The 72,089-nt window shown below is 39.7% G+C and overlaps 3 protein-coding genes across 10 annotated transcripts in view; 1 reads left to right on the forward strand and 2 right to left on the reverse strand.

Annotated features, from left to right (window-relative positions):
- Window positions 1-1,884: 1,884 nt before the first annotated feature.
- Spt6 (transcription elongation factor Spt6) lies at window positions 1,885-27,050 on the reverse strand. The gene is made up of 13 exons (XM_076204560.1): window positions 26,958-27,050; window positions 20,441-20,571; window positions 19,527-19,735; window positions 19,299-19,400; window positions 15,712-15,934; window positions 15,283-15,413; window positions 13,597-13,809; window positions 12,865-13,053; window positions 11,028-11,170; window positions 9,155-9,305; window positions 7,760-8,051; window positions 7,300-7,429; window positions 1,885-6,280 (listed from the first exon to the last, which is right to left on the reverse strand). Exons 2-13 carry the CDS (start codon window positions 20,568-20,570, stop codon window positions 2,617-2,619), a joined length of 5,577 nt encoding a protein of 1,858 aa, XP_076060675.1. The 5' UTR covers window position 20,571; window positions 26,958-27,050; the 3' UTR covers window positions 1,885-2,616.
- A 123-nt stretch (window positions 27,051-27,173) lies between these two features.
- On the forward strand, window positions 27,174-38,972 carry LOC143036804 (uncharacterized). 8 transcript variants are annotated; one of them, XM_076204564.1, is made up of 5 exons: window positions 27,224-27,304; window positions 27,818-28,410; window positions 31,514-31,687; window positions 34,164-35,791; window positions 38,931-38,972. In XM_076204564.1, exon 4 carries the CDS (start codon window positions 34,242-34,244, stop codon window positions 35,565-35,567), a length of 1,326 nt encoding a protein of 441 aa, XP_076060679.1. In that variant the 5' UTR covers window positions 27,224-27,304; window positions 27,818-28,410; window positions 31,514-31,687; window positions 34,164-34,241; the 3' UTR covers window positions 35,568-35,791; window positions 38,931-38,972. The 8 variants fall into 8 exon arrangements, with proteins under 8 accessions (XP_076060682.1, XP_076060678.1, XP_076060676.1 ...); XM_076204563.1 differs by lacking the exon at window positions 27,818-28,410 and having other exon boundaries at window positions 27,179-27,304; window positions 31,514-31,763; XM_076204561.1 differs by lacking the exon at window positions 27,818-28,410 and having other exon boundaries at window positions 27,179-27,304.
- Window positions 38,973-63,252: 24,280 nt separating this feature from the next.
- CSN3 (COP9 signalosome subunit 3) overlaps window positions 63,253-72,089 on the reverse strand; it is an 11,510-nt gene continuing 2,673 nt past the window's right edge. The window contains exons 3-8 of the mRNA XM_076204571.1: window positions 71,931-72,089; window positions 67,843-68,037; window positions 65,656-65,807; window positions 65,328-65,487; window positions 64,321-64,434; window positions 63,253-64,046 (exon numbers count right to left, since the gene is read on the reverse strand). The exon at window positions 71,931-72,089 is cut by the window's right edge and continues 59 nt beyond it. Of these exons, the coding sequence (XP_076060686.1) occupies window positions 63,891-64,046; window positions 64,321-64,434; window positions 65,328-65,487; window positions 65,656-65,807; window positions 67,843-68,037; window positions 71,931-72,089 (936 nt within the window). The 3' untranslated portion in view covers window positions 63,253-63,890. The remainder of the gene's footprint in view (window positions 64,047-64,320; window positions 64,435-65,327; window positions 65,488-65,655; window positions 65,808-67,842; window positions 68,038-71,930) is intronic.

The raw sequence follows: 72,089 nt of genomic DNA on the forward strand, positions 1-72,089 counted from the left end.
AAGTATTTGATCAACACAGAATGGGTACCAGTGAAGAGATAAATTTTTATCAACCACAATGCATTTTAATTCTAAGCCATCAACATCGGGTGATCCGTGGAGGCAACATGCAGAAATTGAAACGTGGTACGGCCAAGGACTCGAACCCGGTTAGCGCGTAACAAATGCTGTAGTGACTTAATCCATTGCACCATCAAGAGAGATATAAGTTGAGCGCAACTTTTTCTTATATATTTGTATGCTCAAGTTACATACACACATGAAATTTTGCGTTCAACCCATCTCCACTGTGATAGTACAACTGGTAAGTATATGAACGCGGGAAAGTATTTGATCAACACTGAATGGGTCCCAGTGAATAGAGATACATTTTTATCAACCACAATGCATTTTAATTCTAAGCCATCAACATCGGGTGATCCGTGGAGGCAACATGCAGAAATTGAAACGTGGTACGGCCAAGGACTCGAACCCGGCTAACGCATAACAAATGCTGTAGTGACTTAATGCATTGCACCATCATGAGAGATATAAGTTGAGTGCAACTTTTTCTTATATATTTGTATGCTCGAGTTACACATACACGAAATTTTGCGTTCAACCCATCTCCACTATGATAGTACAATTGGTAAGTACACGAACGCGGAAAAGTATTTGATCAACACTGAATGGGTCCCAGTGAATCGAGATACAATACATATATATATATATATGCTTAATCGGAAGCATGTGAATTTCGTTTCCTTTTTTTCCGAGTTCGAATATCATACGTTCATTACAAACTGACTGTTCTGGCGTATGTTCCTTGCTTCACAAACACCTGAGTAAAAGACAAGTAGCAGATCTCATTAATTATACAAAACTGGTAGGTGTGTCTACTGCATATTTTCTTTAATTTTCATATCATTAAACCAAATTCAATTAGCCCCTTCTGTACTAGTTGACACTTTTACTTTTATTCTGATTATTCAGTTAATCTTCACGGCACCTTCATGGTTGGGGAAGTCACAAAAAGGATAATAATGATAAAATGAAATAACAAATAAAATAAACAAAATATCGGCGGTAGAGTTTCCGGCTGCCACTACGGAGGTCCGGGATCGAATCCCGCCCAGGGCTGAAATAATTACAGTACCGCTGTGCTGCGGGTTGTTACTCAACTCTCGTGGGTGGGGAGTTGGGGGCGTGTGTGCTTGTCAGGTCACAGCATTACACATAGACCGGTCATACACGAGCTCTGAGCTCTCTTCCGGAAGGGAAATAACTGTCGATCGCGAGTCCAACCCGTGATCCAAATGCCAGCACCCTTGTGTACCCATTCGCGACTCGTGACACTTTTGTAGATGTCATCATACTGGTTAACATAGACAGTGGTCCAATATTTCTTCCCAGCAATATCTATGGACCTGAGGCCTGTTGCGAGCCACTATGGGGCTGTGGAATTAGTCAATAAAACTTGGGGCAACAATTATAATTATTCCTCAGCTGAAGTCATCTGGCATTAACCAAAACAGTGCCTAAAAGCATGGCACTGTGTTCCATGTGATGAAGCCTCAATATTCAACATGTAGGCCTACTAGTATTCATAACTGATATAACAAGGGCTTCCCCCTTATATGGGAGGTAGCCAAGCCACAGGCCGTTACCCACTCCCACCCACCACCCTTGTTTTCCTTTCATCTTGGCTTCTTGTAGATGAAGGGTTATCCCTGTCTCCTGCCCATTGCCTGGGTCAGAAGCAATGCAGCAAGACAGAGTACATCCACAGGAGGGATGCTTCACTTACATGCCACCCCCCATCCTGTTATGCAGAAAACAGAGATAGGGAGAAATTCCTTCAGGCTGCATCAAAATATTATCCATAACTAACCAGGTGTATAAAATAAACCAAAACACTTTTTTTACTTTTTATTGTTTTTGAATCACAGAATATGAATGTCAGCAGACAAGTTCAACCAATATGAATGCAAGACTATTTCTGCATCCAAACCAAGGCATTAGTTTCTGGTCAACTTACTATATTGATAATATGAAAAGAGGATCACCCTGTCTTCTGCTAACAGTCCCAGTATACACACTTCTTTGTGTGGCTCTGGCTCCAGTCAAGGTGAGCTACTAACCATTAAAAAATGGAAGCCAAAGAATAAAAAATAGTGCACATCATGCAATCCCACAGTTAAACAAAAGTTTCTCCTATATTTATATATTCATAGCTTGAGAATTTTGTTCTGGAAGGTGAAGGAACAAGTAATCGAAATGGCAGACTGTATTCCAATATAATACAAAAATACATTCAATAACTCGACACCCGATAATGGATGTATGCTATTCATTATTGCTGGCTTTTGTTCCCATTCAATTCTCCTGTTAACAGATACAAAATGGGAGCCAAGTTCATTTAGTATAACAAACAGGAGTGTCTGCAGTGCTGAACAAAATGTGGGTTTATGCACTGGTGAACAGATAATTTACATAATGTAGTGGCACATGAGCATTAAAAGCATGGCATCCCAAGATACCTAAGAATGTCATGACTAGAGACTAAACAAGTCTCATTCTCCTTGAGGCATTCTTTCTTTTTCATTGTATATGGAGTTCCTAAGGTACTCCTCAGTTTCACTCATCATATAATGGTGTCTGGTCTCCTCCTATGCTCATATTGGTTGGAGAATGTATGGTCTTTGGAGTGGAACGGGCTGATCGAGGCGTTGCTCTTGGTATATCATAATCATGATATGGTCTAGGTGTTCCACGGTCTTCATAGTGTGGAGTTCTACGCACATCCTCACCATAACTGTGATGAGGATGATGGTTGTATCGGCCTGACTGTGGTGGCTGGTCATTATATCCACGGGGTGTTGAGCGACCAGGGGTGTTCCTGCCTTCCTTTGTTCGTGCTCTTGCCCATGCCTCTGCAGCCTTGCTCCAGTCAGTTTGTTCAGAACGGGTACTACTTCCACTGTTTCTATTGTGGTGGTGATTGTGGTGGTGGGTCTGGTGAGATTGGTGAGATGTGTGAGACTGGTGTGATGATTGGTGTGATGATTGGTGTGACTGGTGAGACTGGTGAGCCTGATGAGACTGGTGATGTGCAGGACGATGGGATGAAGGCGTTCGGCTGCCGTGTTGGGAAGGTGGATATGATGAAGAAGCAGTGTTGTGAGATGGTGTGTGTGAACCATACCTTGGAGTGGTAGATGGACCTGGGGTGGCATAAGGTGTCATATAAGGAGTCTGACCTGATGGTGTGTATGGGGTATTAGCATAGTTGGAGTAGCCATGAGAATAGGCCCCAGGGGTATTTGCATAAGGTGTAGTTGATGCAGCCTGAGAGAGATTGTGCAACATATGTGAAGGAAGGTTCTGTGCTACTTTGTGGATAGTGGAGGCATCAACTCCCAACATACTTGGGGTGGTACCACCAAGGTATGGTGTCCTAGTGGACATCATACCTGGTGTGGTAGCTCCCATACCAGGACCAAACTTCCTGAAATTAAGCTTGAACCACTTCAAAAGAGATGACATTGTGCTGAACTGCATTCGGCGGAATCTGAAGCCTTCTGGTGTCACAGAAACATATTCATGAATTACTTTCACTCTTGGGAGGTAGGACAGCATGAACTTTCCGGGTAGGTTCTTCATGCTTGTGAATATATAAGGGATATTTTTGGGATTTTTCTTCTTCTCTTCTTTAAGGAATTCACTACATTTCTCTTTGTTTCCTGAATAGCTTTCTTTGTAATATTTATACTCTAAGATTTGCCTAACATTTGCTGCTATGGGTGCTACGTGCCTTGCAATAATTTCATCCAAATCTTCAAATTCCTCATTGCCAATCCACAGTTTCTGGCCAAGTGAGAAATCATTGAGTTTATCCTGCTCTCGGATATCAATGTGCTGGCAAATCCCTTCTGTCACCTTCCATGTCACTGTGAGATGGTCAACACCTTTACTTGATGGTCGAATAATAACATCACCCTGTTCCATGGAGTTCATGATCTTTTCTGCTTCATTGAAGTCACAATTCTTGAAGGAGGGATGTGCTATAACTCGTTTCTGATACTGGTTCTTCTTCTTTTCCTTTTTCTTCTTGTCTATGGAGAAGTCAGCTTCTTCTGAATCCATATCATAGTAAGCATCTTTAGGCAACTTCCACTTATTGTCTCGGTCTTGTAGGTCCGAGGTTCGTGAAGTCAGCTCCACAGAAAACTTTTCAGGATCAATCTTCATTATCCTACAGTGAATCAAACCATTTCGTCGAACTCTTTCTGCTGGATTAGTTACAGTCTTGTCCGATAGATTCTTGATACTAATAAACCCTGATATGCCATTGTCTAACCTAACCCTGATACCAATAGCTTGACCTGGACAGTCTCCAGCATCAAAGTGATTCCACACTTCGCTAAGCTCAGGGAAGTCATTCTTGAGACAAAATGGACACTGCCACAATCCGCTGTCTTCGTTACGAACAGGATTCGCATTGTCTAACTGGTCACCTCTTGGTTTGCGGTGAATAAAGTTTATAACTACAGCTTGAACCAACTTGCCTACATAGAATGTTTCAGGTGACTCTTTGGTAAGCATATTGAACACTTCTTCCGGAGTTGCAGTCTTGAAGGGCACTCTGAAATCCTTATACCTATGATTGAGTTCATGGCGGATATCATACAATGTGGTATTTTTCTTCCCAAAGCCCTGGTTTTGAAGTTCTGTAGCAAAAGCTTCCAGATCAAGCTCACTCAATCGTTCTGGAGTTTCTAAGATTTCTTCTAAAGCCTCTGCTGGCTTACCTTCTTCATCCTCATACTCTAATGCATCAACTGCCATTTTTCTTGCCCAGTCATAGGCTTCAGGATGTATTCTAGTAGAATCTAATACTTCAATGTAATTGTCACTATCACCCAAAGCATTGGTGTCAATCTTAATGAAACCAGCACAATTAATAAACACTTTAGCACCCATGTGTAAATTCACAACCAGTTGATTTCGGTTCTCGAGACGATGGTTATTTTGCTTCATGCTTTTAATAAGTGCATTAGCCTTCCTTGGCCCCAGGCCACAAACAAATTGCACCAAGTGCTGAGTGTATGGGTAGGCCACTGCTCGGTTAAGGTCAACACCAACTTCATTTGTTCGATTGACAAATTCAGTATACAATGCTTCCATCAACTCCGGAGGATTGATCTGCTCCTGAAGTGGATGATACCTAAGATTGAGTATCTCCTCATCTTGATTACAAAGTTGCGAAAATTCTATGAGAGGATCTTGAATGCGTCGTCCAAGGGATATAGCCTGACGCAACAATGGAGGATAATCTAAAAAGTCTGCCTCACCTTTCTTGGATCTCTGATACTGACAGGAGAGTTCATTATCTATAAGTTCTACATTAATTTTTGGGAATTGCTCTTGTTCCTCCAAATCTTTAAGAAGTTGTTTTAAGTCATCTGCAACCATCATACCTTCTCGTGACTCTGCTCCTACTACTACCACATGTGGTTTACGCCTGATAATGAACTCCCGCATACGCCTCAGGTCATTCTCCTTCGCCATAGCATCCCTTTCATTGTATGCATTCTTCCTCTTTAGGAGATGAGGAACACGAATATACTCACAGCAATCACCATCAATATCAATACAACAGCCAAAAGCAGCTTGAGACAAGTCTGGTACAAAAGCAATGGAAAAGACACGAAAACCTTTGGAGGTGTCCCAGTCATCCTCATCTTCATCAGAAAAATCACCAGGATTGTAAGGTGCGACCTTTAACCAATTGTACAGCCGGCTGCAGCACTGTTCGACAACGTGGTCTCTTGCTTCTTGCAGAAGCCTTTGGGTAAGTTCTCGTTTCAAGTCTTCAATGATACGTTTCATCGCAAACTCGACTGCTCTGCCCCTCAAATCATTCCAGTCTTGAACCACTTGTGAGAACTCATCACGGTAGTATAGCTGCTTGGCTTCATCTATGAAATTTAGTGAGGTTGTTCCTTCAACAGTGTCATTTAGAGAGAAGGACACAATTTTGTCTTCTACACCCATCTTGACACGCAAAAACTGGTCACCTTCCAAATCTGTAACAGGTTTGTCTTTCATGTACTTTGAGCTGTATAGAATGTGGTGTTCATCAATCATCTTCACACCTTGAGGAGTTGGTCTGACATTGATACGGGCACGATCAAAGTATACTTCCCTTACAGCACGCCGAACCATAGGTTCACATGCCAACTGCCATCCCACCATCCTCACTGCGGCTTCTAGAACACGCTCTGGTGTGCTGCACATCCTGTAAATTACAAAATATTAATCTTTAAGTCACATAACTATACCAATCATTCCACTATTTATACTCTACCCTTTATCAGAAGTTCTACATTACATCCCTCCATCCTTTCTAAAATATTAGTATAACTTGTACTTTCCATCACATTATGAACATAAATAGGAAACATTATCAGTGCCAACAATGAACCTTGTAGATTTCTGCTTGTCATTGTTCTCTATCCTGACATGTTGTCCTTTATTTTAGCCAACATGTACCTATCCTTCAGAAAATCTTTCATCCATACAAACAAGTCTACCTCTTAGAATCAATAGGTGGCATCATAGGAAAATTATTAGAATAGATGGAAGACTTCTTGACTGGAAGAAAAATGCGGGAAGTAATTAGACACAAATACTTGACCTGGGAAGAGATGATAAGTGGTGTCCCGCAAGGTTTGGTATTGGCTCCAATCATGTTTGTCATATATGTAAATGACATGGATGAAGGTGTGGAATGTTATATGAACTTCTTCGTAGATGATGCAAAAATACTAAAGAAAATAAGTACAGAGGAGGATTGTGAATTATTATTACTATTATTATTATTATTTTTTTTTTAACACTTTGGTTAGGGAACTGTTTTAGTATCTTATCCCCTTTCTGGTCTGCTGTATATGTGTTAAGCCAGATTGGGTGACATGCATTTGGATCATCTGCCAGTATGTGGTTTATTAGTGAGCCGAGTGGTTGGAGATGAGCAATTAACAACAAAAACAATAATCTTACAAGGCAATTTCATTCAATTGAGGAAAACTTTCTCTATTCAAAATCAACAAAATTTGACATATTGCAGGATATTAACTTTTTCCTCCAATCAGCCATAATTAACATAACAAGGTGGCTATGCATGAGAGAAAAATTATCAACACTTTAATTTCTTCTAGCTTAAACCTTGCAAAGTTTGCACTTTATCACTTTCCAAGTATTACTGAGAATGTTGGGATAAATACAACTCATTTCATTCATATAATGGTAACTTACTTTGATATATACTGCTCTGCTTCCTTCATCGGATCCTCAGGAAACTGCTCCACTTCATATCGCTGATAATTGTCACGAATGTTCTCCCCAAACTGTTCAGGTGTTAAACCAAACTTCTTGGTCAAGGACTCTGTAAATATATAATGACAAACTTTAATGACCACATCACCTGAAAAATACAGGCAACCCTAGTTAAGCACAATCTCAGTGTTTTTAATTTTAAAGTAACCACCATGGTAATATACAACTTAGCATTTCTGTATCCTCTACAATCTTAAAACCTTTTGAAAACACCTTTACAAATCAAATAAACACATACATATAATATATAATCATAATTATTATAATGACAACAATGCTCGAAAAACATGAATGCATACAAATACATATACTTTCAATGTTTCAAAATATTAATATGAAAAAACAATTTGGTGAATAAAGACTAGCTTTCCAGTCATACCAATGCCTGCGCGACGGAGTAGTTCATACTCGTGTCTCCTAACTGCTTTCTTTAGAGCCTCATTTTCATCCTCCTGATCTTGCTGCTCCTCCTCAACATCTTCCTCAACCTCAGTCTCAACTTCTGTTTCAACTTCCTCTTCTTCCTCTTCCTCCTTATCTACCTCTCCTTCTTCATTCTCTTTTTCTTTTTCTTTCTCTTGATTTTCTTCATTTTCATTTTCATCTTCGTCATCATCATCATCAATATTTGCCTTCTTTCTTTTTTTCTTCCTTTTAACTTTCCTTAGTACCTATAAAGACAACACAATATATCTTTTAACAAATATAATACAACAGTCTTTTAAAGTCTCTATGCACATTCTAATGGGTTTGTTCATAATAATATTAGACTTAATTCAGGTAATAGCTCTTGATTGATGCAACCTGTCAAATCAAAGCCCTCTGCAAAATAATCTGTACTTTAACTCAGAAAGGAATATAAAAGAATATGAAGAAAAGAGGAAAAGAATTTTGAGATGAATGTAGTTAGCAGTTATAAGGACCAACTTTGTTCTTCACATTTGTAAGTGGTAAAATGAAACCTATTTATCTATCTATATACCATGGACCTCTTCCCACTTGGGAGGTAGCCAGCCAAGGCACACATCCACTCCCACCCATTGTTTCCCTCTCACCTTAGCTCCTTGTGGATGAAAGGTCATTCCTGTCTCCTGCCCACTGAATGGGTCAGAAGCAATGCAGCAAAATAAAGCACGTCCATAGCAGGGCCACTTCATTAACATGGTGATTCTCCCTCCTCATCCCCATTTTCTGTTATACTCCTCTCCCATTTTACACCTGCCTCCCTCTTTGCCTCCTTCACCTTACATTTTTTCTCTTTCTTCTTGTACCTCTTATATGCTTCCCTAGTTCTACCTTGCAACCAATCCTTGCTTGCCATTGACTATGCTTAATTTTGTTCCCTCCAATCCTCCTCATCCCACATACCATCTTTGTGCACTTTGTCACTTCCCTCCTTGAAACAGACCCATTCTTCTTCTATACCTACCTCTCCTTTATCCTTCCCTACCTCCCACACTTCCCTCAGCCTCTCCAGGTATTGTTTCTCGTTTTCTTTTTTATTCAACTTGTCAACTCTCAGCACCTCTCTACGTCCCACCCTTTTCCACCTCCTCCTCATCTATGTTTCCTCCATTCTCAATTTCCAATCAGTATTCAGTGTGGTTGAGGAGTTTGTGAGAGCAGAGGGTGAGGAAAATGAAGATGTTATAAACAACCTAATATAATGATGGAAGTACTTGAAATATTTCAATAACTTAAATAAATTGGAAATGTGGATGAGGATGATGAGGATGAGGATGAGGATGAGGAGGAATATTAGCAACTACCATACCTTCACAATTTTTGTGGTCTTTTTAGTAAATGTGATGGCTTTCCTTTTTGCTTTGATGTGTTCTCGCATTTCTGGCTGATCTTTACCATAATACAGGAGGAACTGTTTGTAGTAGTCATTAAACTGTTCTGATGTCTCACACTCATCCAATCTGCAAAAAATTATAATAAACTATTTTTCCATAAATCTAAATGTGGTGGGAAAGGGGGGAGTAGAGGTGGAGATAGAATGTAGACTGACAGAAGCAAGAAAATGCCTTGGGGGATTAAAGAGTGTCATGAGAAATAGACATTTAGGAGTGGATGCACAAGCGAGATTGTATGAAGAGGTGATTGTGCCAACAGCACTGTATGGGGCAGAAACATGGAGTATGAGAGAGGAGGAGTTTAAACGTGTTTAAGATTAAATGCCTGAGAAGTATGGTAGGGGTTACTAGGCTGGATAGAGTGAGAAACCAAGAGGTGAGGACGGGAGTGGGGGGTGGAAAAGAAGTTTGGAGATAGGGTGGATGAAAGAGCACTGGGGTGGTTTGGACACATGGAAAGAATGAGTGAAGAAAGATTAGTAAAAGAAGTGTGGAAGGCAGAGGTGGATGGAGTGAACAGGAGGGGGTGACCAAGGATGAGATGGATGGATGGGGTAAAAGGGGTGTTGAGAAAGAGGGGGATGTCTGTTGAGGAAGGGAGAAGACAGAAGATAGTGGTGAGTGGAGAATGGCTGTATACAGGTGATGCTGTGATGCATGAAAGAGAGTGGGTGGGGGATGGGGGTTTATGGAGAGGTTATGTGTGAATGATATTTTGACACAGCCCGAAGGGATTTCTCAACACCTTTTCTTTTCTGGATGAGGGGTGGAGAGGGTCACTGATTAAGTGAAGCAGCCTTGCTGTGAATGTGCTGTGCCTTGCAGCATTGCTTCTAACCCAGGGTAGTGGGCGAGATGAAGGGATGACCTGTCATCAAGGAGGAGCCAAGTAATGAGGGAGGAAGGAAGGGAGGGAGGGGTGATGAATAGGAGTGGAGTGGGTGGTGATGAAATGTGTGGGAGAGGAATCAAGCTATTTGACTTTAGCTACCTCCCTTGTAAGAGGGAAAAAGCCCTTCATGTATTTTTCCATAAACTGTGAATACTTCATAATGGGCAAAATGGCCTTTTTTTTAGTATATAGATGGTGTTTTATGAAGAAATTTGAAATGAATATGACAGGAAGATAAGAAATAAAGATGGGAGAGAGGAGGTTGAAGTAGAGGGTAAAAGGTGCTAACTCACAGATACTAAAGGTAGTAAAGGCAATATGGGAAGATGGGTAGAGTTTTTCAGGTACTTGTTGAATGCAGAGAAGGATAGGAAGGGTGTGATTATAGTAGTTATAGTAGTAAGGCATACCTAGAGAATGAAGTTGATGGAAAAGGAGAATTACTGGGCTATCGGATTAATTATTCCTTTGCCCCTGGTCTCTTGCAGAAGACTTGCAGCCTTCATGTAACCATGTGTTAATTGAGAGAATTAGGAGAACAGAGGGAGTAAATGGGGAGAAACATTGTAGGTCTATGAAAGGTAGGGGTGCATTGTACAAATTTTTGTGGTAAGGCAGATTGCAAGAAGTTTTAAGCAAAATGTATGTTTTTTGGGCTATTATGGCTCTAGAGAAAGCTATGGCATAGTGTGAGGGGTACCTGTAATTAAACAAAGGAAAGACGAGAAGAGAATAGAATATATATATATATATATATATGTGTGTAATAAAGCCACATTTTGTGAATCACGTGTTTTTGTGACTTATTCGCATATATATATATATATATATATACATATACACACACACATACACACATATAGAATATAAATAAACAAATGAAATAAAATTGTCACCTTTCAACTTCTTCCTCTTTGATGGGACGCAAGTTCTCTGGAAGTGGAGCATCAATGTCTTTCATGATAAGGTCCCCTTGGTACTCACTCATCTTGTGGAACAGGGACTTCAGATTCTCCTTCCTTGCTTGTAATTGACACCACTGAGGAAGAAGACAGTACATGTAGTATATATCAGAGGAGAGTGGAGGTGGAAAGGAAGATGGCACATAGGGTACATGAAAGAAAATGGGATTGTTTTGGGCACATGGTAAAAAATAGGTGAGGAATCCCTAGCTTAAAAAGCATGTAGAGAGTGAACATGTGGAGAAGATTAAGAACGAAATGGATGGATATGGTGAGGGGGGCTTTGAGTAATATGGGAATATCTGCTGAATATGGAAGGGAGAAGGCAAGAAATAGGTTTGAATGCAGAACAGTTGTGAATGAATTATAAATTCACATGGCCCAAAGAGATTGCTTTTTGTCCTCTTTATTTTTGCATAAGGGAACTACGTGGGAAGGCTGCCAAGTAAATGAACCACTGGAACCATGCTGTGGATGTGCTGTGTCTTCTTGTATGGCTTCTAACCCATGCACTGAGCAGAGGACAGGAATTACCATCCCCCCAAGGCATTTACTTGCTTCTCAATCTACATTCTACCTCCACTCCCACTCCTCCCTTTCCTGCCACATTCGCACCCAAATATCGAAAACTATCCACTTCCTCCACTCTCTCTCCCTTAATACTCACTTCTATTCTGCTGCCACTTTCTCCCCTTGTACATCTCATCACCTTACTTTTACCAACATTTATCTTCAACTTCCTTCTTTTGTACATCTTCTCAAACTCTGTCACTAAATTCCTCAATCCCTCCTCTGATCTTGCTACAAGTGCAGTGTTGTCAGCAAACAACAACTGGCTTATTTCCCACTTTTCTCCATTTCCTTTAATCATCTCCAACCCCTGACCCACTACTTGCATTCACCTCTCGCACCACCCCATCCATGTAAAGATTGAACAGCCAGGGTGACATAACACATCGCTGACGAAGTCCCCCTTTTTGCCCACATTTATCTTCAGCTTCCTTCTTTCACACACCTTCTCAAACTGTCACTAACTTCCTCAATCCCTCCTCTGATCCTGCTACAAGTGCAGTGTCATCAGCAAACAACAACTGGCTTATTTCTCACTTTCTCCATTTTCTTTAACCATCTCCAACCCCTGACCCACTACCCTTGCAATCACCTCTTGCACCACCCCATCCATGTACAGATTGAATTTTACTTTTACTTAAAAAAAATATATATATATATATATATATATATACACACACACACACACACATATATATATATATATGTAAAAAAAAAAAAAAAATAATAAGAATAAATAAATAAAATAGATCAAAGTAGTAAATTTCACTTTTAGCAACTCCGTAAAATACTCTGCCCATCTTCCTCTTACTGCCTTCTCTTCCTCTCTTAATTACTTTCCGATACATCTTTTTATTAGTTTCAAAATTTTCTATTACACTCTTACCCCTTTTCACATCTGCTTCTCTTTGCCTCCTTTATCTTATGCTTTACTTCTCTTCTCTTTTCTCTGTACCTCTCATATGATTCACTTGTCCTATTTTGTAACCGTTCGGTGAAAGCTTGCTTCTTCTCTTCTACAACCTTCTTTGCTTCCTCATCCCACCACTCACTACCCTTCCTTCTATTTCCTCCCATCCTCCTTGTTTCACACACCATCTTTGCACACCTTGTGACTCCCTCCTTGAACCATTCCCATTCCTCCTCCACTCCTAGTTCTACTCTGTCCTTCACTCCTCTCTCAACTTGCAAACACACTCACCTTTTCATCCCATTTGTAAACCTTCCAGAGGTCATGAATATTGAGTTCTGGCTGCACTTCTTCCTTGCGGTAGAAGGCAATGAAGGGCACTTCACATGTGGCATTCCTCATCAAATCCAAAGCATTGTAAATCTTTTGGATCATGTGATGATCTCTTCGACTTCTTGTATTAGCCTTCTCTCTCCCTTCCTGTTGAAAAAGTTATTATATACATTAAAGCTTGTATACATACATTTATATCCAAAATAGTTCCCAGCCTAGCAGATATCCCACCCATTGAAAGACCAAAGAGAAAGAGGTAACTTAGGTACAGTATTTATGTCACTTAATATATCTGAACTGTGCAGAGAGAAAGAGAGAGAGAGAGAGAAAGAGAAAGAGAGAGAGAGAGAGAGAGAGAGGGAGAGGGAGGGAGAGAGAGAGAGAGAGAGAGAGTGGATAGAGAGAGAGAGAGAGAGAGTGGATAGAGAGAGAGAGAGAGAGAGTGGATAGAGAGAGAGAGAGAGAGCGTGGAGAGTGAGAGTGGAGAGAGGGAGAGAGAGGGAGAGAGAGTGGAGAGGGAGAGTGGTGAGGGAGAGGAGAGTGAAGAGGGAGGGAGAGCAAAGGAGAGAGGAAACAGGAGGGGGGATAGAGAAAGGAAAAGGGAAAGAAAGGGAGAGAGAGAAAGGGGGAGAGAGAGACATATAGAGAAGAGAAGTAATAATAATGAGCAATTTATTAATCAAAACTTGCCTGATTGGAGATAAAAGGTTTGTAGAATGCATAATGGTAAATCCACTTGGCTTCCTGGTCAAGTTCTTTATCTCCAGCACGGTCTTCCCCTTCCCCACGAGTACGGGTTACAGGGATTTGTCGTAACTGGAAACGTTCTGGTAAGTCAGTCTTGCGGATTTCTTGATCTTGATCTGTCAAGTGACCTCTTTCCAATTCGCTTGGCTCAAACACCTAGAAAAGAAATAATACTATGACATCTGAACACATGTATGCATACTCAAGCACATGCTCAATAACTAAGATATACATAGAAAAAAAAATCAAGATATCTGCCTATAAACCCCTCAATGACCTCTATCTATATACTATGGGCTTCTTCCACCTTATAAGGATGGTAGCCAAGTCAAAAGGCCCTATTCCCACCCATTCCATTCCCATCCACAACCCTTGTTTCCCTCTTATCTTAGCTCTTTGTGGATGAAGGATCATCCCTGTTTCCTACCCACTGCCTGGGTTGTAAGCAATACAGGACACCCACATCAGGGCCACTTCACTTACACTGCAATCCCCTCCTCTTCCCCTCATTTAAAAAATAGAGCAGAAGGGGAGAAATAAATATCATCCATACATAACCATCCTCCACTTTCCCCTATCCCCTGCCTTTTCCCTTCTTTGCTCAACAGTCATTCCCCCTCTTGCTCAAAGCCCCTTTCACCCCCATCCATCCATCTCATCCTTGCTCATCCCCTCAAGCTCACTCCATCCACTTCAGCTTTCCACATCTCTTTGGCTACTCTTTCTTCATTTATTCTTTCCATGTGTTCAAACCATCCACATACCTTTTCATCAGCCATATCTGCCAACTCCCTTTCCACCTCCATTCTCCTCCTCATTCCTCACTCTATCTAACCTTGTACCTACCATATTTCTCACACTTCATCTCAAACACATTTAAACTTTTCCTTTCTGCCTCTCTTAAATTCCAAGTCTCTGCCCAATACAATGTCATAGGCACAATCACCCCTGCACACAATCTATTTGCATCTATTCCCAGATGCCTATTTCTCATGACACTTTTCAACCTCCCCCCCCACCAAGACATTTACTAGCTTCTCTCAATCTATAGTTTAACTCCACCCATAACTCCTCCATTTCCTGCCAAATGTGACCTCAAATATTTAAAATTGTCCACTTCTTCCAGCCTCTCTCCCTTACAACTTACTTCCAACTCACTGCCAACCTTTCCCCTTGTTCATCTCATCACTACTTTTACCTATGTTTACCTTCAGCTTTCTTCTATCACATACCTTCCCACACTCAGTCACTAAAAGATATTGACAGATTTAAATGATCTACTTTGGTTTAGTTCTGGTGATTTTTTCTGGAGGAAATATCAATTTCTGACTAGAGACAGGTTCTAATGTATGTATTAAAGTCCAGTACCACTTTAATTATTTTTCTTTTTTAATAACATAACTCAAGATCTTTGGGCCTTAAAAGGTTAAAACATCAAATCCTCAAAGCCCAATGACACCTCCTCTTCATTTTGTTTCAGCAAATACCAAATAATCTACTTAACTTAAGAGGGACCTTCTGTCTCAAGTCCAGTCTTATCATTTAGGAAAATATACCCTGTTGTTTGCTAAAACAGTTGCAACAGAGTATGTCAACAGGCTGGAAATAAAGAGTTCCACATGCCCTTACCTCATAAATTGATTTCTTTACAACTTTCCTACGTTCCTTCCGTCCTCTCCTCTTCTCAGGATCACCCTTATCTTCATCATCATAATAGTCATCCTCATCCTCCTCCTCCTCTTCTTCACCTTCAGCCCAATCTTGATAAACAGAGAATAATATACAAAAATAAGATACAAAATATACAATTCATAGTACATATAACAAAGGCTATTTACCCGTTAGCCCAATCATGATAGAGAATAATAATGTATGATACAAAATATACAAATTCATAACACATATAACAAAGGCTATTTCCTCCCTGTCTGAAAAAAGGAGGTACAGTGATGGTGGACTGGCTGGTGAGGTTATTTAATGTTTGTTTAAGATATATATATATATATATATATATATATATGTAAATATGTATCATTCAAGGAAAATGAAATAACTCACCATCATACTGTTCAAACTCGCCGTAGTCAAAGTCACAACCGAAAATGTCACGAGCAGTTTCTAAGCCTTCATCCTCAAATAAGACCTTTTTCTTTGGACGCTGAATAGGTTTGCCTTCATCATCCACAATAAAGTTATCATCTGAATCTTCACCTTCATCGAAATCATACTCTTCTGCTTGTGGAGGACGCTGAGGAGGAGGACCTTCCTCTTCTTCCTCTTCCTGAAATATTCATGAGCTTTAGAAACCTACAATTATATATACACTCGTGATTGATAAATCAACCCATTTCCCAGGTTCTCTCCTTCAGGAGATCCATGGTCCTTAAGTAACTGGCAATGGCTTCTGGATAACCCCACAAGCAATTCAAGGAAAAAATATTGCTGTTATCTAGAGATAATTAGTACCGTATGGGGCAGTGTGGGATGTGGTGTTCAATGCCTTTTATGCCAATGTGATGGTTGCATCTGTGACAGTTTGATTGTGTTTGTGATACCATTGAATGGTGGGATGAGGAAACAAAGAAGGTTGTAGAAGAGAAGAAGCGAGCATTCACAGATTGGTTACAAAAGAGGACGGGGGAGTCATATGAGACGTACAAAGAAAAGAAAAGAGAAGTAAAGCAAAAGGTAAAGGAGGCAAAGAGGAGAGCAGATGTGAAATGGGGTAGGAGTATGACAGAAAATTTTGAAAGTAATAAAAAGATGTTTTGGAAAGAAATAAAGAGAGGAAGAGGAGGCGAATCAAGTAGAGAAGAAAAGGTAAAAGGTACAGATGGAGAGATGATAATGGAAGAGATGGCAGTAAGGGGAAGATGGGCAGAATATTTTAGGGAGTTGCTAAATGTGAAGGAGGATAGGGAAGGAAAGATAGCTGCAGTGGGAAATACGAAGAAAATGAGAGTGATGAGTGAGGAGAATGGAGAAGATATAAGGAAGGATGAGGTGAAGGCAGTTGTAAAGATGATGAAAGCAGGTAAGGCACCTGGTCTGGATGGATGCCATGCAGAATGTCTGAAAAAGGGAGGTTCAGTGATGGTGGACTGGTTGGTGAGGTTATTTAATGTTTGCTGGAGAGAGGGTAGAGTACCGGAGGACTGGAGAAGTGCCTGTATAGTTCCTCTTTACAAGGGAAAAGGGGACACGTGTGAATGTAGTAGTTTCAGAGGGATTAGCCTGTTAAGTGTAGTAGGGAAGGCTTATGGGAGGATCTTAATTGAGAGGATTAGGAGAGGAACAGAAGGAGTAATTGGTGAGGAACAGTGTGGATTTAGGACAGGTAGAGGTTGTGTAGATCAGATCTTTGTGGTAAGACAGATATGTGAGAAAGCTATAGGAAAGGGGAAGGATGTTTTTTGGGCTTTTGTGGATCTGGAGAGGGCTTGTGATGGGGTGGACAGAGGGGCGCTGTGGGAGGTTATGCAGATTTATGGGATAGGAGGAAAGATTCTGGGAGCTGTCAAGAGTTTTTATGAGAGTAGTAGAGCTTGTGTCAGGATTAGAAATGGAGAGAGTGAGTGGTTTGAGGTAAAGGTGGGACTTCGTCAAGGATGCGTTATGTCGCCCTGGCTGTTCAACTTATACATGGATGGGGTGGTGCGAGAGGTGAATGCTAGGGTGGTGGGTCGGGGATTGGAGATGGTTGGGGAAAATGGAGAAAAGTGGGAGGTGAGCCAGCTGTTGTTTGCGGACGACACTGCGCATGTGGCAGGGTCAGAGGAGGGATTGAGGAAGCTGGTGGCAGAGTTTGGGAGAGTATGTGATAGAAGAAAGCTAAAGATAAATGTAGGTAAAAGTAAGGTGATGAGATGTACAAGGGGTGAAAGTGGCAGTAGACTGGAAGTGAACATTAAGGGAGAGCGACTGGAGGAAGTGGATAGTTTTAGATACTTGGGTGCAAGTGTAGCAGGAAAAGGTGGAGTGAAGGTGGAGGTAGAATGTAGATTGAGAGAAGCGAGTAAATGCCTTGGTGGATTAAAGAGTGTAATGAGGAATAGACATTTGGGAATGGATGCGAAGAGGAGACTGTATGAAGGAGTGATTGTGCCAACAGCACTGTATGGGGCAGAAACGTGGAACATAAGGGAAGAAGAGAGAAGGAGTTTGAATGTGTTTGAGATGAGGTGTCTGAGAAGTATGGTGGGGGTTACTAGGCTGGATAGAGTGAGAAATGAGGAGGTGAGGAGGAGAACAGGGGTGAAAAAGGAGTTGGGAGATAGGGTTGATGAAAGAATATTAGGATGGTTTGGACACATGGAAAGAATGAGTGAAGAAAGACTAGTAAAAGAGGTATGGAAGGCAGATGTGGAGGGAGTGAACATGAGGGGACGTCCTAGGATGAGGTGGATGGATGGGGTGAAGGGGGCTTTGGGGAAGAGGGGAATGTCTGTTGAGGAAGGAAGGGAGAGGACGGAAGACAGAGGTGAGTGGAGAATGGATGTATATGGATGATGTTGTGATTGCATGAGGAGGAATGGGCAGGGGGGTGGGGGGTGGGGTAGTATGTGTGAGTAAATTTTGACGCAGCCCGAAGGGATTTTCTCCCCGTCCTCTCCTTATATGCAAGGGGGGACGGAGAGGGGGAGTCGCCGATTAAATGAAGCGGCCTTGCTGTGGATGTGCTGTGTCTTGCGACACTGCTTCTGACCCAGGGCGGTGGGCAGGGTGCAGGGATGACCCGTCATCCAGGAGGTGCTCAGATGAGAGGGAGGGTGGGAGGGGTGTGGAGTGTATGTAGGGATGAAATGGGTGGGAGTGTTTTTATGCCTTTCCCTTTTTGGCTACCTCCCTTGTAAGGGGGAAAAAGCCTTGGTATATGTATGTATGTATTATATTAAGGATATGTTTTCTAGCTGGTGAGTGCAGCGGATGTAAAGTGGAACCATGAGTGGTATGTTGCATTTCATGGACATATGAATAGTTCATTAATTTTGTACATGTTGGGCATGTGAACAGGGCTGGGTTGGTTTCTATGTCTACAGCTATTAGATGTGGGAGGGCAGGTACCAATGTACTGATTGCCTTTTTTGAAGAAAATGGAACAACAGAGGGTAAAATAGTTGGAGAGTAGTGGTAAGATGACTGAATTGCGTGAATTTCTGGGCCTGATCTAGAGACCAGGTACTGGCCCCACCTCTTTGTGGAGGCGGAGGTGTGGTTTATGTGTCCACTTGCATGGAATTGTTGTCAAAGTGGATGGACAGAGTCGATGTCCACTTTTCTTCTTTGGCAGATCCAAAGCAGTATGACACCAAGAAAGCTGGACATGACATCTACATTTATAAAATTTGTTTTATTTTGTATAGTTTGTAAAATATTTGTGTTTTGTTGAGTATTGGAAACCATGTTGCAGAAGCATGGTTGAGTGTAGTTTTTATGAATTGTTTGTAGGTAGTATTTAGATTTTCCTTCTGTCGTCTACGTGCTCTCTGAATGTTTTATCATAATATATTCCATCACACAGACTTTACTCTGTCCTTGTACCCAATAGCATGTGATACACTAAAACTAATCATTCTTTACTGTGTACTTACATTGCAAATCAATCACACACCAAACCAATAATGAAATGGTAAAACTTTACTTACATCCCCAGATCCCTGAAACAATTCATCTGCAATCTGTTCTCTGGCATCTCCTTCACCCTCTGAATCTTCGTCTTCTATCCGTTTCAAACGCTTAAACTTTTTCTAAAAGATTAGAATGAAATATTAATCATTACAAACATATGAAATATTTATTTCCTTTTCCATTCTATCCATAAGCTATCACAACTATATGCATATTACAATCTTTAAATCCATGTAAGGGCTTACCTTCCGATCAATCTTAACACCCATGTTTTCTTCAATGAGATCCAAGTCATCTTCATCTAAATTGTCTGCATCTAAGTCATCATCATCATCTTCATCCCGTTTTCTTTTTCCAGTATCACTTTCTGACCCACTCCCTCCATCCTCTTCATCATCGTCATCTATCACACTGTCATCAATAAAACCTTTGTTTTCTTCCTGAATCTGAGCCTCTGCAATAAAAACCCAAACAAGTTCACTGGTAACGTTACCCATTCCATCATACTGTAATTGCTCATAATGCAATGTGCTAATTAAAGTGTCCAACACAAGCTCTAACAAAATATGAATCATAACTTTCAATTTAGACATCTAGTTCCCTAGAGAAGGAGGAAGAGGAAAAACAAAAGAAAATAGTAGTCTTTCCTACAATGTTGCTATTCAGGAATTTTGGGCATGTAAACACCAATTTAATTAAACTTAGAGAAAGACTAAGGAGGAAATGGGGTCTCAAATGATCCTATTTTACCCCACATCTGCCTCTGATAAATTAAACTGGCTGGTGAAACCGAGAATAAAATCTGTGAATAGTGCCACCACAGCAAAAGTGAAGCACATCAATATGAAGTTCTACAGCTGTGATTTTTCATTAACTGAAGGTATGAGTACAGAATACGAGATTACCTTATTGTACTATAAATTTTATCAGGACATCCATTTTCAACAGCAAAGTAAAAACATATAAAAAAGCACTCCATTTTTCAAATTATATCCAACACACAAAAAATTGTCAGCACATGAATGTGTAAGAATAAGTATTTATTCAAATTTGTCCAAATAGGTAGAGAGAGAACAGGAAGAGAGAGGGGAGAGGAAAAGAGAAAAGAAAAAAAAAGAAAAAAGAGAAAGAGAGCGAGAGAGTGTTTTGCAATAATTACCATCATCTTCTTCTTCCTCAGAGGAGTCGGAATTCAGTTGCATTTTCTTCAATTTCTTCTTTTCAGTTTCATCATATTCTCCCTCGTCCTCCTCACTCTCCTCTGCTTCTGAGTTAATGAAGTGTGACATCCTGCAATACAAATGATGAAATGTAAGTTAATATGAATCTTTATGATGTTTGGCGATTTTTGGAGAAAACTGAAAGTTATATCTAAGATAAAGGTAATAATGATATCCAAGAGTGGAGGGCACATGTTGCAATGTTGAGTAGTGGGATAATGAAATAGGTACGAAGTTATCTACAGTTATCTGGAACAGATAAATATGGTGGGGAAAACGGAGGAGGAAATTGGCCATAGAATGAGGGAGGGGGAGACAATAGGTGCCCTGTGAATAGTACGGAGAAATAAAAATATATCAGTGGATGTTTTTCATTGCTTCCACTAATAACTTTACATTGTCTATCGTCTGTATACCAAAAGTGTCTTATCCCTTTTACAGGAGGTAGCCAGCCAAGGCAAGAACCCACCCCAACCCATTTGTTTCTCTTTTATCTTAGCTCCTTTTTGAAGAGTTATTTCCATCTCTTGTCTACTGCCTGATGTAGAAACAATGTATTATGACACAGCACATCCACAGTGGGGGCCCACAACTTCATTTACTTGGCAACCCTCCCTCCATGTCTCGTCATGCAAAAATAAAGAAGAAAATCCCTTTGGGTTGCTCCAATCTATTGTCCATTCACAACAATTCTATTTCTTCCCAAATCATCCCATTATTCTTTTATCAGCCCTATATGCCAGCTGCCTTTCCACCCCAGCTCTCCTCCTTCCTCATTATATTCATCCTCATAATACCCACCAAAATTCTCAAACACATTTCATTTTTTTTCCTCTCTGCCTCCTCTAAATTCCAAGTCTGTCCCTTCATATAATTTTCTCTCTACATCCATCCCCAGATACCTATTTCTCATGACAGTCTTCATTCCATTAAACATTTACCTGCTTCCCTCACTCTACAGTGTACCTTCACCATCACTCCTCCATTTCCTCCTACATGTGACCCTAAGTACTGATAACTATCCACTTCCTTTCATTCCTTTCCTTTAAGATTTCTTTCTTTCTGTCATTTCATCACTTTGTTTTTAATCACATTTACTTTCAACTTCCTCTTTAAGAACATTAAGAACGGAGTACCACAGGGCTCAGTTCTATCCCCCACATTATTTAATCTATACAAGCATGACTTACCCACGCCAGACACCTCAGAAATACAAATCTCTTCCTACACAGACGACATAACAATCACATGCACACATCGTAACACAGACACAGCTGCAGAAATAATCCAGCCTTACCTTGACACACTCAACACATGGTTCATCACAAACAGACTCAAAATAGCTCCAACCAAATCTACAGCAACACTTCTCACCAACTGGACAAAAGAACACAAATACATACCTCATCTCTACATCAACAACACTCTAATACCACACACACACACACACCGAAAATTCTTGGTGTAACATACGATACATCCATGTCTTTCAAACAACACCTCACAAACATAAAAAACAAATGCACACCTAGACTTAACGCACTTAAGTCAATCACTGGAACAACATTTGGACAAACAAAGAAACTAATATAACAATATACAAACAATGCATACGCTCAGTGATGAATTATGCGAGTCCTGCGTGGGCTCCTAATCTCAGTGAGACACACCACAACACCCTTCAAATCATACAAAACAAAGCCCTAAAAACAATTACAGGCTGCACAAATACATCACCTACAGACCATTTACACCATGAAACAAAAGTCCTCAAAGTCAAGGACCACCTCGACATGAGAGGCACACAAACACTTGCTGCAGCCACCACAAACACATCACACCCGCTACACTACATAGCAGAACACCCACACACACCAAGAAACATTAAAACTACACCCAAAGACCTTTATTACACACAGATACTCTCTTCTCTTCCTCCACAACCACCAAATACCAGCCTCCGGAAACATATTCATAATCATATCACTCACCGCTCCATTAACACACTGAAAGACAACACACTGCTGCATGCCAGACCCCCTGATATCCACCCTTCTGAATCCTCTCTCCCACGTAAGGACAGAGTCCACTTGGCCAGACTGCGATGCGGTCACCACCCAGCACTTCTAAGCTACCAGAAGAGGCTGGACGACCGTGTTGTGAACAGCTGCCCAGGTTGTAACACTTCACCCCATACCATACAACACATAATGGAAGACTGCATTATACACAATCATGCAAGCAAACAACACAACATACACTCTATAAAGGATTTGTGGGAAAACCCAGTTTCGGCTGTGGCCTTCCTTGGGGAGACGGGACTGCTCGGACAGACAGTCTAGGGAACGACAACAACAACAACTTCCTCTTATCACGTATCTTTCCAAAATACATCACTAACTGCCTTAGAACCTCCTCTGACCTAGCCATAAGCACAGTGCAATCAGCAAACAACAACTGGTTCACCTTGCACTTTCCTCCACTTTCTTTATACATCAGTCATTTCCAATTTTCTGCTCAGTACCCTCACAGCTACCTACTGTACCACTCTATCCATGCACACATTGAATAACCATGGCAACATAACACATACCTGGGAAAGCCCCACCTTCACCTCAAACAACTCACTCTCACTAAAGTAAAACTTGTGGCAACTGATATGTATAGGAAAGTAGCATGGATGCAGAATGCAAAAGAAAATTCATGAAAAAGCAGTTGGATATATGATATTCAAAGGTTATGTTCAAAATTACAAAACATGAAAGGAATGACTGAGTTTATGAATAGAATAGGGTATAAATGGGACTGGGAGAAATAACAGAACACAACACCCTGAGTTTGTTTGATGCATCTATTCCTGAGAATAGATGAAAGTAGATACCCTTGGACTAAAAAAATAACAGGAGCAAGACCATTGGGTACACCAAGGAAAAAGTGGATGGATGGGGATGAATGAAGGTCTAAGAGATATGTAAGAATGTGTGAGTGGGTAACAAAGTGTGTTAGGGAAGAGTTTGTAGACTTAAAGCAACAACTGATTCCATGTGAAGGATGTACCAGTAATGAACTAGCATTATTACTGAGGAGAAGAAAGAAGATGAGGAACCTACACTAGGAGACACATAGCTGCAGTTGAAGCCATTACCTTTGCCCTATGTGCTTGGTCTGTTGGGGCAGGTAACAGTCACTGCTGTGAATTGGAGACAAGTGTGGAATTTGAATCCACAACTAAGTGAATACAAGAACAGGATGTTTCCAATTATGGCACCAACACACAGGAGAAGAAAGTACAATTTTCAAATGGTCTTAGGAAGGTGGGAAGAGTGTGATGAGGTGCCTCTCCCATGCCTAGCCACCTTACTTGTGGGTAATGGCACATAGGCTGATAAGAAATTACATTACATGCATACCTGACATTAAAATTAAATGGGCAAATTTTGTTTCTGTTGCACATGAACCTAGGCCATACATATGCAAATTAAATAATTTTAAGGTTATGTTAAATACATGCCTCAATCAATCTGGATTTTTTTTTTTTACCCTTTGACTATGATGTCTTTTTAAAAGGTAATTATGGTACACAAGTCAATTCTATGACCCTGGTGAAATGCCTTCAATTGTATATTATATCAATCAATCTCCTGAAAATGTACGGCTTTCAGGTAACTGACAACAGTCACCAGATCGGCCCAAGTATCACTCAAATATGGAGTTAATACCTGGAGGGATTTGTGAGAGCAGGGAGTTTGATGGTCAGCCTTGAGGTGTTTATTTTGTGATCTGAGACTGAATGCATTTTTCTATGTATGCATTGTGCGGTGCTGGTAGTCGGTTATGATGTTTGAGTAATATACTACTGGTGTCATTTTTGTTGTTGTGTCCCTTTAATTATTCTTGTGTAATGTAACAAGTTAACCAGGTGGGGTTGAGGGTTTTTGCACTGAACTGTGTACCTATCATTTGAGTAGGACTCTGGTTTCTGTACACATGTTTTATTTGGGTAGTTTTAATGCATCCTGTTATTTTTCTCAGTGCTTTATTTTCTATAGTTTATATGGTGTTTACATTTTTCTGAATGTTGGGAACCATGCTGTGGAAATGTAGTTCAGTGTCTTAACAACTGTCTGCAGTCAATGAACAGTCTCCACCCGTCCTACTAAACTTGGTATTTCTATTCTCTTGTTGATTTTCAGTCAGGTCTCTGTGACCTGATTTGAGAGTACTATATGTATAACCCAGAATTTTTCAGTTCTTTTTCAATGGACGGGTTTGGCCATTCAATTTAACCTTTACATTTTTCTTTGAGTCATGGTTATTAGGAGTGAGTATTGTTACCAATGATTTTTTTTAAGGGAGTCCTCCATTCTATTATTTCTAAGCCATTGTTCTAGTTTGTTTAAGTGGGATTGGGTGTTCTTAGCTATTCATTAGTTGCCATGCTAGACTATCATCAATATCGATAAACTTTCCTAATTGTTTACTTGGCAAAAATCTGGGGATAAATTGAAGGACAACCATCACACAAGGTAATGTCTGACATGAATTTGAATGTTGGAGCAGGGCAGCCCCTGAGCATAAATTAAACTGAACGGCTGAAGTTCAACGGGAAATAATGGGGCTGCATTTGCTGTCAATGGGAGTGCATGTAGATTGCACAACCATAGAAAATTTATATAATGAAAACTATACATTTGCAGAATATCTTCATTAAGAAAAGTTTATGTCATTGGAAAGGCAGGTTACTCTAGAAGACTAAAACAATAGCACATGTGGTGGACTGCAGAGTTACTCTGATGAGCTTTCTGTCCAGCCAAAGTAAGGTCTGCACTATAATATCAGAGGGATCAGTGCTTAGGTTACTACTTTTCCTTATAATGATAGGAGACATTGACCAAAATCTGCATGTAGATGAAATTCAGGTTTTGAGGCATATCAAGTCTGCAAAAAATATACCCCTATTACAGGAAGACCTGCACTGATATGAACCGATTCCAAAGATATGAAGATGAATGAAGTCAAACTTGACTTATTAAGATATGGACAGCAACATGAAATAAAGAACTGCACATGATACAAAGCACAATATGCTGACATATCACCTAAGGAGCACATTCAAGATTTTTGGATCTGTAGGAGTACTATTACATCTTTCATACTTCACATAAATTCCACAAGAGAAACTGCCAGAATGCTATTGTGATGTATTTTGTGAACTTTCCATAGAAGAGCCAGATTATGTATGTTAATAATGTGGAAGACTTGTTTGCCAAGGAGACAATCCTGTTCTTAACTATGGTCTCGTCACAAGACAGGCATGGTCAAAACTAAAGCAATACAGATGAGTTTTACCTACAGGATTAAAGGATTACACATGCTGAAGTACTGGAAGAGGCTTGCTATATTTACTTCAGAGAAGATAGTATTGTGTGATATCCCTGGAAAATACTAGAAAGATTTGTTCTAAATACAGACTTCTAGAAAGATTTGTTCTAAATACAGACTTCTAGAAAGATTTGTTCTAAATACAGACTTAGATGTCATTCATCACCCAGGAAGAGAACAGTTGTGCTTCTGAGAAAAACAGAGGCCATTACACAAAACTAACTGGTAACAGCGCATGGGTTCTATTCCAGTATCACACAAACACATTTTTCATTTCCTTCTAATTGAAATTAGTAAGATCTATTTTTTCAATGGTATTGTTCTATGTACTATTAGGTTAAGTTAGATTATGTTAGGTTTGGTTAGCTTAATGTAAGTTATATTCGGAGCTATTGGACAAAAAAATCGTGCTAAATATCCATGTCTACATCATTCAGGAATTTTACCAGTGCATTACACATGTTTTTTTTTTAACAATGGAGCTAGGCTGCTTAATGCAATTCCCGGAGTTATGAGAGAGTTGGCAGGAGTACCAGTGGATTTCAAGCAGAGTTGAGAGTACAATCCCAGAGCCACATATCTACCAATACTCTAATTGAATTGAGAAGATTTGGGCTGCCTGGGAGCAGCAGAGGTTCACCTTAACTATGTCCTACATGGATGAGATCGCACAAAGTAAGTTATCACGGGCCATACTTGTGAGTTGAATATATATTTAGAAGTGCTCGAGTGAAAAGTCAAACGACTGACAACCACAACCACCGTGCTAGTTCTCTATACGCTATCTAATGACTGATACTGGTGTACACCAAACTTGACCAATTACTACATGTGTATTAAATCCAAAACTTTGCGTTGCAGAAATCAATATTCATGTTGACAAATATTCTGCATTTCTTATTCCTTAACCCTATTTCCCTGGACCGTGCCTACTGTTTTCTTGTTCTCTAGTGAATCACAAAATACAGTGAATGGTACATAAACTATACTTCGTATATATCCCAACAGCTTCAGCTAAAGGCTTTATCGGCAATATTCCCAATATACATTCATGTAAATTCAACAAGGACGTACCTGCCGCAGAATGTATTGTTTTGACTCGGACCAATATGGCGTCCTAGAGGTAATCCTCATGATGCGATAGCTATAGAATTTAACAATAAGTGCAGTCTTCAGTTAATGGATTATAGCAATTCTAATATCAATAATACATGAAATATAATACCTGCATTATTAATTAAAAAATTATAGGATCATTGTAGCAAATAAGTTTTATTGTGTTTTGTTAGACCTTATCAATATTGTGATTTATAGCGTTCGAGTTCGTAATACATAAACAAACTAAACTGAATTCCGCATTACTTTCGGCCCACTTATTTTCAAGAAAACTCAAAAGTTTTCATTTAATTCACTCATCTAAGGTATGCAGAATTGATAGCAATTAGTTGTGTTCATGGAGTTCCCCATCCAGATATTATTTGCATGAATTGTATTCGCCTCTTAAACAAAAATTCGACTGGCCATATTGCCATAACAACACTTCAGTAAGGACAAGTATATATATGTTGTAAACCGGTTAACCTTGTCGCCTTGTTTAATTGTTATTTAAATATAGAGTAGAGTATACTCAGTTCATAGAAAGGGCTATGGTATAAGCCAGCTAATAGTATAAAGAACTTATAAGGGTAGGAAAAGTGTAGGTTCTGACATGATCGATTCGTATTTTCACAAACAAGAGTGAGTTTGACTAAAAACAGTAAATTGAAAGAATAATATTAATAAGTTCTCATTAGAAGCTGAACATTGAACTAAAAGAATGCATGATGAGTGAAGATCACGAGTGTAAGTTTTGACTCGTAACTAAAGTACATGTTTGATACTGAATCTATGTCTATGACCCACAGTCATGAGTACTTTTTTTTTCTTGGTGGTAGTTATTACAGTCAATATGGAAAACTTTCGGACGTTCTGATGACATTCCTGGGTATACTTAAATGAGTTTGTTCTGGTCAGTGTCAAGTGACTTACTCCAGCTGAAAGGAACTTCATGGACAAAGTCAAAGAGGAGCCACACAATTTCTGATTTGGCCCAACTCACTGCCTTATGACAAGAAGTGTTACTGCCCTGGACCTCCAGACTTGGCAGGATAGAAGAATCAGAAGAAACATAATACATGAATGAAACTTACAAAATGAAACTTACAAGTTGGATTTGAGGATACCGTAACCCTCTACACTATTCTTCCAGAGGAACATAAAGACTTGAGAGGGTACAATAGTCCCTTAAGGAGTTAAGCCACAAAAGTGTGGTAACTGAAGAACAACTACAATACTAAAAGGAAACTGGTTCCTCATCAGTCATTAATTACTGGATTGCACTTCCTGAGAGTCCAATGAGCACCCAAACAATGACAATAATTAAAGTCCAGTATGATAGCTATTTAAAAGTAAAGTACTGTGTAAGAGATCTTAAGAGGTGGGGATCACAAGAAGCAGCCATTCATATTTCTTCACAGTGTATGCATAGGTAAGTATTCATAGGTAAGGTTACTCATTTAGTTTGAGCTGATGTCAGGCAATTTTGTTTATTTTAGAGAAACCCCATGACCAAAGAGGTTATGAGGTGTATGATTAAGCTCTGAAAATCTTTAATGGCATGCATAGATAGAGAAAGTGTCAGAAGTTTAGGTATTATTTTAGTTGTGCACACATACGCGATATAGCATTAGAAAATTAAATATTAATTTTGTAAATTATAATGCATGAATGTAATGTGTGATTTTCTTGGTGGGAATAAAAACAAAACAAAAAACCTTGCTACAAGAATATTTACTAGCAAACGAAGCTGCTAGGATACGGTACGGATGCCATGCCAGTCCAGTCACTATCAGACGACGGCTTTCACATTATAGACTGGGTGTTCTCCAACACCAGGTGACATTAATAAGTGCTGTTACAAAGACAATAGGGCTTCCTTGGACTTTATGAGAGAACACGGAGTTCTGCCATTGTCTGTTAATTGCCCAAGGTACTATAATAATCTGGCCTTCAGCATCCGTGATGACGACGATGACCCGGATGATCTTTAGAATTTGAGGTACTGAATTACTAAACATTGGTGAGGTTACATAAGTTAGGTTAAAATAGACTAATTTACCATCCTTTCATTTCTTCGACCTCGCCACCTGTCAAAAGAAACATGGCATATCATGCAACCACCACAACTTTGTTAATTAGAAAATAGGTTTTAGCAACTTTTTTTATATTGATTTCTGCCAAGAAACCCTCATATTACGTTGATCTATTATAATTTACAAAATTAATGATTACCGGTAATTTTCTATTGCTATATCATGTAGGTGTGCACAACTAAAACTTTACTGAAGTTTATTCTCATGAAAAACAAGGACAAAGCTAAGATTCTCTTAGTTGGGGAGGGGGGGATAGCTATACCCGAAAGTATGTAGATCAAAATGTATAAACCTTTCCATTGCTCAAGGTCTCTCTTACAGGAAACCCATGGCTCCCAGGTAACTGGCAAAAGCTACTTGATAGGCACATAGGTTATTCAAAGAAGAAATGTGTTGTTGGCCAGGGATAGTTAGTGTGGAATGGTGTAGGATGAAAGGCTCAGTCTCCTCTGTGTGACAGTCGCATCTAGGACAGTTTGATTCTGTGGCTAGGCCTGATGCCTTGGAACTGGATACTAGCATGTAATTCTTGCTTCTCTTAACCACTTCAGTATGAGTCAAATTCTTGCACACAGCATTGGATGCCTGATTATAATGATGCATCACAATATTCATATTATAAAATATAAAGTCACTGCTGAGTTACTCATTCTCTTTCACTCTTAGTAATAATAAACACAGAAAATGCAATCAAGGCAGTTTACAAAATTCGGGGGTCACTCAGCTACAACTACAAAATAAGTATAATCAGGATGCTAATACCTGTATCCTTGTATATCTACTTGCACCTCATGATGCCTACATATATGTCATCATATGGAAAAGTTAACTACTTCGGTATGATGATGCCTATGTAGATGTCATGGGATGTGAGAGGGTACACAAGGATGCTGGTGTCGGTGTCTCATATATTTTTTGTAGTTGTACATGAGTTAAACTCCAGATTCTGTGAACTGGTTTGATCACATTTTCTGGGTTTATTACTACTCAGAGTAGAAGAGAACGAGTGATACAGCAGTGACTATACAGTGAGACCTCTCATTAACGGATGTTAATTAGCTGTGTTTGTGGTATTTTCGCTGTGTTTTCAGTGTTTTTGGTGCTGTTGTTTAGTGCGTGCCATCGCTATGCCACACAAAAACCACTCCAAAACACTGCAAACACAGCTAATTAATGTCCATTAATGAGAGGTCTCACTGTATTTCATAATGTGAGTAGTGTGATGTAAATTACATATGGCAGCCAATGCTGCAAATGAGAATTTGTGTCATACTGAAGTGATTAAGAGGGATATTTTTCTCTGTGGCTGATGTTGGCAGTTGGTGAAGTATTAAGTTTTGTGGCCTGTCTTTAAGAGCTTGTTTAGTGACCTGGGTGTGTTGTGTTTTTGTGTGGATGTATGGTATAAGTATACACTAGGGTTGCGCAATTTGACAACCCACATTTCGACATTTCATAGATTTTACCTCCATAAATTCCTACCCCTAACTCCTAAGCCTTAATTCAGTACCTAACAAGTTTGACATTCAAACCATCTTAGTTTGTCTGTTAAGATAAAGGTGATTTGCATTTCAACACTTAAGAAAATGCCCTAATCCTGTCAAATTGTGAGATCAGACAAGTGGAACCTGAAATTGCTTTATTACATTACTCAAAACAATATATGAAGCATATATTGATTAGAGAACATATAAACCTAGGTATGGTCTTATAACCTGTATGGGTACCCACTGACCAGTACTTAGAATTTACCTAGCAGTTGTATTTTGATAATACAGGTAAACGTCGACTTACGATGGCCGCGACTTACGATTGTTCGACTTTACGATGACGACGACGACGACGACGATATGATAATTTAACCCCTTCCATACGGTGCCGCACACGTAGGCGTCATGAGGAGCAAGCGGATTCGCGACGCTGCCATATCGGCGTCTTGATTATATCTATTGTAGTCGCCCCTGTGTTTTTACATTCTCTCAAATGTGCCCTAAATCCCATTCTCTGTGGTTTTCAAAATTCGCGGGTGAAAGAGAGAACGATCGATATAAGCGGTGACTATATTTTATGATGCGAGTATTATTACGTCACGTCGTACGGCTGGCATTGGCTGCTGCCCGCGAGATTTAGTTCCGTACTGAAAATACATATTATAGTGTTTGAATATGGTAAAAAGGATAAAAATAATTAAATAAACTACTGTACATGTTTAATAGGCTATATTCAGTATCTCTGGTGGTTAATATACAGGTAGGCTAGGTACAGTGACCACGGAACAGTGATACACAAATTGGGGATCGACTTACGATGAAATCGTCTTACGATGGCTCTATCGAAACCTAATGCCATCGTAAGTCGACGTTTACCTGTATACTGAAAAGTATGGTTGAAAAAGTGAGTTTTGAATACCAGAATCTAGATTTGGACAAATACTTACAGATGATCCCTGATGGACCACCCTAGTACCTGGGTACACCACGAACTGCAGGGCAGCATCCAGTTCACAAACCAACCAGTTTGTGTTAAAGAAAGAGGACTCTTGGGAAGACGGCTGTGAGGAAAGCCCTCTAGATCCAATGAACTAAACAAAGAAGAAGATGTAGTAAATAAACAGTATGTCCAAACTCACAGCAAAGCACAAAAAATAGAATCAACAAATTTTCTTTTATTAATTGAAATAATTGTTGAAGTGAGCATACAATTTCTATTATTTAATTAAAACAGGTTCTCAAAATGACATTCCAACTTTGTAACAATACTGAGATGAGAATAATTGCCTAACACTGAAGTATTAAAAGAAATATTAACATACTCTGAGCAGGGGTGGGGTTAGAGGCCTGTTTGGCTTTCCCTCTCTGGCTATGCTCCTGATTGAAAACACAGGAAACAAGAAGGGCAAGGAACAGGTTAATTATGTTGTACAAGATTCAGAATGGTAGGGTGAGCTTACCTGTAAATACATACATACATATACCAAGGCTTTTTCCCCCTTACAAGGGAGGTAGCCAAAATGAAAAAGGCATAAAATGATTCTAACCCATTCCATCCCTAAATACACTCCACTTCCCTGTAAATAAATACATAAAATGCTAAAGAGAAAGGAAAACAGTAATGATATGCTAATAGAAATCCTATTTGCCAGGGCAATTTGAAAGGATCATGGTAGTATGCACATCACACCCTGGTTGGCATTATACAGAGTACTGTCCTACTGACTACAACTTTAGAAAGTTAACTAGAATTGATCAAATGGAGAGCATTGGTAAAAGTACAGTAAGCATAAGGCCAGCTATAGATAAGATAGATTTATAAGGAAATATTTTTTTTTCAGTCATAGAGTGGCTAATTTCAGGAATGATTTTGTGAACATTTGTGGAGGATGAATCCATAAAAATTTTAAATGAAGGTGGATATATCTGTGGATGAAAGGGGCATGATCAGTTGGTCAATTAATCAATCTTGCCCCAGATCTCTCTTGTAGAAGACTCATGCCTTCCAGATAACCAGCAACAACCACCAAATTGGCCCAGAAATTATTTTGGAAAGAAATACAATGTATGGTTAGGGTGGGCAGTGCTAGATGAAGGGTTCTGGGTCTTGGATGATGGCTAAAACTAGGGAACCCTGTTTATGCCAGTGTGGTGGTTCCCCTGCTGTACCCAGCTGGCAGCACCTGTGTGATACAATGGGATGGGTGAGCAGGGCCAAGGGGTCATGCACAGAACTGCACACTCATCATCTTCTTGTGGTGTGCTATGGGGATGATTTTGGCTTCTGCATAGAAATGTACCATTAATGTGGTTTTGGTGCATCTCACCACCATTCCCAGTGCTCCATTTTACACTGCAAGGTGTCCTTGTTAGTTCTTTCAGTTGTTGGGAAACACAGGTGAGTGTGGCTCCCAAGAACCACTTCTAGACTCTAGTTCAGGTTTTTTTCTGCTTATCAAAGGATGTACATGTTATTGGTCTTGGTATGCTCACTCTCTTGCCAGATCCTACCATCATGTCTTGATGCATGGGCTGAAGGTCATGTACAAGAGTAAGGTCCATGAGATTTCTGGGTTCCCTTCCAATGGAAGGGCCTGGCCATCCAGCCCCGCTATTGGATGCTTTCTTGATCCATGGTTGTCTGAAGTGAGCAGTGTCACAGTTGATTTTTGAGGGGAAGTCCCCATTCTGTCTCTTCAAAGTCTTTTTTTTTTTTTTTTTTTTAAAATTAAATTTGGGTGTTCTTTAGGAGCCATTCTACAGTTGCTATGCTGAGTTACTCTTGTCAGGTCATCTGCTCAGTTTAATGCTCCAAGAGGGAGGTCGCCTAATTAATGAAGTGGCATTGCTCTGGATGTGCTGTGTCTTGCGACAGTGCTTCTGATCCAGGGCAGTGGACAGGATGTAGGGATGACCCGTCATCCAGGAGGTGCCAAGATGTGAGGGAGGGAAAAGGGTGGAGGGGAGTGGAGTATGTAGGGGATGGAATGGGTGGAAGTGGTTTCTATGCCTTTTTCTTTTTTGGCTACGTCCCGCATAAGGGGGAATAAAACCTTTGGTATATGGATATGGATGCATATAAGGAGTGCTTTAGAAACTTGGAAGACTTGCAAGCTTTTTTTTTATATTTTATAGTCATCTATAGTTGTTTTGTGCTTAGTATGTTGTGTAGAAAATTTGTGTAATGGTGTTGCCATGCTGTATCACACAGTACTGTACTAGGTATACATTTGCTACAAATATATCCTTATTTTTTGGCTTTTATAGATGATGGAACATAGTAGACATAATTGTGCTCATTAATCTATTTGTGCCCTGAGTTAACTTAGTTAAATTATATGGCATCAGTTAGAATAATATATCAAATGTACATCATGGGCACAGACGGGTTAATCAGTATAGCCTTAACTCATTCTTGCCCAGATTATCCTTTAGCAGAATCAATCTAGCATTAACTAGAATAAATTATCAAAACTTCAGTGCAGGCTCAAATGGGTTAATATCACTTGTAAATAGAATTATGAAATAATTATGCAAATTAAATAATTTCATCTGAAAGAGCTGCATTACAATTTCTGTATAACTTTTTGTTTGTGCAGTTTGGTGAGTTGGAGACAAGGATGAAGTGCAGCTGTCCCTTGAAGGAGTGGTGTGGATGAAAACCTCAGCCAGTCACAATGCTCTCGGGGTCAAAGAAGAAAGACCTCACCACGAGCTGTGACAGTCTGGCTGGCAAGTACATCAAGAAAGAATCTCCACCTGTACTCCCTATCATCAATGTATGGACAAGTACCTCAGCCAACTTTTATCAGACAACTCCAAGCAAGCGCAAGAATGCCACAGCCTTGCCATACCAAGGAAGTGGAAATCCTTCAACCCCACAGACATCACCTCTTGTGCAGAAGTATTCTTCTGGTGCACGCACGCCTCAGAGTAGTGTTCCACCTAGTGGCACAGAAGGGAAGTACACTCCAAATAGTGGAGAGCTAGTTCCTAGAATGGGGGCTCTCAGCCTTGCAAGTGGAGGAAGTCTGAATGGCATTCACAAGCCAGTCACCTCATCACAAGGTGTCTTTAACCAGACATTTGTCAATCATTTTGCTGGGTCTCAGCGGAATATAGACCAAGGGCTATATAGTCCAAACCCTGGTAGGTGTGCGATTGAAGCAGCTTCACAGCAGCACCAAGATAATTCCAATTTTTCTTTCATGTTGCATAGCAATCAGCAACAGCAGCAACAGCGACAGGTTACCCAGTCAGGTGCACATATTAGGGGTGGTTCACCACAGCCACCTTCTCCACGCATTGAACAGGAGTTACCGTTACCTCCAGGATGGTCAGTAGACTATACACTCCGTGGTCGCAAGTATTACATTGATCATAATACCAAAACTACTCACTGGTCACACCCTCTTGAAAAAGAAGGCTTACCTGCTGGTTGGGAGCGCATTGAGTCCTTGGAACATGGTGTATACTATGTCAATCACATCACCCGTCAGGCCCAGTATGAGCATCCATGTGCACAACAGTATCTTCAGCAAATTCCTGAAGGTGCACCAGTTAATCATTCCAGAGCACCAATTCCACATCACACAGAATTCCGGCAACCAGTTTCACTGATGCCAGCTTCTCCATATCTTTTAGAAGAAATTCCATATTGGTTATGTGTTTACCTGAAAGCTTCCCCCAAATATGACCGAAAACTAAAGTGGCATCTTTTTAGGCTTCCTGAACTAGACTGTTACCAAGCTATGTTAAATAGATTATATAAACATGAAACTAGTGGCATTGTCATGAGCTATGAAATGTACCGCATTGCTCTAACTAGAGAAATTGAGAGGCGAATGCAGCAGCAGGATCTTACAGGTGGAGGAGAGAACGAAAGTGGTGCTATTATTACAGAGATTCCACAAGAGGCAGAAGTCAAAGAAAATATGACCAACCCAGATGCAGTTAAGCAGCAGATTTTGAATACAGACAGTTTATTTGAATCTAAAGTGTGATTTTAGGATGTGTGATAGAAGTGATGTTATACAGTTTAGATATTTTTAATGGACCCATTAAGACATTATTGAACCAAGATAATAAGAAAATTAAGTGTGAAATTTCTATATACTCAAAACCTTTGCAACAAAAGGTTCATGAAATTTTTATTTAGTACATGACTTTACACCACTGTGGCACCTTGATAGCCATAGTATATCCAGTAAGGAGTTACATTATGTGGGTAAGTTATAGCTTACACTTCTATATTGTTTAATTGAATTAGCTTATGAAGATATAATCTAGTGCAATCTGTAGCTCATGGAGTATGGTATATTTGACTGCATGAAAGAGAGTATAATATGTAATCATATATTTATTTTCAGAGCAGCTGTTTTTACATGTACTCTAACAGAGTAGATGATTATATGGATCAATTCTATGTTTGTAGATAGTTTACTGTTAGATATGATTTTATCATAGAACTTTTCAATGTAGATTTTTAACTGGATGCAAATATGATTTTACATACATACATACATACATATACCAAGGCCTTTTCCACCTTTCAAGGGAGGTAGCCAAAAAGAAAAAGGCATAAAATCATTCCCACCCATTTCATTCCTATATAAACTCCACTCCCCTCCACCCTCCCTCTTATCTTAGCACCTCCTGTTGTTATATTGCATGCAGAAAACTGATTCAAGCCAGACCTCTTTATCTTCTATACATCTAGCATATAGTAAACACACCATCAGTGAAATACAGGTTTATGTACAATCAAACAGTGAAATATTTTAATTCAATTGTCTGAAAGCTGTTAAAAGGTATGATTGATGTCATGCATCATATAGCATATATACATATACCTTGATATTTGATATGGATCATGACAGGCAATAAGACATATCCCTTGTATTTCATATGATATTATAATGGAAAGCAAAGTATACCACATTTCTGAAATCTCACACTTACCCCAAAGCCAATGGCACTTATGTCATATTGTATCACAAAATCCGAAGTATACTTTTCTTTGCAGTGATATTTGTATGTAGAGGTGAACAACCCTTACCCTTCCTGAATGATAGTGGGAGTGGCTAATTCATATATAAATATAAAAAGCTATCATTCACACATACTCCTCCATCCTATCTTTGTCAGCTCATCTAGGTTTTCATTGTTGTAGACACGTGTACTTAGACCTTTATTTCTTGACACCCTCTGCTAGTGGAAATTTAAAAGTTCAACCACATATTCCCCTTTGCTATAGTGATGTCCTGTATGAGAGACTGTAGAGAGTGACCCCCTGGCCCACTCTGGAGACTATCACAAACATATATGGGTATATCCCACCAACTACATCAACCCCATGAGGCAGACAGTCTAGGGAACGACAACAACAACAACAACAACAACCCCATGAGGCTTCATCCCACAACCCCAACCACTCAACTCAATAAAGAAAATGCGTACTGGCAGGTGATCTAAATGCACATCATCCAGTCCGGTTTAATACACAAACAGCAGATAAAAAAGGACACAAACTACTAGAATAGCTCCCCAACCTAAACATAATCACCTCCAGCAACAACCCTACTAGACAACCTCTCTCTCCAACACAATCAACAACCAACATACCCTGACATAACAATGTTTTCACCCTCCCTACAATCACATACAACATGGGAAACCATTCAAGATCTTTCATTTGATCACTTCCTAGTAAAGATTACCTTATGATTAGAAGAGAAAATACAACCCATCTATAAGGAAACATATATAAACTACCAAAAAGCAAACATGCAAGAGTACTTGGAAGATATGGAGATAGAGCTAGAGTACTTGGAAATAGACCAATACCTATCCCTGGATAAGGCATTAAACAAAATAGTAATCACCATGCAGAAGGCAAGTAAAATACATTCCCAGAGGTTACAGAAAAAGCTTCAGCCCCAACTACACAGGACATATCCTCCTTAAAGAAAAAAAAAAAAAGAATAATTGAAAAAAGCACAAAGTAACAGAATGGAAAAAGAACATATAAAGCAATTAAATTGAAGCATCACAAGTCAAGTTTACAATAAACAAAAAGAAAACTGGGAAAAACTAACCAATGAAATAAATGGAAAAACTGATAATGCAAAATCTGAAAATGGTAAAAACCATCAAAAACTCAAAATTATTCTCCACTCCACCTTGGTGTAATTGAGGGTATAATACCATCACTAAAACAGCAATGCAACATCAACAAGCATTTCTCCAAAACAAGCTTGAAGCCCACAACACCAGAAAACAGGAAAATAGAAATATGAAAAAAATCAAACATGAGACTGAAACCACCCCGCTTTCCACAGTAAGAAGAAGAAGAAGGGGAAAAAAAAAAATCCAAAGCTGAAGGCCCAGGCATGATCTCAAGCATCCACCTTAAACACCTTGGCCAAACAGCCATAAGAGTCTTAAGTGACATTTTCAACTACTGGTTACAACATCCCAAACATCTGGAAAAGAGCTCACATGGTCTGAAACCAAACAAACCACCTTGTATCATACAGACCAATCTTGCTACAATTTGCAATATCCAAACTAATGTGTAACCCAAGACAACAAAATCTCAGGAACAAAAAAGCTATATAATAGAGCCCCACAAGGCAAGAATTTTCACCTTTACAGCCTTATTGTGAGTGATTTCACAACTCCAAAACCATAACCAGAACTAAATATCGGTGTTCTCTCATATGCAGATAACCTGACATGGCACAATGAATATAAAATAATAGCAAAGAACACTCAAGTTTACTTGAATGAATTGGATCAGTGGCTCAAAATAAACAGAATGGAAACTTCAAACCTGAAATCTACTGACATCACTCACACCAGACAACTATGAAATAAAAAAGACACCCTATAGTCAAATTAAACGTCTTGGAATTGGCACTGTATGCCTCAAGGGATATATTCAGTTGAGGGAACATCACTATATTTAAATAGCTTTACCTTGTCTAATGGTATTGTGTTTATATCATGAAGTTTCTTTTTGGATGCCCCACACATCCTTACTTGGCTACCCCCCGTGTAAGAGGGAAAAATCCTTTGGTATATGTATGTACACATCCTTACACCCATGCAACAGTGCATCACCCCCCACCCCTGCCATTTAGTACTTGTTCTTATTATTCTAGCTCCTGCTAGACTTATTTAGATGTATGTGGCTTCTTTGCTAGGAGAGGGGTCAAACCAATCTCAATTACCCTCATTTTTATTCTGGCTGCTGCCAAACTATTTTATTCAATTGTTCATGAAACTTTCAGTAGAAAAAAGTAAATATATTTTACTTGCTGACTTACTAGTATCAACTTTAAGTATAGCATTGTCCCTTTCAGGATATAACATCTTTTAAAAAAGCTTCATATTGAGAAGGTAAGCACTAATATTTATTACTTTTTAGATATGAGAAAGAATATTTTGTTGAATATTCCTTATAACCATAATTTCCAAATTGCAGATAGTGTATGTTCCCCCTTAAAAATGCCTTAGAATATCTGTTTTTAGTACAAACCTTGTTTTAATGTTTTTATATTGTTTTATTGTGTAAATAAATGTTAATACTTCATTTTGATAGGATTATAGTAAAATAGATCTGTCTATCCATATACCAAGGGTTTTTCCCCCTTAAAAGGGAGGTAGCCAAGTCAAAAAGCAAGTACCCATTCCCACAACTCACTTCCATCCACCACCCTTTCCCCTCACATCTCATCTTAGCTCCTCATGGATGATGGGTCATCCCTGTATCCTGCCCACTGCCCTAGGTCAGAAGCAATGCAGTAAGACACACAACATCCACAGCAAGGCTTCACTTAATTGAGAACTCGTCCTCCCCGTCCCCTCATGCAGAAAAAAAAAAAATGGGGAGAAATCCCTTTGGGTTGTGTCAAAATATCATTCATACATAACTACTCCCTAACCCCCCCCTCATCACCTACCCCCTCCTTTCCTTGCATCACAGTATTATCTATGCACGGCCATTCTCCACTCAACCATATCTCCTGCCTTCTCTCTTCCTTGCACAACAGGCATTTCTCTCTTGATCAATGCCCCTTTCACCCCATCCATCCATCACATCCTCTGTTGTCCTCTCACGTTCATTCCATCCACTCTGCCTTCCACACCTCTTTTACTAACCTTTCTTCACTCATTCTTTCCATGTGTCCAGACCATTCCAATAGTCTTTTATCAGCTCTTTCTGCCATCTCCTTTTTCATCCCAGCTTTCCTCCTCACCTCCTCGTTTCTCACTCTATCCAACCTTGTAACCCCACCATACATCTCAAACACATTTAAACTTTTCCTCTCTGCCTCTCTTATGTTCCATGTCTGTGCCTATATATATATATATATATATATATATATATATATATATATATATATATATATATATATATATATATATATATATATATATATATGTGCACTAAAAACCCACTATTGATTGGATTTAAGTAACATTTATTTTCTTAAATCCAATCAACAGTGTGTTTTTAGTGCATTTATTAATGTGTTACGACATTACTGGACAGTGATATATATATATATATATATATATATATTTGTATATATTTGTATACATTATTTTAATTGTTAATTATCTTACAGGTCAGTTACAACTGAATATCATACCTTATCTTCATTGCCCCTTTCAAAAATGAATTGTGCTTGGAATGATGAAACTGTCTCCATCATTGATGGTGTAGAAGAGATTGCACAGAAATGGAACAAACAATACTCTCAGCTATGCAATCTTATTGTTCAGTTGCAAGGTCTAAACAGGTAAGTTCATATAATTGGCACTAGCTGTTGTAAATTAATCTTATTTAGAGCAGTTTATCACTTTCTTCTTGAAATGTATCCATTCTTCCTCAATTATCACTTCTCTTCTTTCATTCTGCTCCATACCACTCTCAGCTTCACTTCATATTCATTTTGAGCACCTCTCTATCTACTTTATCTTCATTCTCCATTTACGGTACTTCCACTCTTAATCGTTATATCACAAGAGGATGATCAAACATTCCACCACTTTCCTCTAACCACATTTGCATCCAGAATTCTTCCAATCTTCCTTTTGGGCATCACTACATAATCCATTAATGCCATCTCAACTTTTCTACCACCAACCATACAGGCCTATGTATACTTTTATTTATCTTTCTTTTTAAACACCATGTTCACTATTATTTCCTTGCCAATACACATACCCAGCATCTCTGCATTTGTTCCTTCTGCCACACCAAACCTCCTCACAAGTCAGTCTGCCAGTGTATCTTCTACTCTAGCAGTAATAGACTTTTAAAACCATTACATACACATTCCTCCCAAAACTCTTCACACACACACACTCAAGTAATTTCAAGATGCTTCTTGCTCCTTGTTCTTCTCATTGCTAGGACCATACGTACTCTTAAATGCCTATATCTCTCATCTCAGTCTCTCCTTTGCCCACACCATTCTTGATGATACTTCTCTTCATTCCCTCACATACCTACCACTTCCATTCTTCTCTCCCTTGCCCTCTTGCCACTTCAAACACCTTATCTATCATGTTTCCAAACTCCAACTCACCTTTCCTTTTTCACTTTTATTTCAGTCATGAATCCAAAGAAATGTCCACCAATGATATTGGATGGCCAATTACTTCCATTGGGGAAAGAGTCCAAAAATCTTAGGCCACATATTTGATATGCACATATCCTTTAGTCCTAATGGAGAAAACCAACAAAATAAATATACAAAGATCAATATCAGACACAAAAGTTAGACTTAAAGAAACCAATCACAATTTGCAAACATCACATAAGAACCACACTTACAATCAAAGAAACATAGAAATCCCACAAACTACGTAGAACAGACTAATAAGAATCATAATATTAATACATACCCAAAGGCCTTTTCCCCATTAGAAATGGGACTAAATCAAAACACACACACACACACACACATTTAGTGTTTGTCTTGTGTCTTCCAGCATTTTGGAGTGTTCACTTTCATTCCACGTGTAAGTTTTAGGCGGGACATAAATCAACTCTGCTATGTCTAATGCTCTCTTTGTCAGTTTATTTTTCCTTTTTTCTTCTTTTCTATCCTCCATTATGTGTGTTTAATACACTATATCAAACTGCATACTTATTTTACCATAGCAATCACTTGAAAAAAACCCTGCTTGTCTTTTGTAAACACAACTTAGGTGTTTTCTTGTTATTGTTGAAAAAGCACTGAATGAGAGCTTGTTGCTAGCTTTCCGTTCATGCCAATGTCGGTGTCTAAATTGGGTGCAAATGTGGTGGGAAAGGGAGGGGTGGGGTGGAGGTAGAATGTAGATTGAGAGAAGCTAGTAAATGCCTTGGGGGATTAAAAAGAGTAATGAGAAATAGACATTTTGGAATGGATGCTAAGGAGAGATTGTATGAAGGAGTGGTTGTAACAACAGCACTGTACAGGGCAGAAACATGGAACATAAGAGAGAAGGAGTTTGAATGTGTTTGAGATGAAATGCCTGAGAAGTATGATAGGAGTTACTAGGCTGGATAGAGTGAGAAATGAGGAGGTGAGGAGGAGAATGGGGGTGGAAAGGGAGTTGGGAGATAGGGTTGATGAAAGAGTATTGGGATGGTTTGGACATATGGAAAGAATGAGTGAAGAAAGATTAGTATAAGAGGTGTGGAAGGCAGAGGTGGAAGGAGTGAACATGAAGGGGCGACCTACGATGAGATGGATGGGTGGGGTAAAAGGGGCATTGGGAAAGAGGGGAATGTCTGTTGAGGAAGGACGGGAAAGAACAGAAGATAGGGGTGAATGGAAAATGGTTGTGTATGGATGATGCTGTGATGCATGAAGGTGAGTGGGTGGGGGATGGGGGTGTGAGGGAGTATGTATGAGAAATAAATTGACACAGCCCGAAAGAATTTCTCCCTGTCTTCTCCTTTTCTGCATGAGGGGACGGAGAGGGGGGGTCGCCGATTTAATGGAGTGGCCTTGCTGTGGATGTGCTGTGTCTTGCGACACTGCTTATGACCCAAGACAGTGGACAAGAGGCAGGGATGACCTGTCATCCAGGAGGTGCCAAGATAAGAGGGAGGGAAGAGGGTAGAGGGGAGTGGAGTACGTAGGGGATGGAATGGGTGGGAGTGGATTTTATGCCTTTATTTTTTGGCTACCTTCCTTGTAAAGGGGAAAAACGCCTTTGGTATATATATATGTATATCATTGTATTATGATAATTATTTTATTTTCTGTACAACCCAGGTGTGAAGAACAAATTAGATTATCACTGTAATTGTATTATGATATTCATTTATTCATTTATTTTTTTCCTGTACAACACAGGTGTGAAGAAGAAATCAAATTATCGGAGGAGCTTTGGACAGGTTTGACAACAAGATTGGAGTCAAAGATAATTGAGGAATTGGATCAATTCAAGAAGACTGTGTAAGTGTTTCTCTCTCCCTCCCTTCCTTTCTCCCCTCTCCCCTTCTCCCTCTCTCTCCCTTTCCCCCTCTCCCCCTCCAATTCTCTATATCTCTCTCTGTCCCCCCTCTTTCTTCACTTCCCTATTTAGACAGATAGACACATGCACACATACACAATTTGTAGTGATACACATTCCCCTGAAAACATATTTTTGGAAAGAGAGTGACCATTCCAAAATGTTGGAAGACACAAGTCATGCATTAAATGAAATACTGAAAAGAGGAAACTTAGTAATATGGGTGACTTTAACTCTAAAGAAATATGTTGGGAGATGACAGTGAAAAGTGGAGAGGACCTTTTGGGAATATACTACTGAACATGACCATTGAATACACAATGACTCAATGGGTAAAATACAATACAGTAAGAAATAGGGAAGGATGAAATGAAAGCAGCTGTTAAGATGATGAGAGCAGGTAAGGCACCTGGGTTGGATGGATGCCATGCAGAATGTCTGAAGAAAGGGGGTACAGTTATTGTGGACTGGCTGGTGAGGTTATTTAATGTTTGTTTAAGAGAGGGTAGAGTGCCGGAGGACTGGAGGAGTGCCTGTATAGTTCTGCTTTACAAAGGAAAGGGGGACAAGTGTGAGTGTAGTAGTTTCAGAGGGATCAGCTTGTTGAGTGTAGTTGGGAAGGCTTATGGGAGGGTTTTGATTGAGAGGATTAGGAGAGGAACAGAGGGAGTAATTGGTGAGGAACAGTGTGGGTTTAGGACAGGTAGAGGTTGTGTAGATCAGATTTTTGTGGTAAGACAGATATGTGAGAAAGCTATAGGAAAAGGTAAGGATGTTTTTTGGGTTTTTATGGATCTGGAAAAGGCTTACGACAGGGTAGACAGGAAGGCACTGTGGGAGGTACTGCAGATATATGGGATAGGAGGAAAGCTGTTAAGAGCAGTCAAGAGTTTTTACGAGAGTAGTAGAGCTTGTGTTAGGATTAGAAATGGAGAGATCAAATGGTTGTTGTTGTTGTTGTCGTTCCCTAGACTGTCTGTCCGAGCAGTCCCGTCTCCCCAAGGAAGGCCACAGCCGAAACTGGGTTTTCCCACAAATCCTTTATAGAGTGTATGTTGTGTTGTTTGCGTGCATGATTGTGTATAATGCAGTCTTCCATTATGTGTTGTATGGTATGGGGTGAAGTGTTACATCCTGGGCAGCTGTTCACAACACGGTCGTCCAGCCTCTTCTGGTAGCTTAGAAGTGCTGGGTGGTGACCGCATCGCAGTCTGGCCAAGTGGACTCTGTCCTTACGTGGGAGAGAGGATTCAGAAGGGTGGATATCAGGGGGTCTGGCATGCAGCAGTGTGTTGTCTTTCAGTGTGTTAATGGAGCGGTGAGTGATATGATTATGAATATGTTTCCGGAGGCTGGTATTTGGTGGTTGTGGAGGAAGAGAAGAGAGTATCTGTGTGTAATAAAGGTCTATGGGTGTAGTTTTAATGTTTCTTGGTGTGTGTGGGTGTTCTGCTATGTAGTGTAGCGGGTGTGATGTGTTTGTGGTGGCTGCAGCAAGTGTTTGTGTGCCTCTCATGTCGAGGTGGTCCTTGACTTTGAGGACTTTTGTTTCATGGTGTAAATGGTCTGTAGGTGATGTATTTGTGCAGCCTGTAATTGTTTTTAGGGCTTTGTTTTGTATGATTTGAAGGGTGTTGTGGTGTGTCTCACTGAGATTAGGAGCCCATGCAGGACTCGCATAATTCATCACTGAGCGTATGCATTGTTTGTATATTGTTATATTAGTTTCTTTGTTTTGTCCAAATGTTGTTCCAGTGATTGACTTAAGTGCGTTAAGTCTAGGTGTGCATTTGTTTTTTATGTTTGTGAGGTGTTGTTTGAAAGACATGGATGTATCGTATGTTACACCAAGAATTTTCGGTGTGTTTGTGTGTGGTATTAGAGTGTTGTTGATGTAGAGATGAGGTATGTATTTGTGTTCTTTTGTCCAGTTGGTGAGAAGTGTTGCTGTAGATTTGGTTGGAGCTATTTTGAGTCTGTTTGTGATGAACCATGTGTTGAGTGTGTCAAGGTAAGGCTGGATTATTTCTGCAGCTTTGTCTGTGTTACGATGTGTGCATGTGATTGTTATGTCGTCTGCGTAGGAAGAGATTTGTATTTCTGAGGTGTCTGGCGTGGGTAAGTCATGCATGTATAGATTAAATAATGTGGGGGATAGAACTGAGCCCTGTGGTACTCCGTTCTTAATGTTTCTGATGTGCGATGATTGGCCATTATATGACACATGAGCATTCCTGCCTGCCAGATAATTGGCCAGCCATCTTTTGGTGTTATTGTGCATGTCTGTGTTATATATTTTATTTGTTAGGTTGTGGCGGGGGATAGCATCAAAAGCTTTACTAATGTCCAATGTTATAAGAAGTGTTCTGTGGTGGGGCCTATCTGAATTGATGCCATCTAAAATTCTTTGTGTGAGGTTTGTCAGAAGAGTGTTTGTGGAGTGTAGTGGCCTAAAACCATGTTGTGAGTCAGCAAGGGGAATATATGGTGTGACAAGTTTAAGTATTAGGCGTTCAATGACTTTAGAGGGGGTGCAGAGATGTGTGATTGGGCGGTGCGATGTTGGGATTGTTGGGTCTTTGTTCGGTTTTGGAATGGTGATTATTTTACCATGCTTCCAGATGTCGGGTATAGTGTTGTGTGAATAGCTGTAGTTTGCAATGTTTGTGAGTGCGTGTATACCTTGTGGTCCAATGTGTTTTAGGTGGATGTTGCTTATGTTATCAGGGCCACAGGCAGATGAGTGCTTGAGACTATGCATTATGAGTTTTGTCTGACTGTCTATGAAGGGTGTATAGTCTGAGTCTGTGGGAAAGTCTTTCTTACGTCGAATGGTGCGTCGGTCGTCAGGGTGAGATGTAAGATGGCTCGTCTGTGCAAAATGACGTATGAGTGCGTTTGCTTGTTGTCTGTTTGAGGGTAGATTATCTGTTGTTGTGATTATTGCTGCGTGAGAGCGTGTAGTGTTAGTGTTGGATAGTGTGATGCTGTTGAGTGTTTTGTACAATTTGCTGGTGTTTGTTTTGTGATCAAGTGTATTGATAAAGTTTTGCCAATTTTGTGTTTTTTGTTCATGTATTTTATTGGCAATCACAGTGTTTAGTGTTTGTATTTGGTCTGCTATGTTTTGAGGGATAGGTGTGGGGCTATTCTGTTTAAGTGTGTCGCATTTTCTGATGAGGCCTTGGATTTCTGGTGTGAGGTTTGGGTTGTGTGATTTTCTGTTGCCTCTGGGAATGTATTTATTGTCTGCGTTTAGTATGGTTGTATTAAAAGTGTGCACAGCATTGTTTATGTTTGTGATTGGTGTACTGTTAAGTGTTTCAAAATGTTGTTCAGTCTCTTCATTAAAGGCTTCCCAGTTAGCTCTCTTGTAATTGGTGTAAGTGTGTCTGTGGCCAGCTGGGGTGCATCTTGTTTTGGTGGTGATGATGATTGGAAGGTGGTCAGAACCAAGGGCTCCGACCACTCTCCATGATGTTGTTGGGGTTAGGCAGGGGGAGCAAAAGGTGATATCAGGAGAGGAGGGAGTGTAGAGGGCTTGGTATGGGATATGTGTATGATTATGCGTGTTGTTCATGATAGTCAATGAGTCGAATTGAGTCTGTATATCAAGCCCTCTGTCTGTGTCAGGGTTGTCGACAAACCAGGCAGTGAATGGTTTGAGGTAAAGGTGAGACTTTGTCAGGGATGTGTTATGTCACCCTGGCTGTTCAATCTTTACATGGATGGGGTGGTGTGAGAGGTGAATGCAAGGGTAGTGGGTCAGGGGTTAGAGATGATTGAAGAAAATGGAGAAAAGTGGGAGGTGAGCCAGCTGTTGTTTGCTGAAGACACTGGACTTGTAGCAGGATCAGAGGAGGGATTGAGGAAGTTGGTGACAGAGTTTGAGAAGGTGTGTGAAAGAAGGAAGCTGAAGATAAATGTGGGCAAAAGTAAGGTGATGAGATGTACAAGGGGAGAGAGTGACAGCAGACTGGAAGTGAGCATTAAGGGTGAAAGACTGGAGGAAGTGGATAGTTTTAGATACTTGGGTGCAAATGTGGCAGGAAAGGGAGGAGTGGGGGTGGAGGTAGAATGTAGATTGAGAGAAGCGAGTAAATGCCTTGGTGGATTAAAAAGTGCAATGAGGAATAGAGAAGGTGGGGAGAAAACCCTTCGGGCTGTGTCAAAATATCATTCACACTTAACCATTCCTTACTCCCCCCATCCCCTGCCCCCTCCCTTGCATCACAGTATCATTTATACACAGCCATTCTCCACTCATCCCTATCTCTTGCCTGCTCCTTTCCTTGCTCCACAGACATTCCCTCTTACTCTTCTTATATACTACAATTAAGTAATTAGGTATATACATATGCACACATGATTGTTTACCTGGAAAACAATAGAAGAAATAGAGAGAGAACCTATTAGTATGGGATAAAAGAGCAACAAGAAGTTATTAGAAAAAATAAGAAAGACATTTGTTTGAAGGGTGTTAAGTAGCATATCTTTCCACATAGATGCATATTTTTTTTTTTTTTTAAGTTAGAAGATATAATACAGGCCAACAACATAGATGAATTTAAGGCAAAATTTGATAAATAGAGATACAGAGTTGGGATCCCATAATCATAGCTCCAACTCAATTAGCTACAATTACTACAATTAAGTAAATACACACATTTAGACTGAAATGTTACAAGTACAACCTTTGTTGTCCCATGGTTTTGACAACAGACATTATACTTTGGTTTTTCAGGCAGAATCTGGGCTACAAACACAACACCTTGACCAAGCTTCAGCGTGACCTGGAGGCTCATATCAACACCCAAGTTTCTGCTAATGCTCAGGTCTCTCCAAATATCTGTTCACTTCTTGCTCATATTACTTCCTTTACTCAGGTTGTTCTCTGCCTTATGACCATGTACCAGGTTCCTGTGAGGCATTTTTCATGGGATGGCATGGACAATGTGCCCAAGCTCAATGAAATTCAAGAGTCAGTGAAGCCCCTAGAAGATGACATAAAACATTTAAAGAAGAAAGTTTATCAGGAAATCAGGATGTAGCAAGTATGGCAAATTTAGGAAAGTGTTGTCTGGGCTAAGGAATAGTGTGAGAACAAATTGTCTGGGAACTTGGTCTGAAATGTGTGCCTTGGGTTTGGAAAAGTGGAATTAAATTAATCTGAATGGAATATCATGCACATTGTCACATTTCAGTGTGTATGGACACTTCTTTTTCAGTTAGTTGTAGATTTGGAAAATTTTTGGAACACCTGTACATAATAGTTGTAAATGATGAATTTCTTAAGGCTTTGCCTGCAGTGCAGGATCTATAGCCAGTGGTCATATCAACTGTGATGTATTTTCTTCATTGAACAATAGCATTTATACATATAAAGGTAATAAAGATAAGTGTTAGTACTTGGTTTTACATTGAACCAGATTAGGCAAAAAAACTCAATGTGATATAGTGTCCTTATATTTTTTCTTAATGTTAATTTCATTCAAAACCATTATCCTCTCAACAAAATGTGTTGATGTTGATAGCTGCCAAACTCGTATAGTAAGTTAGGCCCAGAACTTATTTGTAAATGACAGATACTGATTAGGAAACTGAGACCTATGTAAATATGAGCCAACTGGTTGTTGCCTCTAAACATAAATGACATTTGTACATTTTATGCTTTATGTATGCATAGAGAATCAGGAATGAAGAGAATGAATGGTTTGTGGTGCTTTTGGGGCTGTGTTATATTGCCATGGTTGTTCATTATGTATATGAATGGTGGTAAAGGAAGTTAATGGAAAGGTTTGTAATTAGTGGGTGAGAATGTAAGGACATTAGGAATTAGCTAGTTATTATGTGCAAATGACACCATACTTCCACATATAACTGATTTTGAGGAGAGATTGAAGCATATTTGAGTTTAGAAGTGTATATGAGAAGAAAGTTACATAGAAATGTAGGCAAAGATAAAGGGATGAGATTTTTAAGAAAAGATGATGGTATCAAGTTGAATGTGAGTAAAGGTCAAGTGCTTTGAAGAAGTGGAAAGTTTTTAGTATTTTGGGCTGCATGTGACAGTGATTGAAAGAGTTCATGTAGATTTGAATTATAGGATAATGGAAAGACATGAAATTTATGGTAGGAATGAAAAGTGGTATGAAAAATAAGTATTTAGGGATGTATGCAAAGAGAAATTATAAGGAATGATTGTACCCATGGTGAAGTATGGAGTAAAGACTGAATATGACAGAGTCAGAGAGAAAAGACTGAATTATTTTTAGATGAAGTTTTTGAGAAGTATGGTGTGTGTCACAAGAATTACCTAATTCATATACTAGAACTAGCCAAAGATAATGAAAATTAGATAAAAAGACAGCAATTGGTTTGAAGATGTTTGGTAAGTGTAGGAATATCCTGAGTTGAATGGTTGTCATATGAAATGTCTGATGGAAGGAGTAGTTATAGTGGAGATGTTGGTGAGACTGATTAACCCCTTCGTTACCGACCTGTCAACCTTACGTAAACAAACGTTTCAAACCATCCCACGAATGGCTGGAGCCTTATGTTTGTAAACACAGACACTTGCCACCACGTGGGTAGAAATAACCCAGAAACTGAGGCCTTGAGAGCCCTCAATACACACAGCTTATAACTGTGACACGTGCGTGTCACGGGGAGCACGCTCGGTTCCTGGCGGGTGCACTCAGCCGTGACACGCAGGTGTCACAAAACACACATCCGGTACTCAAGGGGTTAATGTGTGTCTAATGGAAAGAAGTGTACTGGTGAATTGGAGGAGTGCATGCATAATTCCATGATGTAAGGGAAAAGGGGACAAGTATGAATTAATTAGTTTCAGGGGGGTCAGTCTAGTAGGTGTTATTGATGATGTGTATTGGAGGGTGTTGATAATAATAATTGTTGCCTTGAGTTTTACAGAGCAGAAAACCCATAGCCTCACAGCAGCTGGCATTGATATAGGACTGTTTCTATGTCACTAGCTGTAAGTGGTAGGATAAGGGGAGCAGTTGCTGGTTGTCGGCTTCAGCTCTCCATTTGTGAAAAAGTGTAAGAAGTGCAATTAGAATTAATAGAGGCCAAGTCTGGAGACCAAATGTCAGTCCCTCAGGTCTGCACCTCCTAATGTAGGTGAGGGGGTTGATGGGTTTTGAAAATAGACAGCTTTGCTGTTCATTTTACAGGACCACATGCAGGTACCTATCACAGGTTCCTGGGAGGGTGTTGAGAGAATTAGGAGAACAGAAGGAGAAGTTGAGGAAGAGCAAAAGATTTAGGAGAGGAAGGTGTGTAGATCAAGCTTTTACAGTAAGACAGACAACTGGCATTTGGCAAAGGATAAGGACCTTTTTTGATTTTGTTTTATTTATTTATTTTATTTTATTTATTTACTTTTTTTTTTTTTGCGTCTCATGGATATGGAGGAGGTACATGACAGGGTTGTCAGAGAGGTGCTATGGCTTATTTTGCAAATATATGGGAGAATGGGAAGTCTGTTGAGGCCAGTTAAAGTTTCTACATAAGAGCTTATATGAGGGTCAGGAGTAGTTAGAGTGGTGTGAGGTGAAAATGGGGATACACCAGGGTTGTGGATTGTCACCATTGTTGTTCATTGTATATATAGATAGGATGGTGGAGGAAGTACAGTAAGTCCTCGTTATACGGTACATATGCGTTCCCAAAAACCTTACCACAAATTTAAATTACCGTATACTGAACCCATTATAACCTGTAATAATAGGATATGGCAGACGTACCTTCTCCCTGCTCTTTCCTCTTCAAAACACGAGCAGATACCATATCTGTGAATTTTTCTTACCGTAAATAGAATCTAGGGTAGTAATTACCAAATACTGTAACTGTGAATTTACCGGATAAAGAATTACTGTATAAGGAGGACTCACTGTACACATAAAAGGAGGTACAAGAGGAAAAGTCTGAAAGTAGATGTAGGCAAAAGGAAGGTGACAATATGTACAAGTAACAATGATGGTGTGTTGGGGTGCATTGTTAAGGGGTGAGAAGCTGGAAGAAGGGGATAGCTTAAAGTGGTTGAGAGTCGCATATGGCAGTAAATGGGGAGTGAAGGAACAGGTGAATTATAGAGTAATGTCTAGAATTATAGAGAAATGGCTGGGAGGGATGAAAAAGGTTTAGAAAAATAGGTATCTTGGGATGAATACTATGAGAAAGTTGTATGAGAGAATGAGAGCAGAGACTTGGAATTTGAAGAAGGCAGAAAGCAAAAGCCTAAACCTGTTTAAGGTTAAGTGTTTTAGAAGTGTGGTGGGTGTTATGAGGATGGATAGAGCGAGAAATGCAGTGGTGAGTCTGAGAACAGTGATGGGAAGAAAGCTGAAGGATAGGATAGATCAGAGAGTGCTGAGATAGTTTGGATATATAGAAAGAGTAATTGAGGAAAGTATTCTTTCCTCAATTACTCTTTCTATATATCCAAACTGTCTGAGAAGTATGGTGGGGGTTACTAGGCTAGATAGAGTGAGAAATGAGAAGGTGAGGAGGAGAACAGGGGTGGAAAAGGAGCTGGGAGATAGGGTTGATGAAAGAATATTAGGATGGTTTGGACACATGGAAAGAATGAGTGAAGAAAGACTAGTAAAAGAGGTATGGAAGGCAGATGTGGAGGGAGTGAACATGAGGGGACGTCCTAGGATGAGGTGGATGGATGGGGTGAAGGGGGCTTTGGGGAAGAGGGGAATGTCTGTTGAGGAAGGACGGGAGAGGATGGAAGACAGGGGTGAATGGAGAATGGTTGTATATGGATGATGTTGTGATTGCATGAGGAGGAATGGGCAGGGGGTGGGGGGTGAGGTAGTATGTGTGAGCAAAATTTGACGCAGCCTGAAGGGATTTCTCCCCGTCCTCTCCTTTTATGCAAGGGGGGACGGAGAGGGGGGGTCGCCGATTTAATGAAGTGGCTTTGCTGTGGATGTGCTGTGTCTTGCGACACTGCTTCTGACCCAGGGCAGTGGACAAGGTGCAGGGATGACCTGTCATCCAGGAGGTGCTCAGATAAGAGGGAGGGTGGGAGGGGTGTGGAGTGTATGTAGGGATGAAATGGGTGGGAGTGATTTTATGCCTTTTCCTTTTTGGTTACCTCCCTTGTAAGGGGGAAAAAGCCTTGGTATATGTATGTATGTATGTAATTGAGGAAAGACCAGAAGTGTGGAAAGTAGAAGTGGATGGAGTTAACATGAGGGGAAAACCAAGAAAGAGGTGGATGGATGGGGTGAAGGGGGGCATTGGATGAAAGAGCAGTGTCTGTTGAGTAAGAAAGAGATTGTGTAGTACAAAAGATAGGAGTGAATGGATAGTGATTATAAGTGGATGAGAAAGTGATATTCTTCTCTACTCTATACATTTCTTTAGTGGAAGATGGGGAAAGGTATCCGTAATATGAGAAATAAGGGTAAACCAACTCTAGATGTTGGTCCGAGCTGTAGAAGCACTGTTTCACAGCATTGTCTTTGACCTAAGTGGTGTGGTAGTGGACAGGACAGGGATGACTTCATCCCAGAGGTGCTAAGATGGGAGATGTGATGAATGGGTTCCAGATAGAGTGGGTGGATACTTTGACTGAGCCAGTTGTCAGTTCTTATCTTAAAAGGTGGAGGAAATACAAAGTCAGGAGATTGAGAGGCTGCACCTCTGGTGGAGGTGAGGGCATTGATGGATTCTGAAGACAGGTGGTAGGGAGATATTTCTCTCTGAAGTCAATTTCAGAGACACCACATGCAGGTACCTATCATTGGTACTCAGTTATTACATAATGTGTGCATAGTCATCAAATACTCGTATGTTCATTGTGGCATTTACTCATGTACATATCAGTAGTGTTGATATATTTCTAGATTATTTTTAGATTAGAATGTATTTTACCATCATATAGGCTCTTTCCTTGTATGCATTTTGAAGTGTTAGTGATCCTGCAAGATAGACTGCAAAGCTGCCCATTTTTGAAACCCTTCAACCCCGTTGCCTCTGTCAAGTGTAGAAACTTCATCTTCATTTCTTACACTATGACACTCTTTATGACCACTCCCCTCCTCCTGCCACTTTAAGCTGATGGCAAACAATCCCACATAAATGCAACACTATAACAGTCCAGAGTTTCTTCTAAGAGAGATCCGTGGGAGGGCCTAAGGACTGTTATCAGCTGCTGTGGGACTGTGGGTTTTCTAACAAGTACGAGTAGAACTTGAAGCAACAATTGTTATTATTAAGTGTGAGTTATCTCTGCATTATGTCATGAAATATCAATACAAGATTATTTTTTATTATCATTCACTGTTGATAAAGTAGATTACCAAAGTAGTTAATTAGTTCTTTTCTATGTATTGTATTAGTTTTAGCTTTTATTAATTGTTCATACATATGTATGTTCTGTCTTCATGTTTTTCTTTTAGTATATAAGTATCTTAAATGAATAACGGTTCCCATTTTGTTTGTGGGTTAAATATTCTGAATTATTTAAAGTGCATCAAACCATGTCATGCAATTAACATGAGTTATGCTATCAAAAGTTTGTCATCAGAAGTGATATCTTGGGAAACTAATTATACTGGGACAGTACAGCCCTTGACTTAATTCCATGTTTTAACAACTACCATCAAAGTCACTTGAAGGAATGCAGTTGTTTATGCATTGTGAATCAACTTTTTTTTTTTTTTCTCATAGTATTTCACATTTTAATGCTTGAAAGGGGTTTTGGGAAACACAGAAGTCCTGCATAATCAATAGATCTTTTACATACAAACCAAGAGTTAAATTAGACATCTATCCTATACCTATCCAAATCTCATTTGTCTCCCCTCTCTTCTTGTCACCTTATAAAATATTCATAAAATAGTACAGAAAAAATATAACGCCCTCATTTCTGTAATCAATATATACCTTATTTACAAAGTGTTTAGCATGCCATTCTTTTTTCTCTTGGTCATCGAATATAATAATGGATGCCTTGAGTTTTACTGACTGGAAAAACAGGGCCCTACAGCAGCTGACAAGAAGAACTATCCTAGCACAACTGTAATCAGGCCAGTTCAACTTTAAAACAATACCACCACAATCAAATTGCCCCAGATGCAGTCACTACACAGAAGATACTGAATGCCTAATCTTTTACTGCCTTACTCTAGCCTTACTTAGACAACAATATATCTTCCAGGAGTGACATGTAGATGTTGCCAGTTATTTTGGTGACCATGATTCTTCTGCAAGAGAAATCTGGGGCAATAGATTGATTGATATCTGACTGATTGTGTGCAAGGTATGGGATGGGTAAGCACTGAAAAAAAATAATAATAATCAAAAGTTTCCCAATATATCACCTTCCTCTGTGCTACAACTATTTTCTCATGCTTTGCCCCTTAGGATTTAGTCATAACTTGCAGTGTTTATATATATTCTAAGTAACTTTTATACATTTCCACAGTGCGATAGTGAGTGAAACCATACTTGAACATTTCATTCATTCATTCATTTTGGACTGGCTTTTAATGTGCCAAATAATTTTGTTTTGGTCAGATTATTAACTGGCCTGTTTGCTATGTGTATCTATATTTTTGACTTGTTAAGTATTACCTTATCACAGCACATTTGTGTTTACTTGTAGAAGTTTACTACTTGAACTTGGTGGTACACATGAGCATAGCTCTCTTCCCGTGTGATACAACTAGGTAAATACTTGATTTTGTAGTGATTTTTTTCTCCATAATATACAAGAGGGATATGAATATACTTCCTCATTCTTTGAGCTTATGTGTTGCTCAGTTAATATGTTTACTGTGAAAGGTAACACTGACCAAGTGATTGATAAATGCAGTATTTTGTAAAGCTAATGTTTCAAGGGGTTGCCGTACAATAGAAAATGGGTTTGTAAGATGAATAATTATTTTGTGAAGCTGATGTTAAAGATAACTGCTTGTTTCTTGGTGGAATTTGTAAACACTGAAAAGGCCTTTAACCCCTTCTGCATTATGTGCTTTATCAGTTTGATTCAGGCTAATTCCACAAGTTTTATTTAACTGAGAGGTGGAACTTGGACTAAAGAGTGTCTTGATTCATGAAGACCACCTTCAGTCCATAGGCTTCCTCTCTGCTCAATACAATTAAATGATGTCAGAACAAAATAGAGAAAGTATTGTATTAAGGAGTAGTAGGTGATGTAAGGCATATGTAGTTTTTGGTAGGACAGCCTAATTGTCACATTTCATAGATTGCCAAATATGTAAATTGGCCATCCCAGCTATCTTTAAACCAAATACTATTTTGTGTATACTGTATGTGTACCAAATAATGACTATTATTTATATTGTTTGGCTTTCATTTCCCATTGTGTTGGGTGTTTTGTTGGAGTCGGTAGTGCAAAGGGCAATCACCATGGATTACAAAGGATTACAAAGGCGGAGCATGCCAACAGGAGACTTTTGGTCCATATCTAGGTTGGATGCAGAAAAAAAATCATAATAATAATGAAATAATAAATAAAAACTATAATAATGTAAATAACAAATACATACATATACCAAGGCTTTTCCCCCCTTACAAGGGAGGTAGCCAAAGAGGAAAAGGCATAAAATAATTCCCACCCATTCCATCCCTGAATACACTCCACATCCCTCTTTTCTTAGCACCTCCTAGATGACGGGTCATCCCTGCACCTTTTCCACTGCCCTGGGTCAGAAGCAGTGTTACAACACACAGCACATCCACAGCAAGGCCGCTTCATTAAATCGGCGACCCCCCTCCCTCTCCGTCCCCCCATGTGTAAAGGAGAAGACGGGCCGTGTCAAATTTTGCTCACACATACTACCTCACCCCCCCATCCTCCCACACATTCCACCTCATGCATCACATCATCATCCATATACAACCATTCTCCATTCACCCCTCTCTTCTGTCCTCTCCCGTCCTTCCTCAACAGACATTCCCCAAAGTCCCCTTCACCCCATCCATCCCCCTCATCCTAGGACGTCCCTTCATGTTCACTCCCTTCACATCTGGCTTCCATACCTCTTTTACTAGTCTTTCTTCACTCATTCTTTCCATGTGTCCAAACCATCCTAATACTCTTTCATCAACCCTATCTCCCAACTCCCTTTCCACCCCTGTTCTCCTCCTCACCTCCTCATTTCTCACTATCTAGCCTAGTAACCCCCATCATACTTCTCAGACACCTCATCTCAAATACATTCAAGGGGAGAAAGTGGCAGTAGACTGGAAGTGAGTATTACAGGAGACTGGAGAAAGTGGATAGATTTGAATACTTGGGAGCGAATGTGGCAGGTAAGGGAGGAGTGGAGGCGAAGGTAGAATGTAGATTGAGAGAAGTGAATAAATGCCTTGGTGGATTAAAAAGTGTTATGAGAAATAAACATTTGGGAATGGATGCTAAGAAGAGATTGTACGAAGGAGTGATTGTGCTGACAGCACTGCATGGGACAGAAACATGGAACATAAAACATAAGAGAGGAAGAGAGGAGGAGTTTGAATGAGTTTGAGATGAGGTGTCTGAGAAATATGATAGTAGTTACTAGGCTGGATAGAGTGAGAAATGAGGAGGTGAGGAGAATGGGGGTGGAAAGAGAGTTGGGAGATAGGGTTGATGAAAGAGTATTAGGATGGTTTGGACACATGGAAAGGAGTGAAGAGTAAAAGAAGTGTGGAAGGCAGAGGTGGAAGGAGTGAACATGAGGGTCAACCTAGGATGAGATGGATGGATAGGGTAAAAGGGGCATTGGGAAAGAGGGGAATGTCTGTTGACGAAGGACAGGAGAGGACAGAAGATAGGGGTGGAGAATGGTTGTATATGGATGATGCTGTGATGCATGAGGTGGAATGGATGGGGGATGGGGGTGAGGGAGTTTGTGTGAGAAATAATTTGATGCAGCCTGAAGGGATTGCTCTCCATCTTCTTTTCTGAATGAAGGGACAGAGAGGGGGGTCGCAGATTTACTGAAGCGGCCTTGTTGTTTCTTGTGACACTGCTTCCGACTCTGGGCAGTGGGTGAGATGCAGGGATGACCCATCATCCAGGAGGTGCCGAGAAGAGAGTGGAGGGGAGTGTAGTGTGATAGTGATGGAATGGGTGGGAGTGGTTTTTATGCCTTTGTTTTTTGCCTATCTCCCTTATAAGGGGAAAAAAAGCCTTTGGTATATGTAAGTACCCCAAAATATTTTTAGCAATTTTTTTTATTGTTGCAGTAAAAAGAAGCACTGTGCCAATGGCATTGGTGCTGGCTATATGTGAGGGGTGCACTTTGATCTATCACGAATCTCGTTTTGAAGTCCTGCAACTCTTTACCTCATCTTCCTACTAAGATGATGATAGCAGGATGATAAGGGAAAATCTGGGGACTGGACATCTGGAAAAGGAGGGCCAACTGGTGCCCAGCCACCTTCAAGTAGTGCTCTGGGAGCTGATCTTATTTGATGGTTGCCAAGAGTGAAACTGACTGAGACTAACAATATATTCAGTCACCATCAATCTTCTCTCCCACTAATTAACACATCATCTTTCCAATAGCCAGGGTGACATAACGCATCCTTGACGAAGTCCCACCTTTACCTCGAACCACTCACTCTCTCCATTTCTAATCCTGACACAAGCTCTACTATTCTCATAAAAACTCTTGACAGCTCCCAGAAGCTTTCCTCCTATCCCGTATATCTGCATAACCTCCCACAGTACCTTCCTGTCCACCCTATCATAAGCCTTTTCCAGATCCATAAAGGCCCAAAAAACATCCTTCCCCTTTCCTATAGCTTTCTCACATATCTGTCTTACCACAAAGATCTGATCTACACAACCTCTACCTGTCCTAAATCCACACTGTTCCTCACCAATTACTCCTGTTCCTCTCCTAATCCTCTCAACCAAGATCCTCCCATAAGCCTTCCCAACTACACTCAACAAGCCAATCCCTCTGAAACTACTACATTCACACTTGTCCCCTTTTCCCTTGTAAAGAGGAACTATACAGGCACTCCTCCAGTCCTCCGGCACTCCATCCTCTTTTAGACAAACATTAAACAACCTCACAAACCAGTCCACCATCATTGTACCTCCCTTTTTTAGACATTCCACATGACATCCATCTAACCAAGGTGCCTTACCTGCTTTCATCATCTTAACTGCCTTCACCTCATCCTTCCTTATTTCACCTCCATTCTCCTCATTTTCTTCGCACTTCCCACTGCAGCAATCTTTCCTTCCCTATCCTCCTTCACATTTAGCAACTCCCTAAAATATTCTGCCCATCTTCCCCTTACTGCCTTCTCTTCCATTATCATCTCTCCATCTGCACCTTTTACCTTTTCTTCTCTACTTGATTCGCCTCCTCTTCCTCTCTTAATTTCTTTCCAAAACATCTTTTTATTACTTTCAAAATTTTCTGTCAAACTCTTGCCCCATTTCACATCTGCTCTCCTCTTTGCAACCTTTACCTTTTGCTTTACTTCTCTTTTCTTTTCTTTGTACCTCTCATATGACTCCCTCGTCCTATTTTGTAACCAATCTGTGAAAGCTCGCTTCTCTTCTACAACCTTCTTTGTTTCCTCATCCCACCATTCACTACCCTTTCTTCTATTTCCCCCTGTCCTTCTTGTTCCACACACCATCCTTGCACACTTTATGACTCCCTCCTTGAACCATCCCCATTCCTCCTCCACACCCATCTCTACTCTATCCTTTACTCCCTCCCACTCCTCCTTCAGCTTCTTTTCGTACTTCTTTATTCAGAGTTCACTCTAAGAACCTCCCTACCTTTTGCCCCTATCCTCTTTCTCCATCTATCCTCCACTCTCAACTTACCTTCCACCAAAAAATGATCTGATATTCCCCCACCCTCTCCCCTTAGCACATGTACATCCTTAACTCTTCCTATCATAATCCTATTTACCACTACATAATCCATGAAGGTGGGACTTCGTCAAGGATGCGTTATGTCGCCCTGGCTGTTCAACTTATACATGGATGGGGTGGTGTGAGAGGTAGGTGCGAGGGTGGTGGGTCGGGGATTGGAGGTGGTTGGGGAAAATGGAGAAAGGAGGGAGAGGAGCCAGCTGTTGTTTGCGGACGACGCTGCGCTTGTGGCAGGATCGGAGGAGGGATTGGGGAGGTTAGTGATGGGGTTTGGGAGAGTGTATGATAGAAGAAAGCTGAAGATAAAGGTGGTAAGGTGATGAGATGTACAAGGGGTGAAAGTGGCAGTAGACTGGAAGTGAGCATTAAGGGAGAGCGACTGGAGGAAGTGGATAGTTTTAGATACTTGGGTGCAAATGTGGCAGGGAAAGGTGGAGTGAAAGTGGAGGTAGAATGTAGATTGAGAGAAGCGAGTAAATGCCTTGGTGGATTAAAGAGTGTAATGAGGAATAGACATTTGGGAATGGATGCTAAGAGGAGACTGTATGAAGGAGTGATTGTGCCAACGGCACTGTATGGGGCAGAAACATGGAACATAAGAGAGGAAGAGAGAAGGAGTTTGAATGTGTTTGAGATGAGGTGTCTGAGAAGTATGATGGGGATTACTAGGCTAGATAGAGTGAGAAATGAGGAGGTGAGGAGAACAGGGGTGGAAAAGGAGCTGGGAGATAGGGTTGATGAAAGAATATTAGGATGGTTTGGACACATGGAAAGAATGAGTGAAGAAAGACTAGTAAAAGGTGTGTGGAAGGCAGATGTGGAGGGAGTGAACATGAGGGGACGTCCTAGGATAAGGTGGATGGATGGGGTGAAGGGGGCTTTGGGGAAGAGGGGAATGTCTGTTGAGGAAGGACGGGAGAGGACAGAAGACAGGGGTGAATGGAAAATGGTTGTATATGGATGATGTTGTGATAGCATGAGGTGGAATGGGCGGGTGGATGGGGGGTGAGGTAGTATGTGTGAGCAAAATTTGACGCAGCCTGAAGGGATTTCTCCCCGTCCTCTCATTTTATGCAATGGGGGGACGGAGAGGGGGGGTCGCCGATTTAATGAAGCGGCCTTGCTGTGGATGTGCTGTGTCTTGCGACACTGCTTCTGACCCAGGGCAGTGGACAAGGTGCAGGGATGACCCGTCATTCAGGAGGTGCTAAGATAAGAGGGAGGGTGGAGGGGTGTGGAGTGTATTCAGGGATGGAATGGGTGGGAATGATTTTATGCCTTTTTCTTTTTGGCTACCCCCCCCCCCCTTGTAAGGGGGATAAAGCCTTGGTATCTGTATGTATGTATCTTTCCAATAACCATAAGTCCTCCAGTAATGGTATGTGTTGGTGTAGGCAGATGATATCTGGAAGCCCTTGTGACAATACATACAGTAGGCAGTGTAGATCCAGTGTTTGTCCTACGAAAATACTAGGGAGTAATAGCTCAACAGCCTACATGACTTAGCAATAAAATTAAAGTTCTGCTCTGCTCACTCCACATGGGAAAGGAGATAATAAAAGTGCCCTCGACATAGCCTCACTAAACCTAACCTGTCTGGGGAGCCACCCACAGCAAGGTCACCCATAATGTTGCATGAAAAATAACCAAAAAACAACACAAAGGGAGAGTAACAGCACTGACAAAACCCAAGTTCATCTGTTGCACTCCCAGCAATATAAACCTGATTGGATCTGCTAATAAGAACACAGATAGGCACACCCACCCACCCATATAAGGTGAAATTACATAGCTATCCTTCATCCTCTCTCTCTACCCAAGTCAAGGAGGTACAGCAATCCTCATCCATTCAGATCACTTCACTACCACTTACACTCCATACTCCTCACCAAGCCACTGCAGCCAAAATTTCCCTGCATCACCGAATAACTATCTGTTTCTTACACCTCCCCCACCTGAAAATATTACAGTACTTTATAAACACTGTCAAACCTTAGCCAACTAACACACACACCATCTTCTTTTAGGGGACTTCAATGCAAAACACCCTACTAGGTAAGTTAGGGTTTCCCTTATAGCAAATCACTCCCCATCACTAGACAACAGACAACACAAACCAACCCATAGCCTTTCATATATGAACAATGATCTATACACCAACAGACCTGTCCTCCCACACTCCAGATATTTTCTTAGATTATAAATGGTCGATAGTGGTCATTTCTCACTTCTTTCTACCTTTACATGCTCCCTCCAACCTCCACAACCTTGATGGTCCCTTTCTTGCGTTAGATTTTTTTTTCCAACAACCCAACAGTAGAGGATTATCCAACAATTGACACAACACTAGCTTACCTCACAAACCACATAACCTCTGTAGTACAATCCCATTGAATAACACACCAAGCACTCTGAAACTCGTAATGAACTTACATGTCAACAATCACCTTAAAACACCCTCATATTCTCACTGACATCACTATTCCCCACATCAATGACCAAATTACATATTTATCTCCCTAACTGCCTCTGACCCAGGGCAGTGGATAAGGTGCAGGGATGACCTGTCATCCAGGAGGTGCTAAGATAAGAGGGAAGGTGGAGGGGAGTGGAGTGTATTTAGGGATGGAATGGGTGGGAATGATTTTATGCTTTTTTCTTTTTGGCTACCTCCCTTGAATGGGGGAAAAAGCCTTGGTATATGTATGTAAATAGATGAAACAATAACACACTATCTCTAATATCTAGCCAGAAAAATGATGAACCCAAATTCATATCCCAATAAGGCAACCCTTGAATCCCAGCTACTTTTAAAAGCAATTGTAAACTATAGTCCATATCAACAACGCTGGAAAATTGTCACATGGTGTAAATTTGCATAAAGTGGATACTTAATTTAATGAAAAATAGGGTTAGGCTCTTGGATGCATCCTATAAATACACAAACAATAATTTATTTACAGATAGACCATGTTAACTTCCCCAAGTATCCTGTACCTTTCATGAGGGAGGATATTAGTTTGTCTTGTTGGGTTGTGGTGGTATCTCCCCAAAGGGGGTATCTTTTAGAGAAGACTCCGAATTGAAAATATAGGGGTGTTAGTTGACTAAGGAGATCTGATTGTGTTTCCACATCAATGCTGATGGGGGAAAGGTACAAGGAAAAGATGGCTATTGAACAATGTAAGAAAACCTTGGCTGCAATGGTTTGGACAAGAGTATGGAATATTAATGATAATGATGGGTTGTTTGACTGAATGAGGATTCCTGTACTTCCTCAAATTGCCCCACAGAAAAATCTCTCCAAGAGAAGGAAGAACTGCACTGGCATATTTGCAATGAAGACACCATCCACCACAAAAATAGGCCTGGCCATAGAATCAAAGTGCTCTAGATGTTACCATCACACAGGACACTGAGTACCTCATGTTAGTCCCCCACTGTAAGGTCACAAAAGTAATGTATAACAGGTTCAAGGGGACAGTATAAAGGAGGACAACAGTAGTACAAAAGTATCACTCCTTTACGAGTAAAGATTTTAAATTCTAATACAAATGGTGTACGGGCGGTGGGCAGGGTGCAGGGATGACCCGTCATCCAGGAGGTGCTCAGATGAGAGGGAGGGTGGGAGGGGTGTGGAGTGTATTTAGGGATGAAATGGGTGGGAGTGTTTTTATGCCTTTCCCTTTTTGGCTACCGCCCTTGGAAGGGGGAAAAAGCCTTGGTATATGTATGTACGAATGGTGTATGGATCTGTTCCTTTGGGGCACCCTAAAACAGTCCCATGTTACCGAGCAATCAATATTTCCCACAACACATTCATATAAAAACACATACACGCTCAGATCGCAAAACAGGCACTCTAAAACCAACCACCAAACTCCCCCAGACATCAGCCCTACAGAGAACCTTACACAAGCAAGAACCACTACCAAATGTTGAGGCCAACAATGCCAACACAGAACAGGCCTAGCTGCATATGCAAATTATGCAAGATGCAATCAGCACACAGAAAACAATGAACACCTCATCTTACAATGCCTTACTTTAACTTTACCCTGACAACACCATATCTTTTCCATGAGTAACTCGGACAATCTTGTGGCTGCTGCCGATTACTTGAGAGCTGTGGGTCCCAAGGGGCAACAGACTGAACAATTGATTTCATGTAATTAGACCTATACAAGGTTTGTTAAAAACATTTTACATCAGCCGTGAGTGATAAGGAATTCTTAAGTTGAACTGAAGGCTAAATGAAAGAGATGTACAAAGGCCAATTTAATATCTATGTACAGGAATCTGGTGGAAAGATGGCATTGTGACATGCAAATATACTTCAATGGGTGGGTTAACCTTTCATAGTAAATAAATTAACTGCCATTTTTTCACAACATAATACAAATGACTGCTTGAATGTATTGGTAAAAAATAAATAAAGAAAACTGAATACTATTGAAAACAATATGCCTTGGGAATTTGTTCTGAATATTCAATCAACACTGATCAACATTTCTTAGCTGGAGTAAACTAGATAAACTTCATAATGTTGATCACTTTTCCTTTTTCTTCCTCATGTTATAGGAAAAATTTCAAACACTGCTTGAGAATATTCTTTGGTGGTCATTGACCAAAGCATCTGCTTAAATCAAACCACTGACATATCTGAATGTGAATTTGAGTAACTTGTGCTGATGATGCAACTTCAAAGTTGCATTTTTTGTCCATGGGAACTTCCTTTGATTGAGCATAGCTGAGCCAATGATGCACAAAATTCGAAGGCTCACAAAGATGAAATGGTCAAGGAAAGGAACAAATAAGAATTCAAGTTCTACATGACTTGTTGTTATCGGAATAATACATTTTTCAAATCAGACATTTTCTTTTATCACCATTACTATCGGTGCTACATTGAGGATACCCCGGAACACTTGGTTTGAGCTGACGGTGCTGGTCCATCCTCCTCCTGAGGACCTAAAACTTTCTGCACATATTGCGGGTTGACCACGATCTCTTCTTCCATACCTTGCAGCCGCCTTTCCACTTCCATACACAACTGAAGCTGTAACACAAAAGTTTTTTCTTTTATTTATACCAAGGAAAGGTAACAGTTACTTAAAAACAAGGATATACTTTCTTCTTTATGAGAGATGATTTAATTTAACTGTGGGGTATGTAGATCCTTGAATAATGGAATCTCATATTCTGCAGTGTATCATAAAGATGAGAAAGCTATTGTTCATACAACTTTCTGGTCCAGCATATTTAAAATTGACACATAGAAGATCTAGGAAATTTGAACATCCTCAATGTGGGGCAATAACCATATTCCATACCTCTTTATCCAAGTATGACATCATAATTGGGGAGTTATACTTCTCAGGGTTGTCCAAGAAGACCACCATACCATCTTTCTGATTAATGCTTGCATGTATTTCACCATCTTCAATCTGGTAAGAAATAATCATTTACATTCTTAAGGTAATTTAAGTGTTATCTTACATTCATAAAGTAATTTAAGTATTACAGGAAAACTAAGTAAATATGGATTACATTTGAATACTCCCTGACTCACCATCAACACTTACTTATCTAATGCCTCAGGTTTCTCTTAACTGGAAACCTATGGCTGCTATGTACATACTTACCAAAGGATATTTTCCCCTTACAAGGGGATGGATGAATCAATGCACACACCCATCTCACATCCATCCAAACTCATTCATCAACCTACTATCTTAACACCTCATGGACTTCCCTGATTTTCCATGTGGACTTACGAGAAACACAAACAAACAAGCAAACAAACAGACACTCTCTCCAAAATACCTTGCTTCAAAGTCAAGTACCTACTGTACATGAATTTGAAGCTAGGTATGATAAGTTGGGGAGTAGGAGACAGAACCCAATGAGTGTTGCCCCTCCCCCCAACACACACACTATATCAACTGAACACAAGAAAGTGCATTCATCTACGTATATACACACTTCACAGAACCAGACACTCAACACTGTTAACATATTCATTCCTCCTAAGCAGTCATCTATAATTCCCTCAAAATACCCCAATTATTTGTGCTAAACTCACTCTAAAGTACTTTTCAGGAGGGGGAGGGATTTCACTGCTTAACATACATACTGATATATGAAAAAGAGTACCACACAGCACAAACTATATTTCCTTGCAACTGAAATATCTGTACATTCTCAACAACACAGATCAGCATAAACATACATCATAGACACTTCTATTATGTCCCCTCCTTGTTTTTTTGGATACAATTTCCTGATAGCATACTTTTCAACGGTAATCCACTGTAATACAATCATATAATTAACCTACCATATTTAATATATATTCCTGTGCTTTCTGAGGGGTTGCAAGTTGAACTCGATTGGCGACATCTGCCAGGGAAAGTGTCAGGAAGGTTCGGGTTAAACGCTGTATATTCTTCTTATAGAGAGCATTTAGACACTGTTTCACCAAACCCATGTTTTGGTCTCTGAAATCAGAAAACTTGTTGTAATTAAGGTTACTACACTAATGAATCTATAGAAGTGTTATCACTTTCCACTTGCCCCCACAAGCTTTTGCCAGTACAATCACTATTCACAGGCCCTGCAGATTATATATCACTTCTCATCATATATCAAGTAGTCATTCCAGGTACCTCACAAATGTTTCCTGGTGTTTAGTGACCAATCCATGGACTTTATCGGGACAGTTGGTAGCATATGCAACACCAAGGTCCCAGTAAACTTGGCTAAGAGGTTTGATAAACCGTGTCATGATCAAGGACACATACTTTGGGATCTTGCCAATCTAAAATAAGAAGTACAATATGAAATTATTTCCATAATGCAAAACAGAAGGGACTAAAAGCTCACCCTATGCATTACATAACAACTGCACAAATCACTATCCCTCTGCTCAGTTGCTTACTGGTGAAATCCAAGTCCATTATCTCTTGAGGACAAATCAATAATTCAAATGCAAGTTTAAAGATACTTTAAAACCTATTAAAAGAAAACACCATGTAGGGATGGAGCCTTTATTATTATGACATTTTGCTTATTAGTGCTTTATCATGCCATTCAGGGATGGAATGGGTGGGAATGATTTTATGCCTTTTTCTTTTTGGCTACCCCCCTTGTAAGGGGGAAGAAGCCTTGGTATATGTATGTATGTATGTATGTATCATGCCATGTTGTGGAACACAAAACTCTGAGAATATATAGGACCTGATGGCACAGGGAAAGGTCACTGGATCCCAGGGATGGTTAAAAAAGGACGGAGAGCAATTGTCTGTGCTGACTGCTGATAGACAACTACACAAGTAGAATAGATAAAGTAAGGGAATAAGGTGGGGATGGGAACTAAGGATTGCTTCCCAAAAGGCATGTTTAACAATGCATCCCATATTATTTCTTTGATTCCATTGGTAAACAAAACCTTGTTAAGTTCTATTCACTTCCTTCCAAAACATCTTTTCAAAATTTTCTGTCAAATTTGTACCATCTTACTTCTGCTCTCCTTCACCCTAAATTCTGCTTCTCCTTTCTCCTTCTTGTACCACTCATATGCTTCCATAGTCCTACCTTGAAACCAATCCACATCCTCTTACTCCTCTTCTACTACTGCCTTCACCTGTTCATCCCAGCATTCACTACCCTTCCTTCTATTTCCTCCCATACTTCTTGTCCCACATAACATCTTTGGACACTATCAATTGTTTAAACTTACCCATTCTTCTTCTATTCCTATCTCCTCTCTATCCCTCACCACCTCCTACACTTCTCTCAGCTTCTACTGGTATTCTTTCTCATTTTCCTTCTCATTCAATTTGTTAACTCTTGGCACCTCTCTACCTCGTACTTTTTTCTTCTCTATTATTTTCCCCCTGACTCCCAATTTCCTTTCCACCAAAAAGTGATCTGACATTCTCCCACTCTCTCCCTTGAAAACATGAACATCCAAAACTCTTCCTATACTTCCACTATATAGTTCATTAATGCCCTATCAACCACCCTTTCCAAAGTATACCTATGCTTGGCTTTCTTCTTAAAAACAGATTTCTATTATCAACTTCCTTTCTAAACATCTATAACATCATCTCTCTGCTAAGATGTAAAAGGGGAGAGGGTAGCAGTGATCTGGAGGTTAGTTTTAAAGGAAAGATTGGAAGTGAAAAGATTCAAGTACTTGAGGTCACATGTAGTATGGAATGGAGGAGTGGGGGTAGAGGTAAATTGTAGAGTAAGAGAAGCAACTAAATGTCTGGAGTAATGAAAAATGTCACGAGAAATACATATCTGGGTACGAACACCAGAAAGTGAGGGCAAAAAGACAGGGTTGATCAAAGAATACTGGAATGCTTGGGCACATGGAAAGAACACATAAAAAAAAGACTAGCAAAAAGAGTGTGGAAGGTAGAAGTAGATGGAGAGAACTTGAAGGAGAACTTCCTGAAGGGTACAAGGGGAATGTCTGCTCAACAGGGATGGGTGAAGGCAACGCTACATGTGTGAAAGGCATACGAAGACTTCTTCTGTAATCAGTCTAATGGGACTTTAAAGCACTGTGCTCTCTAGTGTAATGACATTTGGAAATATGTCTTTTACCATAAAGTTTTTATGATACAATGGACAATCAACAATAATAAACAGATGCTCCCCCCAATTAGTCTGTTATAATAAGGTTCAACTGTATACTTATGTCAATTACATGACAAAGTATATGTGAAAATCATATGAGTAATATTAACAGTCATATGCCATGCAAATAAAATACATAACCTTAAATATAACCAGTACAGCTAAAAAAATTATGTTAAACTAATATAAGGAGAATTAAATACCTTTCCCTCCAGAATGAGGGATACAAGGATATGCTTCTTGAAGGCCTCCAGCATGATGTGTGATACTGCAAATGCAGGAGTGGTAATACAAACTCGGAAGAAGTATTGAGCTCTCTCGTAATTCTTGACAGCTGTGTATACCATTCCACCATAATAGTAGTAAAGAAGGAAATACTTAACATCATAATTCCCTTGCTGAAAAGATATCATCAACAATGGAATTAATTAAATGTAACATTAATATATAGTAAAAATAATCTTTGCTTAAATTTTATTGACCAAAACCCATAGCCCAGTTACCAGCAACAATTCTCAGTGCCTCTAATAGGTTTCTCTGGGAACAAACTTTGGACTATCATTTGTGTTGTATTAGTGTGGGGCAATTTCTATATCACTGGTTCATAGTAGTTGGTGGGAGCAATCACCTGTTGTCAACTGTACATGAATTTGAGGCTAGGTATGATCAATTAAAGATTAGACAGGACCCAATGAACATTCTTTCCCATATACCGTACTACAATCAGGTAAATACAACTTAGTGATAACTAGCATTTTTTTTACAAGGGTGTTTTGTTTTATGATATTCCCTGAAATGTATTGATGTACTGTTCAATATGATAATATTCAGATGTTGACCAAATCTTAAAAGAGGAAGAGGAAGAAAAGAAAGAATGGATGAAAACTAACAAGAGCTAGGAAAGCAATAATGGATGGAAAAAACCTTGAAGGGAAATAGAGTGGATGGCATGAAAGAGGCTCAAGAGAGAAGGAAGGGAAGTGTGGCACTACTGGTGTGTGTTGAAGTGGAGGGAGGTGTCTTTGAGGACAACGTGAGCAAAGGTGAAACCAAGATGGGAAATATGGGCTTTTGTGAGTGCATCTAGTTCTGGTAGTAAGAAAAGAGAGGCTTTTTGGAATAGTTTAAACAAATGTATATAGAGTTTTGGGAGGAATGTAAAACCAGTGGTGTTGGGATCTCAATACTGGAGTAAGAGAGGACCCAATAAAGAAAGTTGTTGGGACTGGAAAAGAACTACAGTGGAGAGATGCATTTTAAAAGTAAGGTGATGATAGTGAACACAATGTTTAATAAGAGTGACAAGCATAAATATATGCTGAATAAGGTGATGGATTCTGGGTTGGTTGAGGGATCATTAAAGGATTATGCAGTGGTGCCCAGCAGTTTTGTGCATACGTACATTCAGGGGCAAGGGGTTGTCAGATTATATTCTGGTAGAAGGGAAACAGTAAAGGTAAAGAAGAGGGGAAAGAAAAGGGTGGAAGGGAGAGAAATGTTGAAAATGATCATATTAAATGAAAGGGAAAAAGAAAAAGAATACCTGAAGCAGTGATAAGTATATGAAATATTGGAAGATAAAAGAAAAACAGGAGTACAGGAATAAAGGGTATGCTTCTAGTAGGAAATGTTAAAGTGTGCATAAAGAGTATATGGGATGACAAGATGGGTAAGAACAGGAGAAGTATTAAATAGTGGGATGAAGAGGTGAAGGGAGTGGTGGAAGAAATGAAGCAGGGATATGAAGAGTAGTTGTAAAGTAGAACTATGGAAGCATATGAGAGGTACAGAAGGGAGAGAAAGCAAAGTACAAGATGAGGAAGGCAAAAAAGAGAACAGATGTAAAGTGTATAGAGAGAAAAATAAATAAATAAATAAAACTAAACTAAACTAAATAAAAATAAATAAGCAAAATATAAATATAAATTAATAAATACAATATTCAAAATAATAAGAAGTCTAGTCTTGATGGTTCTTCATTGTTTCTATATCTGGTATTTTCCTTTACCCATTGAGTTAATGTGTACTCAAAGGTCATATCCAGTACAATATTTCCCCAAAGGTCTTCTCCTCCTTTCACTGTCATTTCTTCCCTAGGATGAGATGGATGGATGGGGGTAAAAGGGGCTCTGGGGAAGAGGGGAATATCTGTTTCTGACCCAGGGCAGTGGACAAGATGCAGGGATGACCCGTCATCCAGAAGGTGCCAAGATAAGAGGGAGGGAAGAGGGTGGAGGAAAGTGGAGTGTGATAAGGGATTGGAATGGGTGGGAGTGGTTTTTATGCCCTTGTTTTTTTGGCTACCTTCCTTATGAGGGGGAAAAAGGCCTTTGGTATATGCATGTATATATAATTACTATGTTACCCCCTTTCATTAATTCAATTAGTGCATTCTTTGTGTCTTCCAACATTTTGGAATTATCACAATATGTCCAAGACTGTTTTTGGAGGCACATATACCGTATTACTACAAATTTTCTACTTTGTTATCTTTGTTACATTTAAGCCTTTCTTACACAAAAACATGACTCCTCCACCTGGTAACTTTCTAATTTTCACCCAATGGTTGTATAGACCTTGTCCCACACTATTTGATGGTAGTAGACTTTTTAATTTTGTCTCCATATTTCCCATTACGTCTGGTTTCTCTACTAACAGATAGTCATCTAATTCATTTAGTCCTGAAATCATACCGTCTATGTCAATACCTTACCTTACCATCGTGCCATATCCTCTTGGACTTCGGCAACCATGGAGCACCACCATTCACGGTCCCTAGTTACTTGTAACATCTATGCTGGTTTGAGTTGTTTTCCCGTCGCCCTCATCAGCCCGTCCACATACTTCTCCTTCTGCTTTCCTCTTGCTCTCCTTCCCTCCACCAATATATATATGTCAATATATATTGTCAATGTCAATATATATCATTTAAAAAAATTCTTTTCTTCTCTTTTTTTGTTTATTATGTTTCCTTTTTTTATGTCCCATTTTCTCAGCCTCAGGTCCAGTACTCCCCAAAAAAACTCTTTCCAGCCTCTGTTCTCTCATTTCTTAATTTGCTTCATTTCTGTCTTTTCTATCTCTTTTTCCTCATTGCTCATTTCTTTTTTTATCCATACATTTTTGTAATTTTCACTATTTGCCAGCTTTGCTGCTTTTGATAGTACTTCTTCAGCTATCATTTGAGACCTTAGTTTGATTTTTAGTGGCCTATACTGTTTTCTCTAGAGTACTGTCCCATTCTATGTACTTCTTCTATCTCTTTGTCCATTACCTGTCCCTCCTCTTGTATCTCTTTCAGAATTGCTTTTGCAATTTCTTTTTCTTTTTCTCTTTGGTATCTGTGTACATTATATTCTTTAATACCATAAACTACAATGAACTTTTTTTTTTTATCCACTGTGTCTCTTACCCAGTTTTCCTTTTCTTTACTTTACAGTTTCTTTAGCCTTTTCCTCTAGCTGCTGTTGTACCATTTCTTTAAAGGTTATTTTCTGATTTTCTTGTTCTAGCTTCCATTGATTCTTTATTTCTAGGTGATCCATCTCCTTAATTGTTTCTCCTACTTTTTTGGTCACTGCTTGTATTTGTTCCTCGACTTCTTTTTTCAATGCCTCATTTTTACTTTTTATCTTCATTTTTCATTCTTTCATTATCACTTCTGACCATATTTAATTCGTTTTTTAGATCATTAAGCTCTTTGTTCATCTTGTCATTAGCTCTTCATGGTTGGTTTATCTCTGTACATTGCCCTATATTAATGTTTAAAATTCATTGATTCCTCCATCAAATTAGCAATATCCTGTTTTCTTTGTACATTTTTATACCTAGTTTCTCTTTCCACATCTAAACCCCTGCTTAATAATCCTCTTTCTTTTGGAAATCCTGAATAAAACATTGGTGTCCCACCTTTGAGTTGATTTTGGATATCAATCATGCATGATGTTTTGGTATTACCCCCAGTGATGATTTAACTCTGCTGATGTCCAAACCTCTCTTTATTGATTCACTTTTTCTTCATTTTTCTTTTTCCTTCTCCATTTTGTGTATTTAATAGACTATTTACTTGAAACTTGTTTTACCATTTTGGTCACTTAATAAACACAACTGCTTCTGTGTATGTGTTTTTTTTTTTACTTTGTGTGTGCACATGCTTGGGACAATACCTCAACTGAATTAGGCCCCACTTTATCTCAAATAATATATCCCTCAGTGAAATATGGATGTCTGGTTTCAGCCAAAACAAAACATCTACTCTACTCAATGGGTTAGGTGTCCAACTATTACTTACCTCTTTACTGATGTCCATTATGTCTATGTCGAGGAAACGCAGTGCTGGCTTAAAACACTTGGCCACCAAACAAAGGTGAACTAGATGAGCGTGAATTGATGTCAACATAAGTGGAGATTCTTGCACCTTCTTGATGGCAATACAGAGGAGCTCAATACC

This window comes from Oratosquilla oratoria, chromosome 21 (assembly GCF_046742065.1).
Source record: "Oratosquilla oratoria isolate Oo_2021 chromosome 21, ASM4674206v1, whole genome shotgun sequence".
In the NCBI taxonomy this organism is placed as follows: domain Eukaryota; kingdom Metazoa; phylum Arthropoda; class Malacostraca; order Stomatopoda; family Squillidae; genus Oratosquilla; species Oratosquilla oratoria.

What these genes read in the sequence shown, in the direction of transcription:
- Spt6 (XM_076204560.1), bottom strand. Translation starts at nt 20,570, where the DNA reads ATGTCACACTTCATTAACTCAGAAGCAGAGGAGAGTGAGGAGGACGAG. An exon ending in GTGTTAAGATTGATCGGAAG is followed by an intron (nt 19,401 to 19,526) that starts GTAAGCCCTTAC and finishes CTAATCTTTTAG; the next exon opens with AAAAAGTTTAAGCGTTTGAA. An exon ending in AAAGAGGAAGAAGTTGAAAG is followed by an intron (nt 9,306 to 11,027) that starts GTGACAATTTTA and finishes AATTTTTTGCAG; the next exon opens with ATTGGATGAGTGTGAGACAT.
- LOC143036804 (XM_076204567.1), top strand. Translation starts at nt 34,242, where the DNA reads ATGCTCTCGGGGTCAAAGAAGAAAGACCTCACCACGAGCTGTGACAGT.